Source organism: Corvus cornix, chromosome 5 (assembly GCF_000738735.6).
Source record: "Corvus cornix cornix isolate S_Up_H32 chromosome 5, ASM73873v5, whole genome shotgun sequence".
NCBI classification, from domain to species: Eukaryota; Metazoa; Chordata; class Aves; order Passeriformes; family Corvidae; genus Corvus; species Corvus cornix.
The window spans coordinates 9,921,170-9,991,860 of record NC_046335.1 but is presented as its reverse complement, the minus strand read 5'-3'; the positions used below and the strand labels follow the sequence as shown (position 1 = coordinate 9,991,860).

The 70,691-nt window shown below is 47.1% G+C and overlaps 2 protein-coding genes across 5 annotated transcripts in view; both read left to right on the top strand.

The window, feature by feature from the left end:
* EXOC3L4 (exocyst complex component 3 like 4) overlaps positions 1-21,565 on the top strand; it is a 22,063-nt gene extending 498 nt beyond the window's left edge. Inside the window, exons 1-12 of one of the 3 annotated variants that reach the window (XM_019281166.3) lie at positions 1-100; positions 1,634-2,024; positions 4,722-5,373; positions 7,959-8,076; positions 9,056-9,181; positions 10,428-10,495; positions 11,882-11,977; positions 13,956-14,070; positions 16,012-16,134; positions 16,405-16,557; positions 17,925-18,046; positions 20,200-21,565. The exon at positions 1-100 is cut by the window's left edge and continues 498 nt beyond it. In XM_019281166.3, the coding sequence (XP_019136711.2) occupies positions 1,691-2,024; positions 4,722-5,373; positions 7,959-8,076; positions 9,056-9,181; positions 10,428-10,495; positions 11,882-11,977; positions 13,956-14,070; positions 16,012-16,134; positions 16,405-16,557; positions 17,925-18,046; positions 20,200-20,362 (2,070 nt within the window). In that variant the 5' untranslated portion in view covers positions 1-100; positions 1,634-1,690 and the 3' untranslated portion in view covers positions 20,363-21,565. Of the gene's footprint in view, positions 101-1,633; positions 2,025-4,721; positions 5,374-7,958; positions 8,077-9,055; positions 9,182-10,427; positions 10,529-11,881; positions 11,978-13,955; positions 14,071-16,011; positions 16,135-16,404; positions 16,558-17,924; positions 18,047-20,199 lie in introns of all 3 variants that reach the window. The other 2 variants (XM_010395394.4, XM_019281201.3) reach the window with 2 other exon arrangements.
* Positions 21,566-35,912: 14,347 nt separating this feature from the next.
* Positions 35,913-53,729, top strand: LOC104686739 (tumor necrosis factor alpha-induced protein 2). 2 transcript variants are annotated; one of them, XM_039553090.1, is made up of 12 exons: positions 35,913-36,018; positions 41,735-42,086; positions 43,778-44,405; positions 45,682-45,796; positions 47,015-47,140; positions 47,870-47,970; positions 48,060-48,158; positions 48,347-48,470; positions 49,466-49,588; positions 50,482-50,637; positions 51,705-51,826; positions 52,244-53,729. In XM_039553090.1, exons 2-12 carry the CDS (start codon positions 41,747-41,749, stop codon positions 52,383-52,385), a joined length of 2,076 nt encoding a protein of 691 aa, XP_039409024.1. In that variant the 5' UTR covers positions 35,913-36,018; positions 41,735-41,746; the 3' UTR covers positions 52,386-53,729. The 2 variants fall into 2 exon arrangements, with proteins under 2 accessions (XP_039409024.1, XP_039409025.1); XM_039553091.1 differs by lacking the exon at positions 49,466-49,588.
* The last annotated feature ends 16,962 nt before the right edge of the window (positions 53,730-70,691 follow it).

Below are 70,691 nucleotides of genomic sequence, written 5' to 3'. Positions count from 1 at the left end.
CACTGGATTTCCTGCGGCACGGAGCTGCTCTCAGTTTCTGTGGATCACCCCTGTGCTGTCCCAGCTCGCTGCAGAGGGGATCACTTCGATCAGTACTGGGGTATGTATGCCTTTCCTTTCTCATGGGCTCACACCTTTTGTTCCTTCTTCCCTGGCTCTCTCCACCACACAGGTCACCCCTTCGACCACTGCTGCTGCTCTGCTCTGGCTGCAGAGCCCCATGAGCTCAGATCTCAGCCTGCTTCCACTGAAATCCCTGGGCAGTGGGGTGCCCTCCTCTGCCTTCCCCCTCTGTATGGGCTGTGATGGATGAGCTCCTGAGCAAGGCAGTGAGTGGTTAAATACTCCCTCCCGTGAGAGTGTGGGAGGCAGGGTCTGAGCCCCACTGTGCCAGCAGCTCAGCAAACCCATGGGAAGATGCCATCCCTGCACTTCATAGCCTGTGAAATAACCATGCACAAGGGAGCAAAACTCTGACTGAGGAAGGATGAGATCTATTTCCAGAGTCCCAACATGTCTATGGACTACAATAATTTTTCAGTCTCTGGCTTCTGTGAGCTGGACAGACCTGAGACAGGCAGTTGGTGTGTCACCTCAAGCAATAGCTGTTTCTAATAACTTGAACTGTACACTCAGCTGCCTTAAGCCTGCTCTGGAGAAATGTGGCATTTTCCATTCTCGGGGCTTTGCAATCTACAGTGGCTCCATGAACGGGCTGTATCAGCTGGTGATCTGATGGGAGCCCTTTGCAAGGGAGGGAAGGCAAAACCTCTCTCCTCCCTCTTCCCAAACACCTGGGCCAGCCCTCAGGGTGGGCAGAGGGGAGTTGGTCTGTCTGCAGCAGGGCAGGAGCTGAGCAAGTGCAGAGCCTGTGACTGCAGCCCAGCAGCACTGACAGGAGCACTTCTGCTGAAATCTGGAATCTCCTGCAGCATCCCTGCAGCTCATGCAGAGGTTTGTTTGACCTTGGAGATACCCATTCTTGGCATGTTGGGATGCAGTGCTCTGAGGCAGTATGAGTGATGTGAACCCTTCCTGCATTGTACTGCCTCCTGTGCTGTAACTGTGACGATTCGGAGTCCAGAGATAGCTGTGGCTTTGGTGGAAGGGGCTAGAGCAGAGTTCAGCCACCTACTGGGAACAACTCACCCCTGGGCCACCTCCAGCAGCAGCAGCTCAGGATTTGAGCAGGGCAGAAGTAGCAGCAAAACCCAAAGTTCCATATTCACATCAGAAAGTGGCAACACATCAGTGAGATTCAGGAAAATTATTATTCCTGCATGGATGGAAATCCACTTAGATGAATGGAAAATAAAACCATATCTGGTTACCCACTGAAATGGTATGTTTACACAGATTTCAACATCTCTGACATCTCATGATTCCTTGGTGCTGGAGAAACAGTCACCTCTTGCCTGGTTTATGCAGTTAAGTGAAGCTTTCCAGGATACCAGGTGCAGGCCAGCATCTGTTGTCTGTGGGCAGATTGTTACAGCAGCTACAACACCTTGCCCTGTCCTCGTATTTAGGCACAGGAAAGGAATGGGCCAGATTTTCAGCCCAGGACTGACTTTGGAGACACAGTAACATCCTGTTAAGGACATCTCTAATTCTGCTGTTTTATGCATTTCAGTGATTACCATCAACCTGTTCGGTAAACTTCCTGTTGAAAGACAAGATAAATAGAAATATGGAGTTAGACACAAGGAGTGTGACCTCAGAACCAGCCTCTCCAATGAACAGTCCAGGGGAGGAAAAAATGGAGGTTGCTTCTGAACAGAGCAGCTCAGATTTGCAGAGCAGGGACAGTGGGTTCTTTGAAAGAGGTATTAAGACCATGTTAAGCATCCGGAAGTCAAAGCGAAGTCCGAACAAAGAGAGAGGGAAGGAAGGTACCGGCACTTGGAATGCAAAAAGACTTCTGCGAACACTCAGGAGCTACGAGGAGAACAAACCCATGATCTGTAACGGTGTGGAGGAGATTGGTGAAATATGTGAGCCCGTTGAAGCAAAACCTCTTTCAGGTAAGACACCAAACCACCAGTGTCATTTTCTTGGCAGGATAAATGTAACAGTAATTTACAATGTGCAAGGCTTGGGCCCAACAGAGGTGCTAAAGAACCAGGCATCCCTTCACAAGGGAGAGGCAACTGCATCCCTTGCATGGACTTGTTGAGTGTTAGCTGGCCCAGCCTGGGCAGGCCTCTGTCACTTAACATGCTGCTCTGTAGCCACCTCTGCAGTAATTTAGCCATATCAGCAGCCTGCCTATCAACCTGTCAGTGTGATATTGCCCATCACACATATCAGTCACCAAGCTGCTGAGCACAGTTTGGGAACTGCTGGTCTGACAATACCTAGAAATGCAGTGTGCTATTGCCTGCATTGCCCTCCTCCCTCCTGGACAATTCCTGCTCTTCATCTCTCAGACTGATGGTTCTCAGATTGATGGTCCTCAGACTGATGCTCTGTAGGGTGCTGCAAGGCCTAGAACTGAAGAAAGATGGTTTGGCTGTGATCTGGTTTGGAAGCTCCACTTTGGTTCCTAATCTTAGAGGTTGCCTTGCATAGAGATTTCCACAGATACTTTGCTCTCTTGCATTGACTTTCTGCCTGTACTCCTCTCAACAGCAGTGCTGCAAGTATTTGTTCTTTGTCTTCCTCAGGCTGGTTACTCTCATGTGTTTTGTCAGCATTATATAGATAGGTCTCAGACAAATTATAACAACTCCCTTTAGCATAGCTGTTATCTTTCCCCAGGCGTGAGCAGACTGCAATGACTTTGATCACGGCTAGAGCACTGCTGTCCTCCCCCTTCTCAAGGCAGAGGTGCTACCATGAATTCACCTGGAGATAACTGAGGTGGAACAACATGACTTGGCCTTTCCTCAGTCTAAATTTCTAGAAAGAAATTCTTGATGTGCTGCATAGGGTGCCACAGGGATCAGATATGGGGGCTGACACTGCCTCTGCTGTAATGTGCTCTGCTGTGCTGCAAGGTGATTTACTGCTTTACGCTGATACGTTGTGAGGCTGGTAAGCTGGATCTGAGCCCAGCTCATAAACTTTGCTAGTCTGATCTCCAAGGGTCATAGATGAGGAGCAGCAGAAAATGTTATCACAAGCTTTCTGATCTCCTGCAATAAACGAGCTGAGAAATTGCATGAATAACACCCATTCTCTGCCCAATAGCTTGTGTTTGGCCTGGACTAGAGCAGCTCTGTCAGATACACATCCCATCCTGAGATAAGTATGGCAAGTGATGGAGACTCCACCACGTGCACCATTAGGCTGCATAATAGTTAATTGCCTTTCAATTGTCTTCCTTCAACCACCAGCTGGCTGATCTTGTATTGCTAAATTAAAGATCCATTTAGCACCCAACATCACCTCCCTGAATAATTATCTGAGATGGTGATTAAATGGTGTTTTCTCATTTTGATCAACAGAACAGAATGTATTCCTCTAGTCTCTCACTGCAAGCATTTGTGTAAACACAGGTTTTATATTAATTTATCTAGAAGAGACTAATTTAGTTGGTAGAATTTCCCTCCCTTCTGAGTGCAGAAGCAACTGTAGCACCATACAGGCACTCAAAGATCTATGTGTTCTGTGATGCATCAATAGTTGGGTTATTTGGCATATTTCTCTCTTCATACAGATACTCTTATGCTACAAAGATTACTTGGTACATATGGTATAAAACCTGTGTGCAGACAAGCCCAAGGGCAGAAATTACAGGCTATGAACCAGTCCTTCATATCTTTTTTGAGTGCTCTCCAGTTTTTCCAAATCATTTTGTATGTGTATGTCCCAGAAGCAGTGGCCAACACATGCCTAAATGATACCCTTTCCCTTCTCTCTAATGTTTTTCTCATGCCCAGTGTCAGAGTGGCACCTCCTGTTCAGAGCATCTGTTATGATGTTGGCAACGGCAAGAGTTTCCCAGGGTCCCCCAAAAGCTAACCGTGCGCGTGGATCTCCTCAACACATGGCAAATACTTGTTACCTTACTGGCAAATAGGCAGTGGTTCTTGCACAAGCAAGGCTTTGCAAAACAAATGGGAAACTCAGTAGACCTCAGCCACTTTGCAGGTACCAGTGTTTGGTGACTTCCCCCCAGCCTCAGCCAAAACCAGCCAGTTCTGGTAGTGGGCGCCAAAAGCAAAGGAGATGGGGAAAACCTACATGAGACCTGAGCACCAGGAGCACCACAAATCTACAGGTTTAGATGCCCCTCCAATGTACACACCTCCCCAAACCACTCAGGGACAGCAGTGCTCAGCACTTGGGAAAAAAACATCACTGGTGCAAGGCTGTGCTCGGCACCTGACTGTAGGCTTACATACAGGAGGCTCTCTCAGGGCCCTGGTATCTCTGAGGACATGCTTGTGGGTAGGCTGGGACAGACATAACCATCCAGTGAGATATCTGACCCAAGAGCTCAGGACACCCAAAGGGGTCTGTCCTGCTCTGCTCCCTCCCCCTGCCCCAGCCAGAACCCTGGGCACTCTCCCTGCCGTCTTGGGCAGCACACTGAAATGCCCTTTCAGCCAGAGGTGCCAGAGCTGGGCCACACCACTATGGCCAGCTCAGCAGCAGAGCAGTGCTACTCTCAACAGTCCCCTGCAAGTCTCCCTGTCAGGCATCTTGTCCTGTTACCGACCTGTCAATATCCTAATGCCTGCTTTGTCCCAACCCCTTCCCTCCTCTCTCTGCAGTAATGGAAATCAATGAACTTATTCAGAAAAGACAACTTTTGGAAGCATTTGCAAGTATCAGGTTAATGGAAGATGAGACTATCTCTGAATGGGATGCTGAGAAATACAATGATAACCCCCAGGAGTTTGTACGGAAATGCAAGGATGTGGATTTGCTTTATAATTCCATCACAAATGCAATCCAGTCCATAGTGGAGGGAACACTGGAGGATCCCACTTTAGAGCATACCCTGCTGACCTCCATGGTGACTTTAATTGCCCGTGAAGAAGCAGCTCATCCCAACACAGACAGTGCTGCTTGTCCTGGGTCAGACTTGCTCGGCAGGCCCAGAAAGTGGAGGGAGCAGTGGAGGGAAGCTATCAATGAGAGTGCAAGAAAAAGAGTCCTGAAGGCACCCATGGCATCAAGGGAAGAAGCAACTTCTTGGCTTGATCTCCACTTACATTTCCTCCAGGAACACCTGAGGGAAGATTTACTGAAAATCAAGTTATCAGTAAAAAAATGCTATCCAGAGGAGTACCTGGTGTGTGACACATATGTGGAAGCTTTTCACAATGCCATTGCCTCACATTTGCAAGAACTCTCCCAGGGACCACTGGACTTCCACGAGCTCTACACCTTGCTCGACTGGGTGGCCAACACCTACCACAGGTGAGCTTGCCACTGTTTCTCTGCCTCCTCTGGGGAGCCACGGGGCTGTGGGGTACTCCAACAGCACTGTACTCCAAAAGCACTGAGCCATTCTCAGTTTTCCAAGCAAGCAAGAGAGATGCAGTGACTACAGTGGAGCCAGATAGCAAATCTGTTAACAGGTGGGGACAGAGGTCTGTGGATAATGCACTTGCTGCTTTTTACAGATCTACATCACCCCATTTTCCTTTCCCTCTCCCACTTGCTGTTCCCACATTTCAGGAAGCTTCTCCTTGCATTTGACAAACCTAGTCCTTTCTGCAGATATTTGGTAAGATCCAACAGCTATTCAGTGACTTTTCCAGGCACAGGGAAGGGCCTGTCGGGGAGGTCTTCTTCCTGTTTAATTAAAACTGTGATGCATTTGGAAATGGGCCACATTAACCCTCATGCATGGGGTCAGAGTCCTCTTAAAGAGGAGTCAAGACATCATCGAGGGTAATTAGACACATGAAAACAAAGGCTCTGTCTCAGATGTGTCTGCTAGTTGAATGGGAGGGGTTTAAGATGTCTTACAGCTCCTTGCAGGTTCAGGGGTCTGGAAAATAATCATGTGGAAACAGTTACGTCAAAGCAAAATTGTGTCTGTCCCGGTAGCTGGTCCCCAGGTGTGGCCTGAACCAGATGTCCAAGGAAGGGACAAACACATACGCACCGGCAGCCCTCAAATAAAACAAAGAAGGAGTGAAGGCAGGAGTATCAGCCCTGAGCCAAATAGTGGGTCAAAATGGGCACTGACAGAGCAGGGCAAGCAGCAGCACACTGCGTCCCAAAACACCCCTAGCCTGGGGTAGCTTTTGGGTAAGAAACATTTGCACTGCAGGTGGTCTTTGTTTTGAACAGACCTCAACAGGTTTCTTCTGTGAACTTGACCAGTTGCTCTTAAAACCCCACCTACAGTGTGATGACCATAATGACGTGTGTAACCCCCTCAGCATCACAAATCCCTGCAGATCTCATCTGAAGGGAAACTCCTGCATGGCCCCACCCCAGCACTGCAGGACAGTGGGGAAAGAAATGAGCTTCAGCAGCCAGGTTCTATACCAAAGAAAAGTGCCCACACCATATTTCTCTAAATTGCTGTGAAAGCGTTTATTGAGAGTTTGCAGTTGTTTTGGGCACTGCTTGCAATCACCTGGCTGTTCTGGGCTGTTTCCATTTGATTTTCCCATTCAAAAAAACTTCATTGTCTCTTGGAATAAATAACCAAAAAGGAAGAGATTGACTGACCCGAAATAACTATTGATGTTACAATTCAAACAAATGAAAAAAAAAAGAAAAGAAAGAGGTGGTAATAAGCCACTCGAGTATACATTTGAGACTGTCCTTTCAGTTGTGGTGAGAGTCTGTATTTAAATCTGTGCTGTCCTTTCAGTTGTGGTGAGAGTCTGTATTTAAATCTGTGCTGTCCTTTAGAATGAGCAGCAGGCTCTGGCAGCAGCTGGGCTGTGCAATGCTCCACATGTGGAGATGTTCCTCTCTGGGAAATCTGAACCATGACCATGGAAGCATTGACTCCAGGACACTATCAGCAGGCTGGGCTTATTTTCTGCTGAGCAGTCACTCTGCAGCATTCTGACCTTGTACATCACAGTCCTCACTTGTATCTGAACCTGACTGTGGGTGCAGTGCTGGTGTGGCAATGGGAACCCTTTCTGGTGCCTGAGCAAATGTGCAGGCTGTGTGTAGGACATTGCAGCCCTGTTCCCTGATTAACAAGATGACAGCTCAAAACTTAGGCCCCACCTTCATCAAGTGCATGAGTATTTTCTTCTTTCTCTTTTCCACCTTCATTGCCCTGCAAGATGCGGTGCCTCCACAGTCCGTGGCAGGTTGCAGGAATAGCACATTCAATTGTACAGGCTAATAACATTTTAATTGCCCCAGAGAGAGGAACACAGGCTTCTGTACTAATCAGCTGGCCTGATTACATGTCAATCCAGAGGAAAGTGAGCGGCAAAGTCATGTGTGAGCTGAGCCCTCGGTGGAGTCAGACTCTGTAGCTGCACGTCCACCCACCACTTCCATCTGCAGGGGAGCGTGGCTCGTGTCCCAGGCATGGCAGTGCCTTCCAGGTCCTGCTCTGCCACCTCCCCTGGCTCGGGAGAATGCAGAGAGAAATCACAGGCTGACAGGAGCCGTGATATGACACTGCAGAGGAGGCAAGGAGACGGGCTAACTCCAAAGCAGCGCGCTACTACAGGAATTACCCTGAAAGGCATTTTGCGAGCTTGTAGTCGAATGAATCAGCTTCATGTTGTTTATTTTAAAAAGTAAATTCTCATAGCACTTTTCGTGTCCAAACAACTCAGAAGTCTCATGATTTCTGAAGTGGGCTGGAACCTTAGATCATTCTGGGTTTGAATAATTAGGATTTTGAACAGAAAGGAAAGATTTTCTTGTTAAACCTTGAAAACAAGCATCACAGTTTAAGCCTTAAGTATATTTCTCATGGCTTAATAATTATGTAGCTCATGCTGCATGAATATTCCATCAGTTTATTCACACTCTGAGGCATTATAATTTGTTCATTTGATTCTTTCCAGTGAACTCTTTCTGGGTCATCCTGATCTCAAACCAGAGGTTAAGACAGAAAACCTGTCCCTGCTGTTAACACCAGCTGATTGGGATAAACTGAACGATGACTACATTGCTTCTGCAAAGGTGAGAGTTTTGACCTAGTCCCCATGTGCTCCCAAGAGAAGGTACAGGAACCCCAGCCTCCCAGACAGAGGTCTTGGATGACTGCATTGTGGTTTCCAGCCCCGCCAGGTGCTGAGTCCTACTGGCCCCACACAGAGTGCTGTATTCTAAAGCAAAAAATTCCTGAATACCACCTTGGGGACCCAAGCAGAGCCAACAGGACTGCACCAGACCCACTCAGTATGGCAGACACTTACTGAAAGGTCATAGCTGGGCTTCACCAGATTGTACCCATTGTGAAGTTAGCAGTAAAGGCATTTTAGCTACTGCTGTCACTGTGTGGGATCTCCTCCAGTACATCTGAGGTTTGCCATTGGCAGACTTTGGGCATCCCCACCAGAGGACACACTCACGGTTTGTGCCCTCTCATGAAGCCACTTCCCAGCTGTCTTTCTGCAATCCTTGTCTGGCACCCTGTGTAAGGCTTTCCTGGCTCTTTGCTGGGCTCAGATGTTTTCTTGCAAATCATTTCTGAATCAGGGCACAGCTCAAGGTGAGCTCAAGTTACGCTGCTGAATGAAATCAGTATTGCTCCACTGTGCTGGTGTTTTACCAGCAACAAGACTGATTTATCAGCCAGAACTGAGCAGTGCTGCCACTTACCTGACTGGCTGTACTGCTGGAAAGGACTGGTTTGATCTTTAATCCTGACCTGGTGCATTCCATGTGCTGGAGGACTTTGCAATCAAACAAACAGCTGACCCACTGTTTCCCTGCCAGGAGAATGACTCTCCTTTGATGTGGGAGCACCTTGCTCACACATAGCACAGTTCTGATTTCTCCTGAGGTCTGGAGCAAGGCCTGTGACTCTGCTCACCTTTCCATGCCATGCATGTTGGCCACCCACACATGCTGATGGAGCAAAATGCAGCAAGGCGCTGTACTCGTGTTTACTTCATTATCCTGAGCTGCATGTTTCCTTCCTATGTTTAACATTTAGGGGAAAATCAAAAGTTATTTTGGAAACATCTTGAGACTAGAGGTCACGGAGAAGTGGGAGAAGGAAGTTCATTCAGAAGAGAACGAAAACCTCTACCACGCCTCACTCGCTTTTGATATTCAAACGGTATTTAATTAGCTGGGGGAAAGTGGGGGGGTCTCTGTGCCTCCAGGGAAACTGGATCGTTTCCTTCTGGGGTGGAGGTACCGCCTCCTGCGATAATTTATGTAAGTCATGCACTGGCAGAATACATTAGAGCAGAAAATGCCGTTTATTACAACTTTTAGCTCTCCCGCTTGCCTTCTAGCTGCAAATTAAACCTGCTGTCAATTGTGTCAGCAACATAATAGGCAACTGATTTTAAAGTCCCTAAACCTCTTTGATTAGGAAGAAGAAAGAGAATTGGAAAAAAGGTGGAAAGAAAAGGTTTCTTTGAAAAAACCTTTGGCTTAAAGAGCAACTTCTCCCAGGGCTGTGGAAGCCGGGGAAAGGCTGTAGGCAGTGACAGCCACTCCAATTTAAACAGTACAAAAAACAAAAGCCCCTACTAGCTTTAGGGACTACAGGGCAATAAATGCAGGAGGGGTTTGGATTAATTCTCATCACTCAATTGGGTGAGTCACTTCAATTAAATACTACTAACAAAAAAAGAGAGGGAGAGAGAAATAAGGAAAATCAAAGAGTTTTACCTGCTGACATGACTCTTTTTCCATAGAGGAATATTACACATTATGTGATCACAGGGAAGGCAGGTCTGAATTCATTTAGCAGATGGATAGGATACCTTGGGAAGTATCAGAGTGGGACTGCAACACACCTCAGTCCACAAGTGCAGCTGGGGTTGTGGGAATGGGAATGTGGGAGGAGTTCCAGTGCAAACAGGAGTTCAAGGTGATGCCTGGCCCTCCATGCTGCCCTGGTATCACTCCTGAGAAGGGGGCTTGTGTGGACCCTCAGGGATGGGGCTTATAGTCACCCTTATCATGGGGTCATACATGGGGACAGCTCAGCTCCCCTTGGGCTTTGGGTTGGGGACTGATCCCTCCAGCAATTCCCCCCAAAAGAGGAGGATGACACCAGGACACCTCAGGGCTCCAGACAGCATTGCCTCTAACTCACACTCAGACAGCAAAATGGCATGAGGCCATTAAGGGTGGATGATTACATCACAAATCACTTGGTGCTTCTTGGCCCATTCTGCATTATGATTTTTAAAAATGCTAGAGATTAATAAAAACCTCCTGGCAACAAGTTGGCTGTTTGCCCCTTTGCTAGGTGAGCCATTCTCACCGACCAAAGCTGCATGAAGCTGTGAAGGATGTTTCACCAGTGCTTGTCCCACTCACTGGAGTTTCTTCATTCCCTTTTCTAGATCATCGGGCAGCACATGAAGTTATCTGGAGCTATCAGCAGAGGCCTGGAAACAAAAATGCTTGAGTTGTGCGTGTCAGAGCTGCTCGAATTCATACCAAGGTCATCACTGCTCTGGGCAGCACTTTCTTTCTAAATGAGTCCCACACTGGTAAAAAAACAGGGAAAAGGTCCAGTCACTGGACCAGGCACTGGCACTGAGCCAATGAGCAAGCTGCAAAACAACTTGGAGGGAGTCATAAACTGATTTCAGATGGGACTCTGTGAGTCCAAAAATCTAATGTCAGTGCTCTGGCAAGTAGCTGCTATCTGGATAGGGATGGGACCACTGCAGACCCATCCACCCAGGACTTTAGTGACATTGGACACTGGTCACTTGCAGCTTCAGTCGTGAGCAAGCAGTGGTTATGGATCCTCAGACCCAAAGCCTGCTTGTCCAAAACATCATCTAGGTATCCTGGGATGAGTCCTGCTGAGTGGTTTTCTCTGGCATACCATGGCTGTGGGCATAAAAAAATGGCTAATGAGACCGTCTCTGCTACACCCTGGCAAAACACACTGCCCACACTGCTGGGCTGCCTCCTGAGTCCCTTAAAATTTACTCAGAGTCCAAAGGAGATTGCTAAAATAATGTTTTTTCTTTTTTCCTTTGTTCTTCTTTTCCCTTTCCTTTGTTCTCTTTTAAATTTTTTTTTTATTTCTTTTTTATTGTTTTTGGGTCTTTTTTTAATGTGTAAAATGCAAGCTGGAGCAGCCAGGGCTCTCAGATTGAGGCACCACTGAAACTTAAGCTTTTACTTAAACAAACCTGAGATGCAAGTGGCTGGGGCCAGCTCTAGCAGGTTCCTTTACCCTGACAAAGAATGGGACCATCAGGCAAAGTCTGCCTGAGCACACAGCCTCCTGTCTTCAGCGTGGACCTGGCTGTGAAACAGCTGTCAAACCCATGAAATTATTGCTACGCAAAAGAAAACTACGTAACAACCACGCTGAGGTTTTGGGGAGGGGGGGAAGGTAGGCGTGCTGCCCTATTCCTATATATCTTCTGTTGTAAAATCAGTCCTCACTAAATCCTTTCCCTGTGTGCTTAAAAGGCACATAATATATTGCCCCAACAACCAGAGAATGAAGGCTCAGACTTGTAAGCCTGCATACCACACCTGCAATTAAACCCTCAGCATGAGAAAAAGGCAGAGATTTGGCCTCCCAACATCCCTGGCATCTCTCCAAAAGTGCTGCGTACCTGCTCAGGCGAGTGCATCCTAAACTTGTAATTATCTGCCATCTATTCCCCTCCACTGCACACACATGTTATGACAGCTGGAAAAAACTTGTCTGCGTAGAGGGGACAGGTTGGGCCAGCCATGGGTGTCTCCTGACACCACCATGTACACAGACGATGAGGCATCCTCAGTGCCCCCACCGTTAGTGTTACCTGGCTGTATTTTCCTACAGGTTTGAGCAGGAGTTCACGGCGTGGAGCACTGCCCAGGACAGCCCCATCTTTGTGCCCTATCTCGTTGCCTACGTGAACAGCTTCCAGGACCTGGTGTAAGTCTGCTCCTCCCGAGCCGAGCTGCTGCGTTTCTGGGGTGTGGGAGGGTGGCAGGATCTGTAAAGGAAAGACCAAGCTCTCCTTGATGTACCCCATGGGTACTCAGCCTCCAGCCCTTCTAATCTCATGGGAGGATTTTCCCAAAGGGATGCAAATAAAAGCCACAACGGTGAAGAGACAGAAATATGGATGGATCCAGTGGTTGCATGAGCATTTAAAACTCATTTTCAGGGCATCTTTTCGAGCCTCAGGGGAGGGTTTTTTCCATTTTTTTTTGTTCTGGAGGTTAGCAGAATAATCAAGGCTGCCTTTGGCACTGGGCTGTAGGAAACTCTATGAAAGCACTCAACACAAAAATAAATGCCTGCCATTGCTGCTGACATCTGGAACTTCCAGGGCTTTGCATGAATTTGCATGAAGCCACGTGTTGGAAAGTACCTCTGAGGAACAGGTATCATCAGGCTGACTGTCAAAGATCTATCACTCACCCCATAAGTGGGATGGAGCCAGTGAGTGCATGTCCCACACACTGGTCCATCGGCCCCGTGCCCAAGGGTTCATCAACATCTGGGGTTGTCTCTGCCATGCAGATGTGATGCTCTGGTTTGCCAGCCCAGAAGAACAACACAGGACTAGTGCGTGGGCTCTGGCCACCGAAAAGCTTGGGTTGTGATCTCCAGCCCCTGCTGCTGCGCCGCTGCCTGGCACTGCCTCCGGCAGGGATGCGTATGCCAAGTATTATTCAGGGGATGGAGGGGATTTCGGGCTCGGTGTCTCAGGAGCCGACGGCTCCAGCCGCAGCGAGCACTACCGCCGGGAAGTCTCTAGATGGCACGGTCTCTCCAGCAATGCTCACCTCGGCGAGGAACTGGCTTTTCCTGCCTCCTGCTGCCCCTGCGGGACACTGCTGCCCCTTCCCTGCTGGACACTGCAGAGGGGGTGAAGGGAGACGCCAGCCCCAGGCAGGGAGCTGGCAGTGCTCGGGTGATAGGGTTATTCCTGAGTCAAGTTAAACATTCATCAGCCTGGGGTGATGAGCTGTGGGGCAGAGGCAGGAGTCCTAACAGCACAATTTTTTGGATGCTGGACCCAGACTTCAGGTGTTCAACCGGAGTTACAGTCCTGAGCTCCAGCCTGGGATGACAGGGATGGTGTTGGGTGCTTTATCGTTCTGCCAGGGCAGCCTCAGACATATAAATCTGAGCAGTGAAAGGAACCTCCTGCTCTCTGTGTTTACAGCAGTGGATGAAGCACATCCAGGGAAGCTCGGGCATCACTGGTGATGCCTTTTTTTGTGGTGGTGCTGCCTCAGTTCCTCCCCTCACCAACACTGAGCATGTTACAATGGGACAGGAATGGAAAGCGAAAAGAAAGCCAGAGGTTGCAATGCCCCTAAAGCACACACACAGAGAATTTCATAAACCTCTCAGAAGTTTTCTTTCTCATAGGGTGAAACATTGCAGAAGTATGCACTGTCCTTAGGAAATTCCACAGGTTTCCATCCCTGTAGTTACCATCCCAGATGCTGCTGACAGATATTGTGTGGAGTGAATCAGACAGGCTCTGGGGGACACAGGGTCAGCAGCTTTCCCCTCTCTGGCTTTATTATTTACTTTTCCCCCATAGCCCTCAGTTCTCTCCCAGGTACCTGGAAATCATTTAGCAGAGGTGTTGCTCGAGTGAAAAAGCAACTGGCCTATGCAACTGCTCCACATGGCTGCACTGTCCCACCTGATGAGGAAATCTGTGGGGTTTTTTAACCACAGTTACTCAGCTATGATTAATTTTCAGTGTACAGGATTGTGCAAAAAAGAGCCATTACTTTGACTCATTAAGTGTTTCCAAGAGGAAGTACTAGAAACACAAGTTTATTTAAAAATAATATCCAACCTGCCAATCCAGATAACATGCTTAGGGCTGTGTAATAGTTTACATTTTAACATTAACTCATTGGTGATCTCTGTCTCTCTGTAGGTCAGGGTTAGAAACAGCGTTTAAAGTCAATACTGAGGAACTGCAGAAGATTTTGGCAGCTCTGACAAGGAACTTCACAAATATTTTCTTAACCAAATTAAGAACAAAAGCACAGGTAAGAGGATCTTGGCTACATTATTTCCTCAATATAAGGGTTGTGTGCAGCAGCTGAGGGTCATTGCCCTCCCCTTGTCTCACCAACTAAACCTCATTTTGCAGCACATGACATTATGGTCCCTCCAAAATGCATTTAACACTTGTGGAAATCCCCTTTACAAAGCAACACTTCCAGAATCCTGGGAATTTTTTATGATGAGCAATAAGAATTTTTCAAGCTGTTAATAGCAATCAAAAGAAAAGGGTATTTAGCAGCTTCCAGTCTCTCAGGCAAAGCAGTGGGGGAAAACCTTGCCCCTAGAGAAGCACTGGAGAGGTCAGCTGAACACCACCAATGGGACACTTTTCCTTCTATTAAACAACTTGGATTTTTTCAGGACTTTGACTTACTGATTCACAGATCTACCACCACAGTCTATTAGAAACTTCTTCAGACAGGATAGAATTCATTCTGGTAGAAGTGGTTTTTCCAGGCTGTTCCCATGGTGACAAAAGACTGATTGTTCCAGAATGAGTATGCTAAAGGTCTGGTACCAATTGATAAAGCTGTGATAAAATTGGACTTATGTTAAGAGGCCCAAAAGGCAATGTGCTTCAATGCAGTTGTGCTTCTCAGGTGCTGTAGAAGGGCCTTTCTGCTTTCAGCCAGTTTGGGTCCACTAGCTCCAGCTGGCATAATACCAGAGATGGGGGAAATCAAGCCTTTGGTCCCATCCCTTTTCACTCATCCAAATTCACTTTCTAAATCCCCAAACATAACTTCCAGAGACCAGGACAGTCATGGTACTTCTCCAACTTAAGCCAAGCCCTCCTTGCCAAGGGGACTTTCCAGTGACTGCAGATCTTGTCTTGGAGCCTAAGCAGCAGGCAAGGAAAGGCCCCAAGCCAAGGCATTGAGCAAGAGAGCTGAAATGTCGTGAGAACTGAGAGAGGCCGAGTCAAAGCATTTCTAAACAGATCTCTAGCAGGCTGGGAGCACAGCAAGGGAGGAAATAATTGGGAAGGAAATTGCCAGGAGTCTAAAGATCCTGAGAGCTAGGAGGAGAAAAGGGGATATGCCAGAAGAAGGATATTTTGCATTTGGCCCTTAGGGAAGTCTCTTCCAGGTGCCAGAAGTCTTTAGCAGATACTGCTATTTTTATATGAAGGTACATTAGCTCTAGGGACCCAGCAAAGGAAAATAACCCATTGAGGACACTTGGTCAGAGTACCTTGTACCCAGGACAGATGGGAAACAGTGTCATCACTAACCATGAGGCTGGATAAAGCTGGAGATGCTCCCAGCTGCCATTCCCCCACCATCACATCAGAGTAAGAAGGAAAATCCCAGCAAGACTTCATGCAGGTCTGCAGGAGTACAGACAGCCTCCTGGGAGGGCTGTGAACACGAAGAGCTTCATTTCCTCATGGAGAAAGCTGAGAAAGCTGTAGAGGTGATGGATTACTGGGCTAATTTCCAAGAGATTCACTACCAAGTGACTTCTCATTTCCATAGCTGGTGCAAACCCGTGTAACACTGGCATACATGGTTGCCCACCACAGCCTGTTCTAGTCATGCCTGAGTCTCCTGTGATTAACATTCTAATCTCTTTCCTCCCCAATACATTAGAGAAACAAATTTATTTACCTAAAGAAATAGAGTTGGTGGATCAGAAGGTGGCACAGAGCAAGGAAACGAGATATCCCAAATAAGCCTTTAATGCCAAAACATCTCCTGCTCAGGGTGTGATGGTTCTCCCCTCTGCACTGGGGCACCTACCCAGTAAGGGGAGACATGGGTGTGAATTCCCTGGGGTGGAGAGAGAAACCCAGCCTGCACCTGGTGTTTCTTCATGCAGGGGGGGTGCTCTGTGCTTTCAGTTCAAGCCTGAGATCCTTCAGCTAGGGCATCAGGTAGTCTGAATATACCTGTGCCATCAGTGAGTTGGTCTTTTTTCAGCCACTCCTTAAGAAAATCCTGACCAAGAACTGGATTTTGGCGATGGAAGGGCCGGACTCGCTGACGTCGGCAGTCTCGCAGTTCTCCGAGCACCTGCAGCACATGAGGGAGCCCCTGGGGCAGGTAGGCAGCCGGTTCCACGCCTGGGCACAGGGATGCTGGGGGCTCACACGATCACTTTCAGGCTGTGGTAACACCTGCAGACTCCTCTGCAACAGTGGTTGCTCTTTATAACTGTGGGGGCTGCAGAGATGAGTGAGTGTGTGCTGATGGTGTGCTCCCTCCTCTATGCCCTCAGGTGCTGCCAGAGACCTGAGAGCTTTCCCTGCCCTCTCTCACTGCCTTGGCCTTGAATGGACAAAAAACCCCACAAGATTTGTTTTTTTTAACCAGGAGCTTCTACAGGAAGTTCATAAATACGTGGTGAAGGAATATATCACACAGGTCATCAAACCCAGATGGAAAATGAACAGGGAGACACGGCAGCAAGTGAGCAGGAAGATGAGCCTGGAAGCCGCAGTCATTCACGATACATTCATTGATCAGGTATGGGCGCTCTCTCCTGGTACCCCCTGGCTGCTGACTCTCAGAGGTGCAATATTCCCACTTGGCTTCCCACAGACCAGGCAGCAGGCTCTCCAGTACGCCAAGCCTCAAGAAATATAGAAGTGCTTAAAAGAGAGCAAGCGAGGTGGTTACTGCAGGTTCATGCTGTGGGTTTCCAGCCTGGCAGCCTCTCTGCATTGGCAGCTTGTGCATGTTCAGCCAGCAGCTCTCTGATGGCAGCACCTGGTGTTTTAGCACGTTCCCAGGGAGCTTTGCATAGGGTGGTTCATGTGCTGTAGGACGACACTCATCTGGTGGCAGCTTCGTCGTGGGCCTGTTCCCTCAGGCCACGGGATGCATTTTGTCACCAAAGGATCCCTGCCCTGGATAAAGCTCATGGAGTTGAGTCCCATGAGAAAGTCCATCTGGGTACACAGTCTGTGTACAGCAGGGCATGGGGAGAAAGTGGTGGCTGCCTGTGTGTTTTGTGACTAGACAACTGGTACAACCCACACCTGAAGGTGGGGTAACGAGGTTCCTGTTAATAAATCCTTTGGGCCAGATTAGAGTGGCACAAAACTAAGTGACCAGTGTGAGATATAGATATATCTATACATAGACATATATGTGTGAGTGTATAAATATAAATATAAATGTATGGCAGGTTTATTTTAAAACTATTCAATTACAATGGAAAGGTGGTATTTATTACAGGTGGTTATTACCTGTAGTAATATAACAATATAAAAGTATAAAAATATCACTTAAGAAAATATACAAGGAAAAGAAAGAAAGGGTAAGAGTAGATAGCAGAGAGAAAAGGTATTGCCACCCGTGTACCCAGTGACAGGACTTGATTGTTGCAATTTACGTGTCTGTTGGTCAAAACAATGGTTGCCATTGGTCAAGTCATTAACCTTTAACATTTCTGTCTCTCACAGCAACAATCAATCTGGGATTTTCAAGGAAGTCAAAGTTGAATTACTTGGATTTTGTGGAAAGTCAGGCATCCAGGGCACTAAATCCCCTCTCCGAGATGAGGCACATGAAACAGCAGGAGGTGAAGTCTCTGGCATCTGCTGCTATGCTGGAGCACAGCCACAATGCCCTGCTCATGGTCTGGCTTGCTTGGGTGCTCGTGAGCATCAGGAAGTGCAGGGCCAGGCCTAGGAGAGCTCCCAGGGGTACCTTGCCATTGCCACCCAGCACCCTGCTGCCTGCCCGAGGCAGCCTGTCCTGCCTGCACCAGTCCTGGCTCACACCAGTAAATACACCCCATGTACACAGGCCATGCTCTTGCCACAGGGAAAAAGGCATTTAGCAGGTGCTGCTGTCCCTGATGTCCCCATGTGACTCTTTGTCCGCAGGGCTCTGGTGCCAACTGGCTCTCCCCCGCCATAGACCACATTGCCAATATCATTGGAGAGAAGCAAAAAGACAAGATCAAGGCACATGTCAAGGAGCTGTGCCAGGACTATCCAGATATCAGGTACATGAACTGGCAGATGCCAGAACTGTTGGGCTCCATCCCAAACAGCACCAGCTCGCCCTGTGCCTGTGCCAAGCTCTTCAGCTTGTCTGTGTTGGTGGCCACACGTTAGAGATCAGGGTGCCAGCAACAATGGGAATCCCACCTTATTTTTTTCTGACTGCGTAATTTTTCTCTTTTCCCCTTGTGTGCTGTATCTTACAATGCACAAAAATTACCTTCAAAGCCTTTTCATTTTAGAATGGAATGGGATGGAATGGAATAGACTAGAATCGAACTATTTCAGTCTATTAGGAAGGGACTTCCAGTGATAATCCAGTCCAACTTCTCATCACTTCGAGCCTGACCAAAAGTTAATGTAAACTATTAAGGGCATTGTCCAAATGCCTCTTGAGCATTGACAGGCTTGGGTCATCAACCACCTCTCTAGGAAGCCTGCTCCAGTCTTAGACCACAGCTTCAGTTAAAAAACGCATCCGAATGTCAAGTCTAGAGCTCCCCTGACAGAGTTTTGAACCATTCCCATGCATCCTCTCCCTGAATTCCATTTTATTGCTCAAAATGAACCTTGTTTCACAGTAAAGCTCCAATTTGCTCTTCTGCACATCACCAGTATCAGTATCAAACAATCAGCCCTGTTTGCCAATTTGCAGGCTCCAGATTTGGAGTAAATAGTTTGTCTCCTGTTCCCAGGCTCAGACCTCAAAGTGTGGCAGCCATTGACGCAGTTCAGCTGCAGTTTCTGAAACGGCCTCAACACAACCATTAAATTTTGGAATAAATTACAAATTCTTTATTTTATACTTTCCATTTGCTGTTCCAAGGCTGCATCTGGAAAATTTAAAACTCCTGGAAAAGTAAAGAAAGTGACTAGCTCTGTGCATGGCTAAGCAGCTGCGAATCAGAAGTTACCTCCTCTTCTACAGTTCTTCTTTCAACCACTGAGAATGAATATCAGTGGTACAGATTGAAATAAATTCCATTTCATCAGGGTAATTTAAGAAAAAAAAAACCCCAAAGATTTCAGCACTGGATGACATTTATGCAATCAAAATAATACATAATACTTAAGTAATTGCTAGAATACTGAAGTAGACCCTCAAATATGAGGAAAAAAATCACATTAAATATGTTTTCCTCTCCCCAAAACTGGGGCTCAAAATTTTTCATAACCAGATTTAACGAGTGGGTCAGATATGCTTCAGACTTGTCTGTGTGGGGGAATTCAAGACATGGACATGTAAAGGAACAATTATTCCTAAGTAATTTTCTAGGTGAACATACCTACCTTACAAAAGAATGCCCACAAACAAAAAACAAACAAAATCAAATAAACAAATAAACCCCAATAAGGGTTTAATCCCAGTGGCCAGACTAAACTGAAAAAGAGGCAGTGCCTGTTCTGGGGAGGGTGCCTGTACTGGGAGGTAAATGATGGCTAGTCATCAATGATGGCTATTTGAAAACAATTTTCCAGTCAGAAAAGCCATTTACAAGGCTGTGATTTGTGGTACTTTTTCATCATTAGCCTCAGACCCAAGCCAGGTTTTAAGGCTTGTTCTCTTGGTTTATCTAATTCCTGACTTTCCATTATTGAGTAACATTATTTTTAACAATGAAGTTCGGAAAACGAGGCGGAATCTGCTGGACCTGCACTGCTTCCTGTTCAGGTCCCTGTTAATTTTTCCCCTGAGCTCTCAGAGATGTCTCTGAATTTGTATACACTGAGATTACTGGAACAGGGTATGTTTCCAAGTCAGCTTTCCAGCTCTAATCTCATTAGTGCCTATCAGCTTCCTAAATATTAGTACTTCCATTACTCATCTCAAAATAATCATTACACAAAAGGTCCGCAGCCTCTCTGGAAAACTTGCAAAAGGCATCATGGGCGTGGAGAGAGAGGAGGAAATTCCCTGAAGCACCAGCAGCAGGAGGCTGTCCCACCAGTGTGGTGTGGCAAGAGCTGCTGCTCACTGGTTTGGTACCTCCAGAGGCTGCAGACTCCCATCCTGGTGGCTCCTCCAGTGCAGTGAGGGGTCAGTCCCTGGCACTTTGCTATAGCCTTGCTCTGTCTCCAGCACAGCTGTTGGTTGCTCACCTCCAGGCTGGTTTTGCTGGCCAGGTCTGAGCAAGGTCTTGTTTGGTTTCTGCAGGAAGGAACACATCCTGGCCATCCTGGCACTCCGGGGGCTGGGGCGCGCCAGGAGAGCGGCGATTTTTCAGCAAGTCCACCATGCACGGGAGAGCTCCGACAGAGGGGAGGGCAGCACACTCTTCGCTGAAATTGATGTTCCAGTAATCATCAGCTGCTTCTAACGCAGGACCAAAACAGCAGGCAGCATCCTGCCTCCTCCTACACTGCCTCTACACATGATCCAAAATCTGCTAATCCATCTTGCTCCTCCGCAAACCCAAACTTTTGACTGCTGTGGAGAAAGGAATACTTTCCTGAACTTGCTACCCCAAGCTCAGAACCCCAAGGCAACAGATGCACCAAGACACTGACCTCCTGCAAGAGCTCCTGGGCAGCAGCTCCAGCCCAGGCATGGTGTCCACCTCATGTTCCATATGGATTCTATTGCTGAGAGGCTGCTCCACTGTTTGGTACAAGATTAAACGTATTTTCAGAGAACAGGAGAAAACCAAAAGCAGTTCACTCAGAGCTGTATTAAGGCCTCAGCGCTATATTAAGGCTTGGACTGTGCTCTGCATAATTATACAGCAGCAGAGCAAGAGAGCCTCCCTCATAATTAGTGCCCATGAGCAACCGAGGGGCAGAGCTTGGGCAGGGATGTGGTAGCACCCAAGTTTTATTTCCTGCCCCACAAACCAGCTGGCTGAGCTGGCATGACCCAAGGTCATGATGTTGTGACCTGAGGCCACAAACCACTACCTGCCTGGGGAGGAAAACACTGGGTAACCAAACCCCACAGCTGGGACACGCAGCACATGGAACACTCTGCCCTCCAGGGTGGCCCCCATGGCCCCTCTGGCATTTCAGCCGATTTTCCTCACACGAGGGCTGTCTTGAAAAACTCCTGTTGGACTGAAGATTTGTCCATGCCACCACATCTCTGTGTGTACAGATATGCCTGGATCGGATATGCCACGTGGAGGGAGGCTTCATGTTCTCCTTGACTTGGGGAAAGTGCCACCATGCCTCTAGTCCATTTTCTTGTGTGATTAAATGCATTTTAACAGATCTGTTACAATCTGACTGCAGTATGAAACCTAATGTGAGGTGGACAGACAGTGCTACAGATGAGATCCTCACCTGGTGTAAACCAGCATCATCCCATTGATGGGCATGGATTACCATAGGGTTAACTCCACGAAGGATCCAAAGCATTACATCCAGCATCTGCAGGGGAGACTGAAAGAGACATTCAGCAGTCTACAGCTGTATAAATCTGATTTTATTTAATTCAATTTATCCTTTAGGTTGCCCTCTGCAGGATTTAATCTAGGACTACAGAGATGTGTTTATGATCTATTAAAATGATAAATGTGGACATGGCATAGCCTTGAACATGATTTTTTCTTGCAGCAGAGCTTACAGCATCAGCTGTGAGCCTCTTTTGTTTCCTTTGCTTCAGGTTGCACCAGTGTAAGTTTCAGTCTGGGTGAGCAGCAGGTGCTGGTGACAGGCCAAGGGAAATTTTCTGATGGATAAGGTGCACAGAGTGCACCTTTAATTCACAATCATCATATGAAAGTTTTTCTAAGGTAGACTTGTTACCTCCGCTGTCAAGATAAGATGTTTTTCTAAAGATGGCTTTGAAATATCAGGTATAACTTGAGAGCTTGAAGCAGGAAATCCTGGGAGGAATTTTCTGCCCTGCATCATTCTTCAATACATCTCATGGCAATTCCGACAAACCCTCAGCTTAGTGACTCTCTGTATTTGCTATGGAGAAGGAGAAGTAAAATATCGTGTGGTTTTCCCATTAGGTGTGCAGAACACATGAACACTTCGGAGGTCCCCTCCCCTGTCCTGGGGACATGGTGCAAGCAGAGAGCCCTGTGATTACACCCCCCATGGGTTTGAGAGCTACATTTCCCCTCCCAGCAGCAGGGAAAGGCATCAGTGCTGAGATTTACATTTATTGTTAAAAGGAATGACTAAGCAGGAGAGATACAAAGAGGCTTTCGACTTTTCCAGGCTAGGTCTGAGACTTCTAAAACTGCACTCCTGGAGTGCAGGATTTGAGGCACTAAAGCCTCAGTGAGGGATTTTGTGCATCAGAAATTTCCCTCTACCGCATATGCATCTCTCATCCAAGCACCTCACGCAAGCCATCTGTAGCATTTTCCCAAGTGATTTATTTAAATGTATACTGGGGTTTTCAATCTCATTATTTTACTGGCAGACCCTCCACAAACCAACTGCCTTTCCTCAGGCTCCAGCTGCCTGTCCCTGGGATTAGATAAGGCACTCGGTTTCCATTTTCTAATAAAAGCAAGTTGCTCCCCTGAAGTCATGGAGGAAGGCTGGGCACAATGGTCTGCCTTTTGTCACAACCTCTCTTGGGACACTCAGATCCTGCAGCCTGGCATCCTGCGAGCCAGTGGCAGGCGCACAGCCAGCTTCCTCTGGGAGCTGCTGCTCTCTGGCTGCTTGCTCTTGAGCAAACCAGTTTAAGGTTAACTCCATTATGGCAAGGCCACGGTTCAGTCCTGCCCCAACAGCTGTACAAGCAGAGAGGGGGGTCGAGGATCGGTGAGGAATAGGGGTGCCCCTGGGCAGGGGGATGCTCGGTCTGGGCTGCAGAGCAGACCCTGGAGCCAGCTGAGCAAGCAAAAAGGAAGGGATGTGCTTTCCAAAATGAGCTGCTGCTGTCCAGCTGTCTTCTGTGGAAGACCCAGTGTTCATTACAGCCATATTTCACATTCCAAAAAAGAGAAAAAAGGCCTCCCAAGGCTTTAAAATGTGAAATATGCTGCTCTTGTAGGAAAGTGCCTGTTAATTTCTTCTGCTTGTTGTTTCTCTGTGAAGAAAAACACCATCATCCCTATTCCTCTCCCAGCAGAGAGTTACATTCCCTCCCAGACACACTTCTCACTTCTACCCCAGAGGGCCCAAGCTAGTACGTGCACATGCATCTCTGGTGAATAATGTTGTCTCAAAAGTGTCAATCTAAATGGAAAAGCCAAACTCTCTCCAGATTTAGCTTCTCAGGGGTGGATGTTGCATTTGGGGCGGGGGGGGGGGGTTTGGGGAGGCAGATCTGGCTCAGCTGACAGTGCTGAATGGGTGGTGAAAGATGTTTTTTTTGTTTCAGAGGTCTCTGATGTTTCACAATACTGTTTGTTTCTGGTTTGGGGAGAAAAGCAAAGGGTCATTGACAGCAGCCAGGGTGCATGAGCTGACATTTGCCCTCTGAGACCAGCCATCGAGTGCCACTATTTCAGCAATTTTGCTCTGTGAAGTTGTCTTTTCCTGGATTGAAGATATGGGAAACAGGCTTGCTTGAAGCAAGAAAGGAAGAGTACCAAGACAGTGCAGTGAATGACCAGGAGGCTGTTCCTCAGCAGGGGATGATAATCAATCAGTCAAAATATTCCTGAAAAAGCCTTTTAGTGCAGCACCACTACAGTGTTTAGCTCCCTGTCATGTGGTATCTTCAGAAATGAGTTCTCAATTGGTTTAAAATATTAAGGATGATCAGAAAGAGGAGGAATTATGTATTGCATCCACTTTACAGGCTGGGTGATGTCCCAGCACACACAGCTGGGATGACAAGAGGTGCCAGGGCATTATTATCTCAGGGATGGCTGAAAATTAAAGTTTTATTAATTTTAGGCTTAACTGCTTTAGTAGTTTATCACGCTTCTTCCAAGTACCAGTATTTAGCAAACATTTATCTTCTTCTTATATTCTTATTCTCTTCTATTTTGCATCTTTCTCCATGAAATCTTGTGTCTGGATTATTGCCCCAAAGCCAGTTATTTTGGTTCTTTGGTACTGGGCAGATACAGGAGTGCTCTGCTCAGGATCACCATGCACTTCCATCCCTTGAGGACAATTACATGTAATACTGCTAACGACACCATGACATTACTACTGGGATTGGCCTACCTCCCCATAAAACCTGAGCAAGACAGCAGTCAGGTTGCTGGAGCACTGATTTAAACTATTTGCTATCACTGTTACAGTAGAAAGAGAGTATTGGGAAAAGGTAAAGGCTGATGTACATCAATGGGTAGCAAAAGTGCATTAACTTTTAAAGAACTACATGAACTTTCTCTAGTCCCAGCTTGAGGACACTGAGCACGTGAACTTTGCCTCCCTGCCTTCATCTCTGTCACACAGAGCACTGCAAATAGCCTCTAATACTCTTCCAATGTAGTACTCAAACAATTTGTGTTTGTAAATTCATACCATGCCATTAGAATGCATTTTCCCAGAAAAGAATACGTAAGGCAAAGAAAACTCTGGAAAAAGGCTGTTGTTGCCATCTTCATACTACCTGAAAGTCCTGAAATGCCTGTGTAAGGCTTTCCTCCAAGCTGCACAGAGATTGTAGCTTTTGCTAAATGAGGCAGAAAGAGTGAATGGCAGATTAAAGGTGTGCACCTAAGTCCCAAGACGTCTGACCAGGCATAGTTTATGCTTGGCCAGGCATGAAATTGTGCCTGGCAGCACAAGTAGGCCCGTAGCCTGAGCTCCATAATGAGTGTGGGACTGGGAACATGCCATGGCTTCATTAGGGGGTGCAGGATTATGCTTTGGTTCCCAGGACTGTGGGGAGACTGGCATCAGGCGAGACAGAACTGTTTTTGTGTGAACAGCATTACACAAGCGCAGAAAAAGCAAACCGAGCCAGAAAGCAGAAAGGGGGCTGCACTCAGCCCCTGGGAAGGGGATGGCAACCTGCAGCTGGGAAAGAGAGGCTCAGAATCAGAAGAAAGCCCAGAAAACAGGAATGATTTAATGAACTGCATCTACAGAGAAAGAGAGCTTTGCTTAATATTGGTCAGTGCAGAGCAGTGGCCTTCAATTTTTTTCTGTCTATGGACTAAGGAAGTACTTCCAGGGGAGGCATAGAGCACAGATGTGATAATTGTCTTTCAGTTGGTTAAAAAATGCCTGCAAAAGGGAAGGAATGTGCTCCTCTCCATTTTCTGTGGGGGTCAGGCATAGAGAAGCTTCTACTGCTGTAAGTAGATCCAAGTTAGCAGCAAAACCACCACTACTGCTGACAGGGCTGAACTGCTGAGGACAGCGTCTCATCCCGAACATCAGGGGCTTTTACAGAAACACAGAATGGTTAGGATTGGAAGGGATGCCAAAGATCAATTCGCTCCAACCCACCTGCCATGAATGGGGACACTTTTCACTAGACCAGGTGGATCACTTCCAACAGCACTTCCTGGCAAAGCACATCATGGGAATCCCAGAACTGAAATGAAGGGAAAAATCAAACTCATCACAGAAGCCCAGCACCCTGAGCAAGGCACAGACTTCTGGGGATCATTTCCTGAGTGAGAGAGCTCACAACTTTTCAATACTTCTGTCCAAAACTTGGGGAAAAAATATTTCCTGAAAGAACTGTGCTATGAATAGAAGGTCATTGAGTGGATAAGAGGCAATCATGGAATTAATCATCAGGGATTCATGAAGAGGCACAAAGCCAAAAGTCTGGTGGCTTTTGTCTCCAAAAGCACGTCATGCGCTCATGGACCGTCATCTTCCCCTCATAGCCCCAGCTACAGTGCAGGAATGAATTGGTCATGCTTTCATCTTGAGAGCTCTTTAAACAAGCAGGCCTTGAGCCTCCAAAGCACCATCAAAAGCCCACGGTGCCTCTTTCCCTCACTGGTCTCAAGGCTGAATCCACCCTGTGCCTTGCTAAGCAGCTGTTAGTCACCCTCTGAAACAAAGAGCACTCCCCTGGATGACGGGAACGCTGTCTGCGAGTGGACACGGACAGAAACAACAGCCCAAAGGCCAGGGTGGATTTGCCTGTGGTAAGATGTCCTCCCAGCAAGCTCAGCATGGAGCTGTTATTTGGAAGAACCAAATGGAATTCCACATGTGACATTTCAGCACTGCCTGCAGGGAGGAGGCTGAACGTGAACATACCATTTCCTCTGCTTTTGGCCTGACCCTTGCGTCTGGGATTTCTCATTTCCCCCAAAATGCCTTTTGCAAGTGATTAAATACTGAGACAGCTCAAGGTTGTGTATCCTAAGTGAATTAATTTTTTAAAAAAAGAAGATTTCTTTGCCTTGCAACAGGGCAGGAATACTTGAATGGATGTCTAAATTTGTTCTATTAAACATTCAAAGCAGGAAAAAATCGTGAGTTAAAAAAACTGCCTGCAGACAGGCATGACAACTCACAGCAATATTATTCTGTTTCCCGAAGTTATTCACAATCCACTGCAAACAAGAACTGCTGTGTCTCCACAATCAGTTGACCTTCAGCCTTGGTGTATGGATTTAGATGCCATTGTTTTAGTCACAGCAAGAAAAATGAATTGCATTGTTGCTGTTCCAGCTGTGTTTCTGGGAAAATGCTTGCATGGGGTGTACCAAACAGACCCCTCAAAGGAATATTATTTTCCTCAGTTAAATATATATATATATAAAAATATAACTGCCCTTTCAACCTCTTATGAGTGAAGCAGCTTTTTCCTGATGCAGGTGGAGAGAAGCCCAAAGGAGTTTAAAACACATGCACGGGGCTTATCTTTACATACTGCATCCGAATTATTGACTTTACGTAGACATCGCAGCACTGGATTTCATATCCAGCACTCATATTTACTTACTGTAGGTATTTTCCTCTTTTCTCTGAAGGTGATGTTCAAAATAATTATGACAACCCCATTCATTTAGCAAGTGGTTTAGGAAGGATCCATGTCTGGCCACTGTGTTATTGGGAAAAATCCCAGGAGAACAAATATGTACAAAGCACCTTACCCAGCCCTATGGTGCAGGCTGTGCCAAGACAAGGGAGGCAAAAGATGGAGTTATTGTCCTGAAGATCTGACAAGATTCCTCAGATATTTTTTGAGAAAAGGACAATTTCATTGCAAGAGCAGTGGGAATTTCAGTCCTCGGGAGGACTGTAAATCTCATTCAGAAATATGCCCCTTTTTACAAAGAAATGAAGGGCTGTATTCTACCACCAATAAATTTGGCAGCAACAACTCTGTTGATTTCAACAGTGAAAGATAAACAATGAGCTCCTTACTGAGTCAGAGGGCTGTCCTCATGGCTGCTTGGACTTCCCCTGGAAACTTCCCTCTCTGCCACTCATCAAGCCAAGTTTCCTTGGGCACATGAACAGAATGCCACAGGAGAGAGGCCAGGAAAAGGAAGGGGCAAACCTTGAGGACCCACAAGGAAGTTCAAAACAGAAGTACTTCTTCTGTTCACTTTCAAGACCTCAAAGAGAAGTACTGCTTTTGCAGTTTCCCAGGTGCTTTCCCCCAGTACTTTCCACCACCCTGTGATGGGAAGTTTATGGGAGGCCTTTCCTGCTGGGCAAAAAGAGATGCCCCAAGAGAGAGAGCCTGGGGGCAGGGAAGGTGCCTGGACTGGGGTAAAACAACTGCAGTGAAAAGAGATCATGATTAGTTCCAAGTCTAAACACGATGCTGCTGCCATCATGAGGGCCAGTTGGAATTTGGTCCCATCCAGTGACCTTTCCAGTGTTTCATTCTCTGATCTAAAATTAGGCCTCTCATCCCTTGCACACAAGCCCTGTGCCAGCCCAGGCACAGCCATGGGTGACCAGAGAGGATCCACCAGCTGAGCACCGGTGAGGACAGGCATGGCCCAGTCCCAGCTCTTAAATACGGATGGACACATTCCTCCCACACCACGGGAGCTGCTGACACAACTGCCACCAGGTGGTTTTGGCAGTTCCAGGGCTCAGCTGACAGAGCAGGTCTGTCAGGACACCCAGCCCTGCGCTGCGCAGCACAGCTGTGTGCTATCACATCTGGAGCACTCAGCCACTTGCAGAGAGCACAGGTGTCTGATGCTGCTTGGGATGTGGCTTCTTGCACCATTTTTTGTAGCTTAACTGCTGAGGCAGTTCCCATTTGCCTTCCCTCAGCCCCTGGCTGTGCCAGCCTCTGAGGGCATACAAGTAAAAAGCATCCCCAACTTAGAAACCCATATTTAATGCAGGAGCACTGTAAGAAAAGCAACCTGCATCTTGGAAGCACACACACACATTTTTCTGGCTTCACAGAGAGCTGGCCCTTGTGTCTTTATGCTGAACCTCAAAGGCATTAGGAAGTTGTAAACAGAGAAGCAGTGTTACAGAAAGAAACAAGAGTAAGCTGGTATAAAGAAAGGACTATGGGATGCTGGAGTACCTTAAAAATGGGGTGCTAAAAGTAAAGGTGCTTTTCTGTCAGAGGATCCCTGAACTGTCTCTGAAGCAGCTGTGTTTTTCAGAACATCTGTGCTACAGGCAGCTGGGAATCCCCCACAATGGCCCCAGCCAAGAGCTCTTCCAGATCTGCTCTGAACCCCAAGCCCGGTGCTGTGACCCTACAAAAGGCCGTCCATTTCACAACAGGAGTGGGATAGCAGGAAGTGTGAGTTCCCACTCATCTGGGGTGAGTTGTGGTGAGATGACTGGACTTCCACACAGGAAAAACACTTCTGGTTTCCTTCAGGTGGAAAGGAAAAGCTACACCCTTCCCCCAGCACCTGTTGTTCCTCCCTAAGTCATCATATGCCAGATGTGGCGATTGCCCATCAGACTGCAAGTAGCATCAAACACAGGGACAATATCACTCCCTCCAATCCGTGGGGGAGGGTGACTTTTCCCAGGCTATGAAGATGCCTGGCTGAAGGTGCAGGGATAGCAAACTGGGAACAGCTGGCTGCCAGGGCTGTCGGGTCAAGAGGACTTTCCTTCCAGCACGTGAGGCCTCCTGCCCACCGTGAGCATGTCGGACAGCTGCCCCCAGCCAGAAACCTCTGACATGAATCCCTCCTCCCTCTCCATGTCAGAGCAACCACAGAAATGCACACCTCCCTTGCTCCAATGCCAGGGGAGGGTGCCAGGACAGCCTCAGGGACAGATGCCTCCTCTACCAGAATATCACAGCAAAGGTGTCATCAGCCTCAGCCACAACCACTCCTCAAGCAGAAATACCAGGATGGGGATGCAGACCATGCTTGAATACAAGCTCTTCCTTTGATGAAAATTTAGGACATTCCTGTCAGGTTTGAACTACTGGCTCATTACTCAGACATGTAGTATCTCTAATGCCAGAAAAAACCAAAATCAGGAAAGCTCTCTTTGATTAGCTTCATCCAGATATGACCAGAGAGGATAAAACTATCATCATGTGAGGCTGGTACCATTGGTAGCAAAGTTCCCAAGAAGGGTTCACACTATTGAAACTACCAAATCACAGCTTTGCTGCAGATCAGACCTCCAACATCGACCTCCTTCAAACCAACCTAGGAAAAAATGTGTTTTCACCACTTGGAGAGGAAGACAACAGAGGCAGGACAATGACAAGAAGATGAGGATAAACTGCTGCCATGGATGTTTCTGCTTGGCTTTCACAGCTGGATTCAAAAAATCATGAGCAGATCAATCTTCTCAGCACAAGGGCAGGCTTCTACCTGTGGCACCAGGGTCCATGTTGGAAAGGACAAAGTATTTTACAGGAGAAAGGAAACTTTTTGGATTTGAGAACACTAGGTTAGGTAAGTGCTTTAGTATTTTAAAAAATATTCCATATTGTTTGGCTTTAAGATCTTGGGTTTACATGTTGCTTTCAAGGAGTAAGACAATACTAGAATTGGCCAACTTGGTTGTTCCCTTTAACCCTAGGCTGACCTTCCACAGATACAAGTGAAAAGTTATCACAAAACATAACCTGCACATGGAATTCTTTGGAGAAGGCCACAAGCAGGCTTCAAAGACAGCAGGTATCTGTCCCTTGGTGTGCTTCTGTGATAATTTTGAATGCCAATCAATGTTGTACTTAAAATGATATAACTTAACACATGCATAGTCATCAAGGGTTGTGAAGCACAAATGAAAACAAAGTTGAGGCAGGGAAATAGTTCATGAAATAACAAGAAAAATGAGAGGTTATATCCTGTAGTCTAACGGGTGTCTCAGACTGGCTAAAAACAACAGTCCCCTCAGACAGACAGGTTTCAGACTTGTATCCCAGAGGTACTCTCCATTCACTTGTGGGCCCTAGGGCATCAAGAAGAACTCCAGTTAGCTGCAGTCTAGGAGGTTCTCTTGACACATACAGAAACTGGAAGAGAAAGCAAAACTTCATCCTAGTGATTTCCGCTATTGTCTGGGAGGAGAAGTCCTGGGTATCCAGTCTTTGCCCACCACTACTTGGTTATGTCTCTTACACAGGGCATGGCCTGCCACAGGAACTTTTCCCTCAGTAGTAAGCACTGTGTGACACAATCTGCTGGTGAATTCAGAGCCCCATTGCCCAAGCCCTGCTCCTGTCCCTCACCACTACCCTGCTTCTATGCTGGAAGGCCAATACTTGGATGTATACACATAGCTCTTCTGAGCCTAGTTGCTGATGGAGGAAAAGAAATCCTGCTTTTATTATTTGTAGTCATCATGAATACGGGAGAGGAAGACACCTCAATCAGTTGGAAGTAATATTGTTACAAGCTGACCCAAGTAATCAGAGTTAAAATGCACAATAGTCTTGAGAGTTGGATCCACCTCCTCTAGACCTCCAACCACTTACTGGCTGCTCTGCACCAGCTGCTGAGCAGTGACAGCGCCTTTGGAGCCAGCAAGTTCCTCCACAGCTTACTGACCTGTCACACCCCTGCACTCAGGGAGGGGAACTGGGCCCCCTCGTGACCGAGCTGACATTGCTCTGGCCTGCAGAGCTGAGCCAGCCTTCAGAACCCAAACTTTCATTCCTTTTGCTGACCTCAAACTTTATAGGAAAGAGACAGACAAATGTGGTAGGTGTGATCTCTTGGTCTTTTACCTCATATTTTAATGAGAGGCCCAAATCCTCTTCTGCGACCCCTTTTTGCACATGCCCCCACTTCTATAAAATTATCCCACAGTGAACAGAAATAAAAGAGTTATTTCCCAGTACAGGAGGATGAAACGCAATCAGCTACAAGCACATGCAATCAGGTCACAGCACATGCTACTTCACATGCCTCCCCAAGCACTGCAGGGAGGTCAGCCACCCTAGAGACATCCTTCCCTATTCCCCTCCCCAGGCTGCTGCACACCCCATCCCACATGGAAAAGCTGCTGGGTATTACCTGACCTGATTTTGCAGTCTAACTTCACCCTGAGAGTACTTTCTGACTCTCTCAAGCAACAATTCAGGCACCTCTACTTGGGCCTGTGTTCCTCACCAGCTCCAGGAGATAGCCCCATATTCCCAGCAGAAGGTGGCAAGGAATGCCTGCTTACCCAGAAAGCTGCTGCCAGCCACCTGCACCAGACCTGCTGCTTTTCTACTCTGAAACATGCACAGCTGGAATTGCTTAGTACAAATGAGCTCAGCTCATAGAAAATCCCACATGAAAATTACTATCTTCCCTGTCTGGTAATAAAGGTAAAGAAAACAAGTTTAAACAAAAATCTCAAATACCATTCAATGAATAAGCATATCAAATTAATGGACTCCAGGAAGAACATCTTTACTCTCCTGACAATCTGCTTCTTGACACACCTTTAGCTGGCAATGAGGATAACAGCTTTTCAGCGTCTTGAAAGAGGGAATTAAAACCACGCTTCAAAAATAATCTCCTTATAAATGCTTCTTGTTGTTAGTATCTTCATTTTTACAGGTAAACCTTTCATTGTGTAATGCAAAGAATTTACAACTTTTTCTAGTAGAGACACATCCCATTTGCAGGCTCCTGCTCAGCTAAATCTGGATATTAGGACTGGCAAAGAGATTGACTTTGATGCTCAATAGAGAAGGGGGAAACAATCCCATGCAAGTCACTGTTCAAATTTAAGGAAGCAGCTGCAAAACAGTTACAAATCTCTGAAGTACGTCTGGCTTTTAAGTTTCAGGTGAGAAATATATCCTGTGTATTAGAGAAGTCAGGCATAAATCCCTGGATTCCAGGGATTGCAAACTTCAGTTAACTTCTTAGGTAGCATAAACTATAAACACAGAGTATCAGTGTAGCTCTATGCAGTGCACTGAGTTGTTACAGAGCACAGAAAAATTCCTGTGCAGCACTGGAAGATGGACAGCCTGGTTTAACGGGGTTACGTCCTATCCAATATTATTTAAGGAAGTACAAGATACCTGTCTCCGGAATCAGGCTACATAGACAAGCAGTGTCAGGCTGGTGTATCAGGAGGAGGTCAAAGTGCTCTGACACATTTGGTTTGGGTAAACAAGGGCACCCAGAGGATGACACCTAAGCTCTAGGTTTTTAAGACCAAATTACACGATGCTTCTTGTTCTCTCTGCTGACAGAAATGCCCTGACCCCACTGAAGTTAACTTAAAACAGATAAAGATGAGGCCCAGCAACAGATCCCACTACATGAATCCAATTTGGATCCCACGTAAATCATTCTGTACAAACATTTATGCAAGAAAACAACCCAGGACACCCACAGATCTGCAGCTACATTTGCTAACACCAGCTGAGCATCCGACTCCCTTGGACTTTCCCCCATCCCTAGCTGCAAGACTCTCCTACAGTCAGGGCCCCCAGTGCTAAGCTGGGGATAAGACATTTGTCTGAGCCAAGTGCAGACTCCCTGAATATTTAAAGAGAGGTTTCAGTGGGTCTGAGATGTGTCACTGAGCCACTTCCCAATGCAGATTCCCAACACATCTGTGACAGACACCCCTGCACCCTTCAGGGATCACATAACTGAGGATGCGAAGAACCAGCCCCAGGTTCCCCCTTGCATCCATGACATCATCCTCTGCCCTCAGACAATCACAAACACTGCCTTGCCAGCCATGCCCTGACCTGTGTGTGCGTGCATGTGTGTGTGTGTAACCCTTGGACCACACCAGCCACCCTGGTTCCTCCCAGGAGCCATATCCCTTCACCTCCTGCATGAAAAGGTCATTGGATACAGCATCAGGATCACTTCCAGCTGCACTGCACTGTCCCCAAACCAGCTCTAACTGCTGATTTCAAACCTTGCCTCCCCTCCCTTTCACATTGGCATTGGAGGAGGTGATGAAATACAGAAAAAGTTTCTGCACTCCAGGGCCAAATCTTGCACTGTTTCTGATGATTTTCAGACTCATGTGACGCAGAATTTCCATCCCATGAACAAGGTTGTTTTTGGTCGTTGGTTGTCACGCAGCAAGGGGACCCAACCCTGGGGCAATCCCAGAGAGGAACCCTCCGCCCAGCACAGCCAAAGGCTGGCTCGACATGAATCAATGTTTTCAAGAGACCGGAGATCATGGGTTTGCCCATCAGGGTGGCCCCTCCACTTCTGCTTCCTGTTTTGGCAGACATTGCTGGGGATGAGGTTTTTCCCTACTACCATGGACTTCTTGGGAAAAGAGTTCCAAGAGAGGAAAGTGTGAGTGCCAGCAGATAGGACGCCTGCCAAAAAGCACAGACCAGGAGAAGCATCTGTTCTCCAGCATTGTGCCAGCTCACCTGGGCACCTCCTTCCAGTACAAACCATGGCCCCAGACCATGTCTGCTGCTGGGGGATGTCCCCACACTGGACCTCCATAGATGCATAGCCCCTCCAAAAGTTGTGCGGCCACACAGGTGCTGAGTGTGGGCATCAGCAGCACCAGCAAAGCCCACAGTTCACACTCAGCTTTACATCTCTGGACCATTTTTTTTACATTTTGCATTAGACCAAAGCTATCAGATGTAAAACAGAAATTGTCCCGAGCACAGTAACCAGGCACTTGGACTTTCTACCTGCCCCACTCCCCACCCCACATCAGCTTCCCAAGAAAGAGGGAAGAGGTAGGCTCTTCAAGACCACAATATTTTGATTTTCCGCCTGCAGGGCAACTGCTTTAACCCAAATCTCATCCAGATGTGTGCAGAAGATGCTTCCCATTGAGGCTATCTAAGCAAGGGATGGCACAGCCCTCACAGACCCTCTGCAAAGGCCCCCCACAGCCACTGCTGTCACCCAGGCATCCCCTGGCTGCCCTCCAGCCAGCCCCTGCTGTGGCAGCACACATACTTCCCCAGGTAACAGGCTCGCCACATCGCACTTCATGGCCAGGGATGCTGGTGCCTAGATATTAGGAACAGAAATCAGGGAAACAAATCATAGAATAGTTTGGGTTGGAAGATATCTTTAAAGGTCATCTAGTCCAACCCCCCTGCAATGAGCAGAGACATCTTCAACTACATCAGGTTGCTCAGAGTCCTGTCCAACTTGACCTTGAATGTATCCAGGGAGGGAGCAACTCTCACCTCTCTGGGCAACCTGTTCCAGTGTTTTACCCCCCTCATCATAAAATGTTTTCCTTATCTAGAATTAAATCGACCCTTCTTCAGTTCCAAACCATTACCCCTTGTCCTATTGCAACAGGCCCTGCTAAAACCTTTGTCCCCATCTTTCTTACAGGCCCCCTTCAACTACTGAAAGGCTCAAGAAGGTCTCCCACCCACAAGTGGAACAAAGAGTTTCAGAGGCTTTGGGGCAAGGAAGGAAGCCTGTCTCTCCCAGTCCCTAGGCAGGGAGTTGACCCCTGCTCTGAAGATACTGGATGGTATTGATGTCTCCTGGGAGTGCTGTGAACCCTGCTCTGGGGAAGGCACAATGCAGGACCCAGATACAGCCAGCTGTGCTTTCAGGCATGCACCTCACCCCCAACAGCCTGCTGGGGGCAATGCCCGGCTCAGAAAGCAACACTTAAAAGAATCATGGAATATCCTGAGTTGGAAGGGATCTATAGGGATCATGAAGTTCCAACACCTGTTTCTGCACTGGACAACCTCAAAAGTCACACCACATGTCTGAGAGCATTGTCCAAATGCTTCTTGAACTCTGGCAGGCTTGATGCCATGACTACTTCCCTGGGGAGCCTGTTCTATTGCCCAACCACTCCTTGGGTGAAGAACCTTTTCCTAATATCCAACCTAACCTCCCCTGACACAGCTTCAGGCCAGTCCCTCGGGTCCTGTCACTGGTGAGAAGCGAGATCAATGCCTGCCTCATCTCTTCCCTTTGTGAGGAGGCTGTAGGCTGTGATGAGGTCTCCCTAAGTCTCCTCTTCTCCAGGTTGAACAAGTCAAGTGACCTCAATTGCTCCTTGTATGGCTTCCCCTCCCAACCCTTCACTATCTTCTTTGTGCTCCTTTGGAAGCTCTGTAATAGCTTTATGTCTTTTTTATATTGTGGCACCCAAAACTGCCCCCAGCACTTGAGGTGAGGCTGCCCCAGAGCAGAGCAGAGCAGAGCAGGACAATCCCCTCCCTTGCCTGGCTGGTGATGCTGTGCCTGATGCCCCCCAGGACAGGGTCAACCCTCCTGGCTGCCAGGGCACTGCTGACTCATGTTCAACTTGCCATCGACCAGGACCCCCAGGTCCCTTTCCTCATTCCCCAGGCTGTTTGCAGATCCAGAGATGACCACTCCAGGAGCAGAACATGGCATTTTTGGAGGCACCTGATCTATCCCTGACGGTGCGTTTCCAAGCCTTGCAGTGGGACATTTCCCACAGCCAAGGCCTCGGGCAGTGAGCCCAGGGTGCCGCATTCACCGGTCTGTCGGGACAGGGCGCCGGGGCTCCGCTCCTGTGCAGGGACCGACCCTCGGGGCAGGCACCCCGCGGCCAGCCACTTTCTCCGCCGGAGGGGATTTCTCGGTTCCCTTCGCTCGAGGGGAGGTGCAACCGGAGCTTCCCAGCAGCCGGGTCCCGCCCCCGCCCTCCTCCCCTTATAGCCGGGCTGCCCCCGCCGCGGCCCCAGAGCCTGTGACAGTGCGAGTGCTGGTGCCAGTGCCGCTGTCCCGCATCCAGCCCCGCATCCAGCCCCGCCGCCCGGAGCCGCCGCAGAGTAAGTCCGTCAGTGCTCCGTGCCGCCTGCCCGGAGCTCGGGTCTTTCCCCTTCCCCGGCGGGCCGGCGCCTGTCCCGCTTCTCCCGAGCCGCTGTCCCGCTCCCGGCTCGCTTGCCGTGAGCTCGGGGGCTCTCTGCTGGGTCCGAGAGTGGGGAATGAGTGGTAGATGCTGAAGGGTGGGTTGCCGGATACGGGGGGCAGGTTTCAGCCCCACCTTGTAATTATCAGAATGGGGAATAAATCGGACTGCTGGCAGAAGGACAGCAGCTCCAGGCATTCCCCAGGGCCGGGCACAGCCAGGATATGTGCCTGGCAATTCCATTGTGACAGCTGGGTCTGATTTCTTCTGCTTTTCCCCAGAATTTCAGGGCACAGGCTCAAGCAGTGATTACGGTAAACCGTTCCCGCCTTCCTTCCCCTCTGCCTTCCAACATCTTTCCCAAAATCCAGATGTAGGTCTTGGGCACCAAAGCATCCTGAACCCAGATCTGGCACTGGGTTCCAGATCCAGCGTGGCACTTCTGCCCTCTCCTCTTTGTCTCTATTCAAAGGAAGTGGTTTTCTCCCAAACTACAGGAAAGTAATTGGATTATGATTCAGTCAGCTTGGCTGTGCTTAAAAAACACCATTTCAGAGCCTGGACCCTGGATGGCCCCAGGCAGCCTCTATGACTTGCACCTTGTCAGGGTCACTGTGCCAAGCTGGCACATTTCTGCATTGCCATGGTCACCCTTTTGTGACTGATTTTTCCTAGTCAGAGAAGTCCCATAGCCCCTAGGACTTGCTTTTTTCCCAGAGCACTGAAAAACCTGTAGAAATTCCCTTACATCCTTGTGCAGCAGCCCCATATCCACTGCATCAGCTCCTCAGCACAAATTGAAAACTTCAGCCCAAGGTTAGGATCCTTGGTGTGTTTAAAGTAGGATATCTTTTTGAGGCTGCTGCAAAGGAAGAGACTTTCTGTGACTAAAGCATATGGCTGATCTAGAAGCCATGGTCCCTTGCCATCACACCCAAGTTCAGAGCAGAAAACCTGAAGAAAAACTCGTTCTCCAAAGCACCAGGGGACTTTGAGGCTTTCCAGTTCTGATAGAGCAAATCACAAGGGAGCAGAGAGCTCAGGTTTGGGTTTGCTTCATTCAGCCTCTCTATGAAAAGATGCCTGGAAAGCCAAAGAATTTGAAAGTGCCAAGAGAAGCTCCCAGGGAATTTGTTTATCTACTCAGTCGCTGTTAGCTCTAGCAGTGAACTTTGCAAACTCCAGGCCTTAAAGGAGGATTTGGCTTTGGAACTGTGTTATGAAAACAAAATTCTAGACAGCAGCAGCTGGTTTTTCTTTCAGCAGCAACAGTTCAGAATTATGCTGCTCAGATTTGAAGCAAGAAGAAAAAAAGGAGGGTATTTCAGTGCATTCTGTCTGCCTTTTCCCAATAACAGTGTATATCTATAATTTTCTCTTTCACTATTTGAAAAATTCTCACTAACAACAGGAGATGCTGTTTTACAGGATGGTTTTCAGGTGTGTGTCAGTAACTTAGGGAAATCCAATTCTCATTTGGCAATGACTGATGCACTGCACAGCTCTATCTGCACGTGGTTTAATGCTGGTTTAAAGTATCCGTCTCATGCCAGGTGAGATGCCCTGGAGTCCTCTCCCTGCTCTGCCACTGCCATTCCCCTGAGTCCCTTGGGTTCCCCATCACCCCCAGCCCTGTAGGGGTGCCTGGTGATGCTGAGGCACATTGATTGAGTCCTCTGGGGAGGTTCTGCTCCTGCCTTGGCTTCTTTACTGGAGACAAGTTCTGTTTTCCCTCAGCTCCCCATTAGGAGCAGAGCTTGGCCACCATCAGGATGCTGCTGGACCACATTGGGTGGTGGGTGTCTCGCAGGGGTCTGCAGACAGGACTATGGATGCGAGCAGCGCAGTAAAGGGTCAAGGTGGGGCTCTGGGTGGCCCAGCTCTTCTATGGACTGTGATTTCCCAGGTGGAGCCAAGTGGGAGTCCCCAGCTTCATGGTGTCTCCATTCAGTACTTAACCCAGGTAACAAAAACTGTAGGGGGAAAAACCCCCACCTCATAGGAGGGCTCCCAACTCGCAAAGATTGGGTCTGGCATCTCTGTGGACTCTTTGCTTTGATGAATTAGCAGTTTATTTAGGTGTCACCACATGGTCTGAGGTACACTGAATTCAGACTGTCTGCATTGCTCTACTGCTTCAGAGATGGCTTGGCCCAGTGCAATTTTCTTGTGTGGGCAGAGATAAACGCTTTTCCACAGGGTAGGGATGGGGAGAGACATGGCGGATGCAGATACAGAGAATGAACTTTGCTAGATAACTCTGGATTTGTGAGAGGCTGTGGGAGAGTGGGAGATATCCACTAAAACAAGATATAAATCCTCATGACCTAGGATGTCAGCAGGCTGCAGAGGACCAAAAATCCAAACAAATGCTTGTTAATTCTGGCAGCAGCTCAGGAAAAAGAAGTCAAGAAAAAGTTCAGCAAAAACATTCAGAATAGGGGTAGTTAATAAATCTCTTCCCCTGAGTTCTCTCTGGCACGCCATGAGCTGCCCCTCACCAATGAGCTCATTCTGCCTGAAAGCTGTTTCCTTTGAGGAAGCAAAGGGGAAAATGGGAAGCCACTGTGCCCAGAGTCTGAGCTGGGTCCTTCTGTGTCTTGACTCTGCTCCAAGTGTTTCCCTTGCCCTTGCTGCCCCCCCCAGAAAAGCTCCAGCTTGGAGGCAGGTGCTGTGATCAGCAGAGCACTCACTGTATCCCACTGCAGCTACGCCAGAAGTCACAGCACCACGGTCCCAGTGCTGTAGAGCCTCTGGACAGGATGGCAGACAATGCTCTGTGGGCTGTGCTGCTCTTCTGGTTGGAAACCAGAAGCTGAATATACTGTGTCAAAAATAATTGGAGCTAAAGACTCCCCTGGCACAAACCACATTGCCACATAACAATAATGAGGATGACGATGGTAACAGTAAATTAGTAATAATACTGAGTTGGGAACAATGTCAACTCTTGACCTCAAATCATTACATTTCCCAAGACTTGAATTGGAGTTCTGTGCCTGGGAAATGCTTTAGCATTTCTCCTGCTAAAAAAATTAGAAGCCTGCTGGAGTTTTAGCAAGCTTTGATTTGTTAGAAGAGCACAGGCATACAGGAGCAGCCTGTGGCCTTCCAAGTCAGAGCCAAGCTCCTGGCATGTCCTGTCTGCTGCATTGGGCAGGAACACATGCTGATGGAGGCAGGAGGTGCAGTACCACCTCCTTTTAGCTGAGTGTTTCTTGCAGAAAGTTTCGTCATTCTTTTCTATAAGAAAGTTTCTTAAAGGCATTTCTTACAGTAAGAGCTTGGCTATCTAACAATAAAGAGAAGAGATGGATGGGGAGTGTTTGGTACCCCTTGACATTAAGACTGGGGCTACGTTTCAAGGCAGAAGTGGGAGCTGGGGTTTAGTGGTATTTCCTGCTGCAGATACACAGGCCAACCATCAGTGGCACATGATAATCACTGGGCAGGAGTTCAAGCTGGCCAAATGTGAGAGCCTGGCAGCTATTGCATTGACAGCCTTAACTAGGTGCTTGAGGCTGGCTCTTTTTGAGTACTACCAGGAAAAAGTTCTGACAGACGTTAAAAACAGCTTTTAACCAGCTTAATCATTCCCTTATGTGTATGGGTAGTGTCACTTTGATGCTTTTCAAAGATGCATTGCATTCATCTTGGCATTGAAGAAGAACCAAAGCTGTTTGAAGACCACCTTTGTGATCATCATTCATCAAAATGAAAGACCTTATGCTTTTGGAAAGGGAGAGGTACTTTGTTTGGTTAGAAAACAAACGAGCCAAAAAAAGCCTAATAAATGCTTTGTTTGAAATAATAGGAGAGAGAGAAAGGACTCAGCTGAGTCTGAGTCTGTGCTTGAACAAACAGGAAGGAAGGGATTTGGCAGAATTAATGTAAACAGAGTGTTGTATTGTTAAATGCAGGTTAGGAAAAGAGCCCTACAAAAATTAAGAAAGTCGATAGGACTTACAGGGCATGCCCGTTACCATGATTTTGGTTGGTTGCTTGGTTGGTTGGTTGTTTTGTGGTTGTTTTTTTGCATTGATTTTTTTTTTTTTTTTGTAGTGGAAATGTAACAAAAAGGAGCTCTTTTCCACTGCTTTCAGGATTCTAGTGGGGCATCCTCACTAGGGTAGCTGGAGTGAACTACAGGGGGTTTCCTTCCCCCTCCCCTCCTCAGTACATGTGCTGGGGACAAACATAGGTGCACAGATTCAGGCACGGCACAGCTGTTGGCTAACCTGGGATTAGCTCAGTTGGTTCAAGTATGGTGCTAACAATGCCTTGGTTGTGGGTTCAGTCCCTGTATGGGCCATTCACTTCAGAGCTGGAGCTGGTGATCCTTGTGGGTCCTTTCCAGCTCAGACTATTCTGTAACTCCTGTAAGCTGAGCTCTGGTGCTCAGGCCCCCTTTGCTTGCTCATGCAAGCAGAACTCCTTCCCAAATGAGTTTTCATCTTTGTTGTGTTTAAAAAGTAGTAGCATTACTAATCCTGAACATGGCCTGGCATCCAAAGCAGGAAGAAGGAAAGCTCTCAGCAAAGCCAGGCTCTCACTGCTCTCTGTACCACTCAGCTGCTACCACTACCTTGATGCTTCAAAGCTCTCCAAGCTGCCAGGAGCCAGCAGGAGGAAACACAATTAAAATGGAAAGCCACAATCTTCCAATCAGTGTGCCCAGAAATAAGTATCACGTTTTGTATCATCATGACACACATCAACAGTGTAAACTTCACAAGGATATTTGGAGACCACCACATTGTGGCCTTATAACTGAAGCCAAATTCTTCCTTTATCTAAAGTCTAATTTTTCTGCCATTACTCAGATCAAGTGAACTAAAACTTGACTGAGAGATCTTCCTACAGATGTGCTTTGGTATCCTAGAAAGTCACTCTAAATAAAGCGTTATTAAAATAGGGATTGGAAACTATAAGTCACTTTATTTATTTGCAATAATTGCATAATTATAATCATTATACAAATGGTTATAGTTATGCAAATAAATATTTAGCAATATATTGAATTATAGAGGAACGTAATTTTAAATATGAATTCTGAAAAGAAGTTGTAACAGTAACAAATTTCTTTTGTTCATTATTTGTAGTGTAGGAGTGTTGGTGGTAAAGCAGGACTCTGGCAGGATCATGTCTGTTTAAACAAGGCTAAACTACCCTGATCCTTGTGCCTTGTTCCCACTTACCCTGAGCACAGATCAGAAAAAAAAGGCCCTGAGGAAGGTGGGAATTGATCCCAATGCCATATAAGAGTATGAGAGTTTTGTGGTTGCTTTGAATAGGCACAAGACACTTGTCCCACCCACATCATTCATGTGCACCATCCATGCTCATGTCCATAGTCACACAGCATCCCATGGGAGAGCCTGACAAGCTCAAGGGCTCAAATCAGGACATCTGAATTTAAAATGGCTCTGGTTTTGTCTAAGTTAGACAGAGAGCTGCTTCCATTCTCTCCATTACCTGGGATGGTGTTGCTCAGGAGCTCTCCTGAGCTGTGCTCACACCAGACCCGTAGCATTCTCCATGTTGCCCACACATATACCTCACCACACTTTCTCCATGGTATTGTCCTTCCTAACTGTTATAATCTGATCCTTTTTTTTTTTTTATGAAATTTACAGGCTAGAAGGAAAATGCTGAAAATGTTACCTTTTCTCCAAAGTGGTCCTTTTGGAATACGCAGTGGATCAGAGGGCTGCATTGATGCAAAAAGACCATTTGAAAACACTTCAGCATCAGTAGCTGAGCAAGTCCCTGCCTGTCCTGAACCTTCTGCAGATGAGATCTGGTCCAGGGACCAGGAAAAGATGAATGAAAGACCAGAGGCAGCCTGCAGAGCTTCACGTGCCTCTTCCATCACGAGCAATGAGAGTTTCATCTCTGCTGGGGACGTCCCTGAGAAGGGGAACAAAGGAATAAAGGGAATGCTTAAAAGTGCATTCAAAAAAGTTAAAAAGACCAAGCCACCCAGTGGTAAGTGCTCCTCCATCCTCCTTGCACCATTTCCATGGGCCGCAGTTACCTCTAGAGGAGCTGTATGAGGTGGAGAATTGTCCCCTAAAGAAACAAAGGTACAGATAGATTGAAGTGGCTTTTCCAAGAAGCCTGGGGGAAATTGGGCTGAGGGAGACATGACCTCAAATCCTAGTCCTTTGGTACCAAGGGCACAGTCCTTGAGGTACTGTCAGTTTGCAGGTTTTCTGTCCAAAACAAAACTTATTTCTACCTCTCATGGGGGCACAGAGAACTGTGGGTGGGTGAGAAACCAAGGTTTCTCTCAGCTCTCTTCCTCCATCTCCTCCTACAAAGTCTCATTGTTTCAGTACAAATTATTTCAATTCCAGACAAGCCCTTACCTGTCTAATTGGCATCTTTTTCTCCATGTGTCAAATGTTTTCCGTAACTGGTGGTTTACCTTCTTGGCCTTGAATTTGCTGCTAAAAACAGGCCTTTTGTACTTTTGTTCTTACCACTGCATTGCCCCATCCCCAATGTTTTTTGGGTTTTTTTAAGCAGCCAGATATTTTAAAGCAACCAGAATTGCAGAAAATATTCCAGATGAGATGCCACCAATGTGTGGTACAATATATTCCCATTTTCCTACCTCAGCTGGATATTCCTTGCTGAGTGCATCCTGGGGTCATAACTGATATGTTCACCATCACCTCCCAGTAAGGATTTACTTATTCTCCAGGCGTCTCTCTTCCTCCCCCATCTCAAGCTGATTCACATCCAGCTTGAAGCAGAAATTCCTATTCGTTGCTAAGTAACTTTTGTTCTATTGAATTTGTATCTCGTGTTTTGTGCCATTAAATTTCAGCCCATTTACTATTCAAGTTGTGCCATTGTTCCTGTAAAATACACCAAGCCCTCCATTTTGATAATGTCTCTGAATTTGTGCAATCAGCAGATGCCAATAGGGCACTCCCAGCTTTTGTGCCACAATCTCTAAGGACATATGAGACTGTAAAGTAAGATGAGTTTCATGAATAATGTAAGCTTTCTCCACCCCAGCTCCTCCATGCAAACATTACACACCTAACAAATCTTATTTCGGGATATAACTTCTCCATTTTAACTAATAATTTCCCATGTTGCACTGGCTCATGTAACTGGCTGTAAGAACCAGAACTATCAGATAAGGTAGTTCAGTTGTATTTATCTTGCCTGCTAAATGTGTCCTCCCAAACAATTTCACAGGTCAGGTTGTGCCAAATCTATTTCTGGAAAATCCATGTGGTATTTCCTTTAGCACATCTTATTTAGTTACATTTTTCCATCTACATTATTTCTAAAGCCATGCTTCTGGCTTGAGATCATATTAATGGGAAGGGGTATGAGCAATAACTAACTAACTAGTTATCTCCACAAGGCTAAGTTTTGGAAAAAATTATAGGTGGCTCATGAATTTTGGAAAAAAATATAACTGTCCATATGCAACACACTGGTGATGAGTGTTCAAATTTTCATTGCCCCAGTTAAAGGCAAGCTAGAAATAATCTGATCTTTAAATAAACAGATTTTCTGAATGGTGAAGGAGCCCAAGAGCTAGCCTTTTGGAAATATAAGCACTTCTAAAAAATATTCCAGAGCCATCATTTTGCATAAAACAGAAATCTAGATCTTCATTCTTGGTTAAAGAAAGGCTGTTCTTTTTTCACCAGTCAAACAAGTCATGGATCTCCTTGGAGAGCAAAAGCTTTGTGATGCCATTCAACATCTGATTGTCCTGGAGAAGAGCCTGTCTAGCAAAAGTGAGGAGGACCTGAACACCAGCCAGAAAGACATCGAGTCTGTCTATGAAGTTCTGAAGCACAAAGTCTTCAGCATTCTGAAAGATTCTGTGCTGCTTGCGAGAACAAACCCGGACCTGCTGCAGCAGGCAGTGGAGGCTCTGAAAGAGCAGGAGAAGGAAGATCAGAATTACATGTCAGAGAATCCACCTGACCAAAATATGCAATTTAGACCTAGAAAATGGAAGGAGCTTTGGATGGCCGCAGTAAAGGAGTCAGTAGAGGCTCGAATGAAAGACACAAGCCATACTCTTAGAACTGAGAACCTCTCTGCAGTTGGCCAGAACCTCCTGCACATGGGAAAGACAATGAAAGAAGATTTGACAGTGGTTGCCAAGTCTATTAAACAGCTTTATCCTCCTGAGTTTAATGTGTTCAGCATATATGCAGAACTCTACCACAATTATTTTGCCTCCCAGGCAAAGAAAAATGCTGAGTCTCATCTGGAAGACAAGGATATTTACCTTCTTCTCTCATGGGTGCACAACTTTTATCCAAAGTAAGTGAGGCTTTTATACATGTTTACCTCTGGCAATCAACACAGGCTCATTGGCTGCAAACCCAGGCATTTGCTTGATTTATGGATTGGTATTGCTGTGATGCAGTCCAGCACCTGGCTAAGTTCTGGTGTTACTGATGATGTTCTGATTTACACTCCTGGCTGGGACAGCCAGAAGGGACACACTCAAGGCTGCTTGTCTGTAAATAAAGGGCTGTTCCCACCATTCTGTCTTCTGGGCAACAGACACACAGATGTTTAGGGCTTCATTTGTGGGGTAAAGTGGTCAGGTTCATTGCCTTAATATCTATTCCAGTTGCAGACCTGGGCTCACTCTTGGAAAATTTGGAAATTTCAGCCCTTTGTACCAGAGGGTAGACAATAAATAGGACAACCTGAGATGCAATTATCCTGGGCATGGAGGATGTTGCTTAGGTGCTACCCACAGTCTATGTTTTCCTCACCTTTAGGAGAGCCAGGGGTGTGCCCCTGGGAGAGGACACCATCAGCCAAGGGTCCCCCCAAACCCTGTATGTTATAGAACTGAAAATATTGCTTGTTTTGGCTGAAAGTACTGGGTGGATAATTGAGGGGTCTCACTTCTTAGGTGGAAACCAGTAAAGACACCAGCAATGTCTTTTCTATTCTGTTCTATTTCTATTCAACTTTCACCTCTACTTTTTCCTTATCGTGTTTCACTGATGAGTATAATGATTCAGTGTTGATCCCGGAAGTTTTCCACAGCCCATGTTATGCTGTAGGTCAGGATATTCAGGCCTGAACCAGCCTGTGTTTGGAAATCAGCAGTTGTGAGGAGCAGGGCTCAGCCTGGCATTGGGGACAGTGTTGGCCAGGACAACAGCTGCCTTGAGAGTGTTTCCAGAGGCCATGTCCGGGTGTCTGCTGAGGGACCAGCTCCCAGCCATCAAACACCAGCTTTTCATCTGCTCACCTCTCTATATTGATAGAGAGAGGTCATGTCCAGGTGGTAGACCCTCCTGCTTGCCTCAGGTCTCCCATCCCCACCAGAGCACAGTGGCTGGTACTCAGGAGTTTGACAGACCATGACTCAATTCCCAGGGTTGCTTGTGGTCCCACCCTCACAAGTGGCACATACTCATTCGGCTTCTCCAAGTCCTGCCTGGACTAAGGACAGTGTACATTTCCATCTGTTTTTTCACTGATATCCTCAAAAAGTGTTAGTGATTTGCATCAACAGCTGTCTTGAATTACACTGCCCTTGGAAAATACAATTGTTTGGCTTTTCTCATTCCAGAGAAATGAGAAAAGATCATGCTTTAGCCATGGAGTTGGATAAAGTTAAGCTTGGAAGCCTTTTGCCATCAAGTCTGAGCAAAGAGCTTGAAAAGAAATACCTTGACAGTGAAGAGGTAAGAAAGGTTCAGTCACTCCTCTTCTTCCCTTCGGTGCTCCCACATGACTTCTCAGAGAAGCTGTGACTTGTCCTGCACACACACTTCACCAGTGAGCCACACACCCTACACACCCTTCCAGGGAGAAGCAAAAGCTTTTGTTTGTTTTTGGGGAACAGGTCACCTTTCTGCTAGATGGGACTTGCAGAGCAAACTTCTGCTTTGCCCTGAGAGCCATGAGAAAATAACTGCTCTGTTCTTGTAAACCGTGTGGTAGGAGCGGGGGAAAACCCAACAACAGATCTTTACGGGAAACTTTCCAGTTGTCTGATAAATCTCCAGAGGGATTTATGGTCCCTCTCACAGGAATCTCTTGGATCTTGGATTACTCTTGGTCTCTGCAGAGGTGCCAGACCTTGGGTGAGCCTAAAGCATGGAGATTTGGTCTTGAAAAATCTGTTTCTTTGATGGAGAATCGCCTGGTCTGCAGAAAATAAAAGTTGCTCTGGTTTTTGTATTGCTCTTCCCTTAATGGAAACAAGCAATTTTTACAGTACTCCCATAGCGTAGTGCTTTTGGCATTTGGGGCTGGAATTCCCAGAAAATGAGAAGATAAGTTCCAAGTATAGATGTAGTCTGTGATGGTTTGCATATGGGAGAGGTGGTGTGAGGTCTGCAAAGCACATGAATGGGGCTCTGGGGGATCAGCAATACATGCCAGCCACTGCACAGACCATTTCCAAAGCCTCACTGTAGCACAGAGGGGTCGGAGCAGAGAAAACCTCAGAGCTTTTTGTTTCCCAAATGCTTGTGTGGCGTCAGAAGTGCTCATGAAAAAGCATTGCAAAACCAGGTAGCTCTGAGTGTGACACACATGCAGTGTGTGGTGGGGAGAATTTGGACTCTGGCACATTTAGCTGCTGCAACCTTCCTACTCATTGCTGCCTTCCCTGCCCTCCTGATCCCCCTGATGTGGTGGTGTGATGGGATCTTCATTCCCACCTTGAAATACTCAACTCACTATTGCATAGGTGGATATCGTGAGGGGGTTGTCCTTGTTGTTGTGAAGTTGTGGGTCAAGAATCTCCTCACAAGGAGCCTTTATTTCCCAGCCAGGACTGAGGAAAAAGTCTGCTGAGCCAGACAAAAGGGGAAGGGGGGCAAATAAAACCTGCATAAGGCAGGAGCTGTTGCATCCATGTTGTGCTAAATGCTGTTGCTCTTCCATCCCTAAAGGTTACTGTCAAAACTTCGCTGAGCAGATGTTTAGATAAAGAAATCCAAAGATGGAAAGAAGACAAAGAACCAGAGAAGCTAAATGGGCATTTTCAGAGTGAGCTACTGGGAATACTTGTTATCCAGGTAATACAGAGCTATGTTAAAAATAAACAGTTGCATCCTTTACCTACTTAGGATTTGAGACCAAGAGTGGTCAATGCAGAAGAGAAAAAGGCTGAGTCACTTGTGTAGAGTGGTAGCAGAGGTGGGTGGTACAGGGAGGCCCAAAACCATGGTCTGTCTTGGGCCTGCTGTACCATGTGATGGAGGCAAACCTCTATAAGCAAAGTGAGAAAGAAAACTGCCTTCATTCTCCCTGTGCAGTCTCTTCTGCATCCCCAGCAGCAGAGAGACAGGAGACAGACTCATTTGATTGAGAAATGGGGAGTCTGTTTCTTCTTCCCAGGGCAGAGCTGCCCCTTTCCACATTTAGCTCTCTCCCTCCTCTGGCTGCAGAGGATTAGTGGAGTTTATTTTTAAAAAATAAACCTCTCATATGTTGAGGTTGTTGTGATTAGATTGTTTATTTAAATGCAATCTAATGACATTCCAAAAAAAAGAAAAAAGGAAAAAAGAGACAAAACCAAGTGTCAAATTGCCTACTTTCTCAGCTGTTTTCTAGATTTTCTTCATGCTTCTTTTGAACCTACCAAATAAGTAGAGGTGCTCTGTATGGTTCCTGGCTCAGTTGCAGGGGGAGATGTGGGAGAGCTGAGTGCAGTTACCTCAGTAAAGGATCTGCAGCCTCGTCACCCAGTGAACCTGACCCTTTTGGAGCAGGTGACATTTAAAATTTTCTCGCTTGTTTGTTAGAGTATCTACAGTGGCCAGAAGCGAGCTGAGGACATCAGCAAAGCCATGGGTGAGGAGCTGTCCCGTCGGCTGCTGAAGGAGCTGCCAGCCTTCCTGAGGAGGTGAGGTGGTGAGGGGCTGTGGGCAGCGGGGTTGGCACAGCGCCTGGACAACCACTCACCCACCTCTCCTCTTCCTGTCTCCCCTCCAGCTACAGGGATGCCTTTGAAGACTTCAAGGAGAAAAGCAAGAAGCACACATACTACAAGCCTATACTGATTGCAAATATTAACAACTGCTGGAATTTTAGGTAAGGGTCCAAAAGAAAAGGTTTTGTTCCTTTCTCTGGAGGCAAGGTATAATAGTGTAATAGAGGGGAGGTGCTCCAGAATGAGCAGAGGTAGGTCCATCTGCCTGCAAAAGGGTTGGAGACCTCTAGATTTCTCTCTCTCTCCTCTGAGGATAGACTATTCTGACCTGGCTGATTTTTCCTTGCAGAGAATACACAGAGAAATACATGGCAGAAAAGGATGACAGTAAAGCCGATATCCTCAGCACTCTCACTGATATTGAAAACAGTGGCTTTGATGTGCTGCTTCAACAGCTCTTTGCCCAGCTGAAGGTACCATATCTGTGCCCCACACCCTCCTGCCCCATGGTTCAGCTGATGACAGGGCAGGGCATGTTGCCTGCAGTGCTATCTACTGCTCTGATTCAAATCAGCCAAGTTCAGAAGGGGCCAGGTCACAGGATCGGTCCTAACCCACACTGCTGCCAGAAAACTCCCACTAAGCTCTCCTTGAGCAGTTCCTCAAGCCTGCAGGCAAAATGGGTGCAGTGACATAGGCATGAGTCTGCAGGTGAACATAAAACCTGCTGATGGCATCTGATACAATGGCTGCAGCAGGGAGAGTTTCAACCTGCAGCTGTTTACTCTCCACACTGTAGGAAGCCATCACTAATGGCATAAACTGCAATTACGCAGCTTTTGGCTTCGTAAAGGTGACCTGAAGGGCATTTTTGCACTTTTGGCTTACTTTTTTTTTTTTGGGTTGTTTGGTTTTTTTTTTTTTTTTTTTTTGGTTTGGGTTTTTTTTTTGTTTATATATATAACACAGTCTTTTTAAATTAAGCAATTTTGGTGGAGGAGAAGGAAGCGTAGGAGTCAGGAATGTTCAGCTACAATCTCTCCTGCTTTCTCTGTTGAGCTTTTTGGAAGGCATGAGAGAACAGGGGTGGGATTTTTTTTCATTTTCATATTTATTTACTGTGGCTGAGAAAAATTATGATTGAAAACATCTTATAATGACTCATTTTTTTCCCCTGATGGTTCCATAATTCTCTAATCAGACAAGACAGTGAGGAAAGAAAAACGCAGAAATAATAAAAACATCTCAAATTTGAACCTTTCAAGTCCTTGGTCTTCTCCACCGTGAGGAACCATGAAGGGGACACAGCCCCTTGTTCCCCTGTCCGTGTAAGGCATCACCACACATCCCTGCACAGTACTACATGCCATGCTCTCACTACATAGGATACTCTACATGTAGAAATGACAAATATACATGTGCATAGAATTTGTTTGAAGTAGCTTAGCAGATTTTCCCTTTTTTTCAGCCAATGTACAAGAAGTTTACAGAGAATAAGTGGGACTCCAGCAATGAAATTATGAATGAGATCATTAAAACCACCAGCAAACATATTTCAGACTTCCAGACCTTAAAGGACCCATTTTACCATGTAAGTCCGAGAGAAATATTGGAGGGATTCTGAGATGCTGAGGCTGCATTTTCAGCTCTGATCCTCGATGGCTTGAGTTGCTTTGACCTCTGTTGAGCTGGTGAGCTGGCCCAGCATCAGGAAGCCTCTCAGACAGGGTTTCCATCAGCATGCAGTTTACCCAGATTAGGCACATAAATCTCACCCTTCTCTGACAGAAGCAGACTCCTGCAGCTCTGCTGCACTGTTTGCAGAGCAAACCACCCCTGATGTAGAGAAAGTGCTTTAGAGTCCACCCAACACATGGCTTTATTTACAGATTTGGTTTAGCAATCTTGAAACACAGACACAGTTGCACAGTTCAGTCTCATTGCTCCTTTGATTGCCCTAGGGACTGGAGGAGGTGGATGCAACTGGAATAAATCCCAGAGAACTGAGCCAGAACCATGTCTTCACTGGTGCTGGAGTATATATGAAATATCATAAAACAGTATTTGATTTCCTGCCTTTGTCTTTTTAGTAGCTGAGACAGATGATGATGTTTTGTGTGTTAGAGAGAAGAACAGGAAGGGCAGCATGAATTCCTGTTTCTCTGGAATACTGTTACTCCTCTAACACATGAAAATCTTTTCTGCGCTTTAAACTCTTCCCAGAAGGAAACAACATTTGGAAATTCCCATACTTATTAGAGCACAAAGGAATTCTCAGCATCCAGGATGTGGAGTAACCAGTCTTGGGAAGCTGGCAACCAGGGCTGTTCTGCTGTGTAATCAGCAGCAGGCATTGGTGGGGCATGTCTCACAGCACCCAGGATGGTTTTTTCCTCCATCTGCACACATGGTTTGTTGTGTCCCCAAGCAAAAGAGAGATGGATGATGATTCCCTCCTCTCCTCCCTCCTCTCCTTCCCAACAGGCTATTGTTGAGAAGATCCACGCCCGTTTGGTTAAAGAGTACATCGTGAGGCTGCTGAAGAGGAAGGTCAGCCTGAAAACTCCAGCACAGCAGCAAACTCTGGCCCAACACATCTCCAAGAATGCTGCTGACTTAGAAGCCTTCTGCACCAGTAATGTACGTGAGTGCTTGCCGCGAACATGTCAGCACAGGGCACAGACACACTGAAAAACAGGAAGATAATTCTGGGAACTCTTGTTAACCTTTTCAACTCAGCTTAATTTCCTGGAAGGCAGGACCTTAGGCAGAAAGAGGTCTCTAAGTGCCTGTAGGCAGAAAGGCTCTCCTGTCAGCAACCTGCCCCTCCCTGCTTGAAGACACATGATTTCATCCTCCTTTGTCCCACAGGCAGTTTCCTTTTGAAGGTTTATATTAATAGGGTCAGAAGACTTAGATAGCCTTTTCCAGTTTCAGTTCAGGTTCCATGAAGTCTGGGTTTCCTCTCACCCTTGATTTCCCTCACACTGCAGCTTTTAGGTCAGCCAGGTGCTAAAGCAGGCAGTGTGGGGTCTGTGGTATGCAAGGAATTCCTCCATGAGAGCCACAGCTGGACCACCCCTCTCTGTCCTTTGAGATCATCTCCCTCCTCCCATGCCTCTAATTTTGCCTGCAAAAAAAGCTAACAGCTAAGCCAAAACCTGTCCTCCACCACCCCATGCACGTTTGACTGGAGCAGGAACAAGCCTGAGTTTCACACAGTGTGGGTGGGAGGTCAGGCAGCTGCACCTTGGGAATTCCAATGGCAAGGAAAAAGTTCCAGCTGAGGCTTCTACCCGATTCTGGCAATACCTGGAGATGCTAAAGGCAGGGCTGTGTTTGGAGCTGGAGCAGAGCAGCACATGGCAGTGATTTACCTGGTCCATCAGACCTTGTACACACACCAGGCAGTACAGAAACCCAAGGAAAGGGAAATGAGCAGAGAGAATCTGCTGAGGTGGATGTGGAAGTCTCAGTCTTATGGCAAACTGTACACCATTTGTGTAAAAGGATTAAAAACCATCAAAAAGCTAATCCAATTTTTCCAAGGCTGCCTCAGGCAGAAACGTCACTGAAAACAATGAGGCACCTAAAATCACTGCTGTGTCCTTTCCCGTCTCCAGGAAACAGTCTCAGGAGCCAGCTCCTGGGGTGGGGGGAGGTTTGCACCCCCATGATGTCCTGCTAACCACTTTCTCTTTTCACAGGGCTCTCAAGCTACTTGGCTGAATTCAGCACTCCCTAAACTGGCTGAAATAATCCGACTTCAGGATTTAGGTGCTATTAAAATTGAAGTTGCAACACTCGCCACTTCATACCCAGATATCCGGTAAGAGATGCTGAAACAGATTTGCTAATGCTCATATGAAATTTTAATTGAGCCAGGAATCAGTCAAATATGAATGTAGGCGAGGTCCATATAGCCTGAGTCTATAAACCTGGGTGGGGTCTGCCTGCCAGGCTGTGACAATCCCAGTGCTATCAGAAAGCCAAGGAGATATGAATAAAAGCTTATTGATGCATTCCAAATTCTGGCCTGATTTTCTCCTTTACCTTGGAGATTCCCTTCCCTACCCCAAACATCCCAGGGCAGTGCAGGGTCTTGTGGAGGACTGCCAGATGCTGAGCTGGCACCCACAGGGGACGTCAGCGCACGCCATAGGGAGGGGGCCACATCCTGGTGCATTGACCTTGGCACATGGAGGTGTGTGGGAGGAAATAACATCTGCCCGTTTCTCTTCCTCAGTAAAAGGCACCTGGAAGCCTTCCTGCACATCAAAGCCAATTTGTCACGCAGTGAACTCAAAAGCATCCTGGGCTACTTGGCAGACAGCACAGCATCCACACAGCCCAGGGCCCCGCTCTTCTCCAACATAAACGTGTCCTAGACCAAGGCATCCCTTGGCACCACCCTGTGCTGGACTGTAGGGTGAGCTGGAGATGGAGACCATCCCCTGGAGCGATGCACGGCACACACTGCCACCTTTTCATATGGAAAGTGCTTTGTCCCAGTCTGGTGCTCAGCATCTCCATGGGAATCATTGTCCTCTCTGTGGGGCTGGGCACAGGGTGCACCCATGGGAGCTGCAGTGCCCTCAAGGACCAGGGCTGCTCCTCACACCGGTCATGGATTCCCCCCAAGGTCTCCTTGGTGCCACCATGTTCTCTGCCTGGACACTGCCTTGGTGCTCTGAGCTCCACCTACCTCTCAGGGTGCCTCAAAGACCACATCTGCCAGCCCAGACCAAGCAGGTACCACCTGTGTAGCTTTTTGTCTTCTAAGGAAATAAAGGGAAACAAAAACTGAAACCAAAATTCAGAGATGTTGGAAAAGTCCCATGTGAGCATGGTTGTGATCTGCCTGCCTTTCTCGGAGCTGGGCAGGGCAGCTGTGTTAGGCTGGTGGGAGGAGGCACAAGGTTTGTGGTGAGGAGAAGCTGCAGCTCAGCTGTGGTGGGCCTCCTGCCAGCCCCCTTGGAGCAGCTGCAGGCTCTGACCCAGAGCAGAGGGGCTGCCCAGGGCCTTGGGGTTTCTGATGGAGAACTGGCCCTGGAGAGCGTGTGCTTCCTTCACCTCTGTGAGGTGGGAGCACCTGGGCCCTGGCAGCCAGCCCCTCTGCAGTGACCCCATCCCGTGCATCTGCACAGAGGGACCCCTGCTACCAGAGGCTGAGAGCGAGCTATCTATTGCAATGTGTTGTGTGGGCTAAGCCAGCATCTAGTAAAGCACTTTGGATATTACTGAAGCCCTCCTTTTCAAGGAGAGGACTTTTACAGACCCCATTAACAACACAGGCTTTGAATGGGGTGTGAATCTGGTCTCCAATGTCATCAGTATGTACTGAGCACCCTGTATGTGTCACTGTTCTCTTGCTCGCTCTTTCCCCTCTTGCTGTGAGGTAGATACTATGTGAAAACACAAATGGGTCTCTTGTGAAACTGTGTTTTGTTTCTTACAGCCCAGTTTTTTTGGGAACTTAATCACTTACCAAAACAGCCCTGTGTATATTTGGAGACCTTTCCCTTCTGTTTTCCTCTATTTCAACTTTGGTATCAGTCTGTGGAAAGTCAGTCCGGAAGGAAGACACCTGATGACTGTGCAAACTACATAATGTATTTATATGTATATGCAGTATACCACCGGTGTATTTTTGCATCCAGTTTTATTTTTTCTCAGTTAGAGATACTAATTTGCAATGTTTATAATAAACAGTGTTCAAATATGCTAGAAAAGTGACTCATTTATTCCATCTCTGGCTGTTGTTTACTGTGTTGCCACATCTGTGTCCTCCTTCAAAGGGCCAATCCTTCCACTTCTCCCAGCCTGCTTTGGTGAATATCACCCACTGGTTCCAAGGCTGGACTACAGACAGGCTGGAAAAGCATTGCTGCTGCCCTGTAAGACATTCACTGAGCACAGTGGGCTGCTCACTAGCAGTGGCCAGTGGCACACACTCACAGGAGTCCTCTGCCAGCAAGTCCTGTGGCAAAATTGTGCCCTGAGTGAAAAACAGTGCTTCTGTTTTAGTCTGCTGCCTGGCCACAGGCAGTACAAATCACCCTCTCCTTCCTTAAGCACACTCACACAAAACTCATATAGACACATGGGTTAAAAAATTATTATTTGAACACTTGTCTCAGCTACAGTTTAAAGGCAAATGCCAAAATGAATTCTGACTGTGCTGAGCACTCACGGCAACTGTCACCTATTGGGTAACATTTTCTTTCCCAATTAGTGAAAGGTCATTTTATTGCTATAAAAATATGTATTTTGATTTAGAGATCTGTTAAAGGCTGACAGAAATGCATCATACAAGTGATTGTGATGATCTTTTAAAAATAAAAAAAAAAAGATTCCAGCTACGCAAGTGCCCAAAGGAAAACAGGGTATCTATTTATATATCATAATTAGCATGGGTAGGGGAAAATGGTTTTCATACACATTTCATAAGCCATATGGAAGTGCATTGTGCAATTCTCTTCATCCTGCTATAAAACCCCAGCTTTCATCTCTAATGAGCCCAGGAAGCTAATTTATTTATCTTCCTGTATGATTTGACATTTACAATGGCATTTATTTATAGGTGGCATATTACACATAGCCAGGTAGTTTCAGGAGGTTGCACAAATGTCTTCTGATAACAGTGTTAGTTCAATATGATAAATAGAACCTCTAAAAACTAAGTAAATAAAATTTTCTGAGGTCAGTGTGGCTCGATTTTCTTTATCACGCAATCTCTGCTGATGCTGATGCCTGCCCCTCCTTGGAGGCAGAGCAGATAGCCAAGATTAAAAAAATAAGATCAATTTTAAAGAACAGTTAAGAAAGCTGGTTCCTGGGCACAGCTGCTGTGGCATTACCAGCTCTGCCTGTTTGCTGTCATCAGTGTCTCCAGCACATCCACCCACAACAGCCACCACACTGGGCAGAGGCTGAGCTCAGACATACACTCACACACACTCCTGGCTCCCTACCCATCCGTCCCACCTGGCACTTCCATCACTTGACAGATGACTTGCAATTTGCAGTGCAAAAGACACAAGGACACAAACCACAGCATAGCAGGGGTGGTCTGAGGCATTATTCCCTCCTCTGCTCCTGCAGGAGCCACCTGTGCTGTGCCAAGTCCCCAGGGACACCTGGGGAACCTCTGCCCTTGCTGCAGGGGAAACCAAAATCTCCAGAGAGCTAGCAGACTCTCCCCAGGTGTGAGTATGATGGAAAAAAAGCAGGAATGTTTTGTTGTAGCCTGCTGAGAAATTTTGGGATCTGCTGACCTGGAAATGAAGGGCTAAGAAGAGAATGCCTGCAATTCGTTCTCTTTGAGCCTAGATCCTCTCTCTAACATCCTCTGAGAAATGACAGCACTGGATTAAAGGCCACAGGACTTGCTGATGTGCTGATTTTAAGAAGGAGATGCACTAGAGCAAAGTGGTTTGGTAGGTGGGCTTTTCCAGGTGGAAGTCCTGGCTTCAGTGGTGTGCCTGGGTAACACAGTTCCTCACCTACTAGTTGCTGTAAAGCAGAAAATGTACATACAATTACATCTTCACCAAGGATGTGGCAACAATTTGCCAACATCCATTTTCAATTCTTGTATTTAGCTTAGCTAATATGAACTTTATTAGAAGAAAACCTGGAAACCCCAATCCAATGGGAAGAGACCTGAAGCCTGGCAATGCATCCCACCCCTGCAGTGAGTGGGATGGCAGAGCCTCCTTCCCAACAGGAATTAGGGCACTCAGGCTGCAGGTCCTGCATCTCCCAGGATGGTTTCACTTGCTGCCCCATCACCTGTCTCCACTTTGTGCAGCTTGGGTCAAAAGCCAGTACTGGGCACCAAATGGGCAGGAGCCAGCATCACTGAGCATCAGGAAGGAAGGATATTTTGGGAACGGGCTAGCGGTAAGTGAGCTTGAGTGTGACACTAGCAAAATCATGCTTTCCTCTGCTGTAGATTGAAAGCCATGAGAATAATTGCTGCTTTCCTGCATGACTTAAAAGAGGATGTGGCCACACCACTACACTGATATCCTTGAAACACAAAACAGCTTTACTGTAGCCACAATAATAGAGATGGCAGCTAATGTCAGGGGATTTCAAGAATTACTCATCAGGAACTCATGCAGGAACTATGGATTCCCACCCTAGCAAAGAAGCAAATCCACGCTGATGGGAAGAGAGGTGAATCCCACTTCCTAGGGGGAAACCAGAGGAAATGCAATGGAGCAGACATACACATCAGGAGCATGTTACAGAGGAAAAGTGAACTGTGTCTTTTAAAGCAATATGAAGTCTTTAAGGTTACTGTGAAGTGAATGTTCGCACCTGCTGGACGTCATTTCTCCTTGCTACTAGGGGCTTTCTCCTCTGGAAATCAGGTTTTTTAAAAACCCTTTTGAACTGACCAGCTTGGAACCTTCCCTACAGAGACGTTTTTCATCTCTTCTCTGAGTCTTTTCCTCAGGTATTCAGTTCCTTCTTTCACCTCTCCACAACTCTCCTGATGTCTCCCAGCATTACCCACTGAGGCCCTGGGACCACATTCTCCCAATTCTCTCAACCTTCCAGCAGACACACCAGGTCACATTATGTACCAGCGCCCAGAAAAACCATCATTTGAGGTTGAGGAGTTCACTACTATTTATCCAAACAGTTTTTATCCAAACAGGACAGAGCACTTGAGCTGCAATGACTCTCATAATGGACTAATGAAAGAGGAAAACTTGTTATTTAGCAGAAAAGCTGAGCTCTCAAAAGTACTCCTTTCAAAAGGGACGAGGTTATAATAAGCCCTTAGGTAGAACAATATTGGTCCTGGAGTCTTCAAGAGATTTTGAGCCCTATCCCAAAGGCTTGAGGCCAACCCCCAAGTCCCACTGGCAAGAGCAGTGTAGCTGAGAGCTCAACCAAGTGCACAGTTTAGAGACAATAGCAGGATAATTTAACAGTGCAATGTCCTAGTTAACAGAGGGCTCTTTCTGCTCTTTGGTTTCATTGCAACCCCCTTTAATCTACACCAAGGCTGTAAGAAGTGGTGAAAACCCTCTGAGCTGTGGGACAGGACTGCCATCTTCATGCTCCTGCACAGCAGACCCCTTGACTCGGGCAAGGTCCCAACCCCACCTTCACTCATTGTGACACAGTCCCTTCACAATCTGCACAGAGCTATACAGAACCAAAAATCTTGGTTGAAGCTACCTCCTCCCCCTGTTCAACATGTGGGGAGTGACAGAGGTATTTCCAATACCCCAAGAGAGGCATTCAGCCCTGCAGGATCCTGGCAGCCACCTGCTTGTGACAAGCTTATGCAGACTCTCCTGGACCACACCAGCTTTGAGGCAAGTGGGTGTGAAGGGAATGTCACCTGCAGGAGTCACACAGCATTCAGGGGTGTCATTGCCGTCCCGCCTGGGCACAGGTGGTTTGCAGAAAGGAGCTCTGAGCAGCATTGTGTCCCTCCTCTAGGATGCAAAAAGACCCCTAAGATTTACTGAAAAAGAATTACTGAAAAAGGGGAGGAAACTCTTGCACATGCCAGGTGAGCTAGACCTGCTCATGAACAAGCCTTGGCAGCTTGTGAAGATATCACAGGTCAGACCAAGGAGCTGACAAAGAACGCCAGCATGAGTAGTAATCCAGATAACCTTTGCTGTATGTCAGTAAGGGAAACTTAGGAGGCTGCAGAAGCAGAGACTGAGGTGGGAGAGCAACCTTCAAGTATCTGCCATGCCTCTGGCCATGTTCAAAAATCTTCTGTAGGTCTTTGTTTAACTGTCCAGCTCAGCATCCCATTCAGATCCATTAAAAATATCACCAAGACTAAAGTATTACTGTGGAATGCATGAACTGCCCAAGCTCCCATTTCTGTTTGATTTGATTTCTCTATGAAACCTCTCTTAAAGAGCTCAAATTGCATTTACTTGGGGAGGATTTTGTCAGATCAGCACGTACAGCATGAAATCAATAGCAGCTTTTGAAGAAAGACCAGATTCATGCATTGTCCAGAACAACCTCTTCAGCCAGCTTTCCTTGGGTGGAAACCACATTTAAGAAAAGGACAAGTTCTACCTTCCTTCCACCTACCTCAAAACCCTCCCCTCAATGTTCCCTGTGGACAACAGGCAAAACCCCATCTCCCCATGTAATATTATCTCTGTATAAAAACCTATTTCTGTACAAAATAACACTGCATCTATCCAGATATGATGTTATTCTTTCCAGTGTAATATTCTAATATCTCTTATGAACAACTCTATACTGCAAGCTTCAGCTTATTGTTCAAAATTATACTAACTGCCTATTTTCATACATGTAAATATAACTTAACTTGGAAAGCAAATTCCTGTTTTCAGTAGTACATGAGCAGTGCTTCCATGTTAACGTGCAAATTATCATGAAGAGAATCAACACACAGCAGATTTCTGCAAACTGTTTACCTCTCTAAATACAGAAATACCCTCTATAGGGGTGCTTTCCAGGCAGAAATGGAGGCAATACAATCTATAGGTTTTTGAGAGCAGATAACTGGAGTTGTGATGAATACACAGATCATTTCTTAGTCAAAGGCTCACGTATCACACATGCACACAGTGCCCCCACACAGATGCTACTACCATAACAACTGTTTTTCTTACAGACACTGTATGCAGCCTTTTGCCCAGTTTCAGCCCTTCAAAGAACAGTTTTCTGGAAATTCAACGCCTTTCCTCCACAGAAAGTGGGCAAATTCGGGTATTTTGTTTGGCAAATCAAACCGTGAAGTCTGGGACTCAAGAACTGGTTGTGCTGATGTGTGAAATCCCCCTTCTCTTCCCATGCTCTGCCACAGTGTGGGCTTAGATGAGTCCCAGCATGGGTTTTGGTCATATTCCTTCTGCTGACTTTCTCTGCAAGGAAAACATCAGAAAATTCAGGCCATGAAAGCTCACAGTGTTGTAGGAGCTTTAACATATTATGACAGAAATACAAACAACATGCAGAGGACTTCTCTGTCCTGTCCAGGTCCGTGAGCCATCAAGAACCTCAGCATTCCTGTTGTGCAGCTCCCACCTAATGTAAAAAAATAATTCAATAATCAGAAAACACGCTATCATCTTACAATCTCTACTATGTCTTCTTCCAGTACTCAGGACTGTCAAATGGGAAGTCCTGAAATTCTGAATTCTCTGCATTCTGAAGCTTTTGCTGTACAAATATATGCCAGGTACGCCCAAAAGGACAAGGTGGATGTCAGTCACTCAGAGGGTAATGTGTCTGCTCTCTTGAGCCAGTGATGAGCTATGTGGTTTGTTTCTTAGGTGTTTCACCTGTGTGTCATCGGGGCAGCCTGTGAGCTCTGGTGCAAGAGGTGTTCTTCTTTAGGACAGGCTGAGAAGTCACCAGGGCCAGGGGCAATGTCACCCCTCCTGGCAGCAGCAGAGCTGTTTGTCAGACAGCTGCTGAAGGAGGGAAATCCCTGCCTACACACATAAGATGGGAAACAACCAGCACTGCAATCAAGTGGTTCTCCATCTCCTTGATAAGGAGGGAACAGGAGGAGTTCCCAGGAGAGAGGTGATACATGTCTGGACATCCTGGGATGATGGCAGAGGAGGATGGCTGTGCTGTGGAAGAGAAGGGTGACATAGCACCAGGAAGGGAACCCAGAGCTGTCCTCTGAGCAAAGCTCTTTAAATACTGCCTCTGCCAGAGGATCCTCATGGGCACAAACCACTGTCTTGGGGTGACTTTATGATGTGTATCCCATATTGCTGCCCTATGCCCAGAAACAAATTCTTGTGCCTTTCTATGCCTTTAAACTGAGCCTGAGAGGGGGGAGGAAAAACTGAGCAAAACTTTTTCAAAGCAGTTTGCAGCTTGTTCAAGGTCACACAGAGATAGAGACTTTTTTTTTCAGCTGCGGCAGGAGAGCAGGAAGGAAGGGAAGCACCCGGCTTGCTTTTCTTTCCAGTCAGCTTTTGGCAATTTTTTTCCTCAGCTCCTTTTTCTCTGGAGAGTTGAATTTTTGTTTGCCTGGGACTTCGTTTTTTTCCTTTTCTCTCTGCTGGACTGTTTCAACATCAGAACACATTGGGGGGACTTTCTACCAAGGCCTCGGCCCTGGAGGTGGGCCCACCACCCCGTCCCAGCTCCAAGGAGGGAGAGAGAGATCTACGGAAGGACTCTGAATTTTCCCAGGTTTCTCTCAGCAGAGCAGGAGGTTTTATCATTTAGCATTATTATCCTTTTCCTGTATGTTTGTTAAATAAATAGTTTTTATCTCTTTCACTTTCCTTTGAGGAAAATTTATTTTTTCCTGAACCTGGTGGGGGAGGGGTGGTTGTAGCCTGCCTTCTCTCAGAGGATATATTTCTAGGTTTGGCCAAACTAGAACACCACAGCACAGGAGCAGGAAGAGGTAAGAAGCCCCTCTGGTGGAGCATTCGTGCAGGTGGTGACACTGGCATGCCTTTTGTGCCTTCATTTGCATCTCTCATGAGTACAAGCCATGGGGTTCTCAAGTGCAAGAACAGATTATGAACACCTGGCTGTGCTTGTGCTCTTACTTTCACCTGGATTGGGCAACTGCATCATGAGGTGACTGGGTAGCAATGGGCTATCCCAAACAGACCATGGCATTCCATCTCCAAAGATAAAACAAAACCACATTCAGGGGATGGAGCACTGTAACACACTGGCCCACCTTCCTCAGATACTCCTAGCCAAGGGCATGACACATGAGGTCAGCAAAGGCATCTCCTGGGGGCCTGGGGTGGGTCTCCAGTACACAGCACAAGCTGGGGGCAAGTGTCTGGGCACAGGCAGAGCCACAGCAGGGACAGCAGAACTGTGAGGGAAAGCCAGGGAGACACAGTCTTCAAGGTCAGACGATGACCAGCCTAGGATATATGGCTCTATATTTGGCAGTGATGCAATCAGCTGGAAGCATACACTCATTTTCCCTTGAACCGTAGGCAGGGCAACGGCTGCCAGATTTAACATGAGCACCGTCAGTGACAGATGATATGTTGTCAATGTTCAGACCATCTGACTCTCCTGTGTTTCTGTGTATTCCACAGTTCTTTAATGCATTTTCGTTTCTCTTGGAAAAACACAGGGGGAGAGTGGGTTATTTCCTTCCCCCTATATAATACCAAGCATGGCAAGAAATGGTGTGGTGTATCCACAAACTGAGGCAGAGGCTTCCTTTTCCAGAAAGGATTTCTTCGTCAACCTGCAAAGCTTTGGTGCTGTCAGCTGCAGCTGTGCTGCACACAGAAGCCAGTCTGAGGCCAGAATTCTATCGAGGATGAAGATTCAGGTAACAGTGTCTGACAAGCCAAAGCTGAGCTACATAGCAGGAGAACATGGAGAAAGGGGTGCCCTACCCTGCCCTCCACTGCCCCTCTGCTGCAGGAACCACAGCCCTGCAGACACACCTTCACCAGTCTGTAAGTGATCAGTTCCACAAACAGCATCTTGTCCTAAACTCAACCCTGCCTTCAGTCACAGCATCCAGAAAACAGATGCCCCTTCTTGAGCTGCTTGGCCAGAGCTCTTTCGTATCCCTGATTTTAGCTGCCATCTACCCAGATCAAAGCATTTCCTTTAAGACAGAGGCGTGTGTTTCTCAGCATATGACTGCTCTCCCATCTGTCCTTAATGCAGTCAAATTAAAATAATGCCACTAATGAAGGTCATCAAGCATCACTTATCACCTCTTATAGCCAAACCAAACTGTCTAAATGCTGCACATTATGAAGATCAGTTGAGGGGGGAGCAAGAAGGAGACGGCCACAGAACAAGAGAGTGTTCACATGCAGTGCACAATGCCGGGACAGAAATGTCCCTGACTTACACCAAACCAGAAATATGCAGAATTGTGTCTGCTGGGGTCCCAAGGCATCACTCCCAGTGGGCATTGATCCTGCTGGCACAGGATCAGCTGATGGACTGGAGATCATGGGGATCAGCAGCCTCCATCCCCACAGGGTCCTGATGGATGTTTCTACCTTGCTTACCTCTGCAACCACCCACCTAAGTCATGAGGGAAAGGAAATGGAGGAATGAACTGTGTTGGTGCAGCGTGGAGAGTTGGCCATGGGGAGCTTGGAGAGTGTCCTGTTGAGGTCTGGGACCTACTGCAAGAAGAAGTGAGCACCAAGCTTCCTCTTGAAGCCAGTGTCAGGGATACACAATGCTTGTCTCAGAGGGGACCTGGTAGCTCTGGAAAGCAGAGTGAACTTTCTCATTTATCACATGGAGGAAACAGGTAATCCATCAGTAGTGTGAACTTTTGAAATCCCTAATGTGGCTGCTCAGCTGTGAAGAGGAGGAAACCTGTGCAGCCAGAGTCCAGGTAGCAATTGCACATTTGGTTAAAAACTTCTCCCAAGAAATACCTAGAGAGATGATGATGAACAAACAGAGCACAGAGGTGCATAGGGAGCCCATGGCAGCTGAACATCCCTCAGACCAGCAGCTGCACAATTGCTGTCCTCAGCCTCCTTGGTATCGTGCGCATTGTGTTTACTCTGCAGAGAACCAAGACAGATGGCAATTTCATCAGCCCAGGAATGCACATGCCCTCTCAGCCCTTAGTCTCATGTTTCCTCTGCTCTTTCACTTTCCTTTCCTGTCCAACTTGCTCTCTAGCCTGTATCTCTGTGGGGAAGAGGACATCTCTGGGGGGAAGAGGCCATTTGGGTCCCCAGCCAAGCCATGTTTCCAAGCACAAGCAGAGCTGTCCAGTGTCTCCGGCAGAGCAGTACACACATATATCATTGTGCCCCGGTCCAGCTGACATCACAATGTGTGTGCAATAGGTCAGCCCACATCAAGACAAAAATAAGGACCTAAGCATTATTTTTATTGGCCTTCCTCCACACAGTTGAATTGTGTTTGCTTCACTTCGTGTTTATTTGCTTTAACTTAACCCTCATTACAGGAAAGCATTGGCAAGAGAACTTTGAGCAATCTCAAGTCTCCTTAACAATGGCTGGGAGAAATCAGATGTGAACAGCCTGTGTCTGTTTTAGACTGCAGTCTAAAACCTGCAAGTTGGCTCAATATGATACAATCCATATTTCTATACTTATACTTGGTTTTAGCTTCACAAGTGATTTTGAGTCATTCTTTTCTGCATAGATTTAAGCACATAGATAATCTGGACAGGACTGGCTTTACAAATCTTTGCTATAAGGTGCTGCCTGCTTTGTATCTCCAGTGCAAAGCACTTGCCTGGTACCACTGAAACATGCTTCAGCTGACAATGTAAATGGAATCAAGCCAAGCTAAAAGATTCTTCAAGAAGTGGACTACACTTTTTTTCAGACCACATGCACAGCAATAGCGCTGCAGAATCCCACAGTGTTCCCACCAACTCAAACCCCACTGCTGTTTCAGTGGGAGAAGAGGTTCTTGCCCTTGTCCCTCCATGGAACAACCATCTATTTAGATGGTCCCTTGTGCCCAGGATCAAAGCTCAGTGACAACTTTATTCCCTCTGTGCACTGGGAAAAAGGGCTGATCTGCATTTTACAGACCACGAGATGAAACACAGATGTGCCTGGCCCTGGGACTCATGTTGTGGTCTCGCAGCTGGTTTTTGAGCCCGGGCCCAAAGGTACCTGGGCACTCTTTGGCCACCAGACCAGCTTACATTTTCAATCAGGCTAAGGCAATGAGTTTGGCAGTGGAGAAAACTAGCCCACCGCCCTCCCTCCTGATATCTACTGTGCAATACTTGGGGCATTGTGGTGCAAAAGGCGCCAGCAAGGAGATGCAAGATGTGACTTGGAAAGTCCCAGTAGTGCATGCTGCTGGGGCCTGGACAGAGATGACAGAGAGCATCCCTGTGGGACTTCTGGGTCTTGCATTCCTTCCCTGACCACCATGAATGGCTGGGTTTTGTTTTCTTTTTTTAACTGTTGCAAAACTGATGTGGCAAGGACATGAGGAATGGACAGCTCATGAACTGTGCAAATTAGTCTAATCACACTTCATGGGTGGTTTCAGTTGTACTGGACCATAGCCATTCTCATCAGGACTCCCATCAGACGATGCTGTTACCATATGTTGCCACCATTCTTGTTTATCTCCTCTCCTCCAGCACCTTTATCATCATCCATGCTGGAATCTGTGTGAAAAAGGAAAAGTCAACCTGGAAGAGCTATTCCTGCTCCAGCATGATGAAACACACCTCACCACCCTTGCAGTAGGACCAACAGATAATATTTTCCTGCTGCTCTTGCTGCCCCACACCCCTCTGCTGCCTACCTGGTGCCAGTCTTCACCCTTAAAAACAGTCATATCCAGGGAATAACAGAAATGATGGACACAGGAATCAGAGAAGATGTAAAGATCCTGCAATATCTTGGTGCAGCAAGACCACAGCTCTGCCACAGCAGGTCACTTCTCCTGTATGTTCCCTGTGTCACTAGTTGCTCAGTGGATAACTCCCATTTTTCTCTTTGTTGCATGGTCCAGTTTCACTTCTTTATCTGAAAGTTTCCAACCTCAAACAAAGTCAGTGAATTCTTACCACAGGATTTTACATCAAATTTTCCATTGTCCCTGATCATGTCTGTTCATGTTGAGCTGGGATGGCTGCGGTACTCCCTGGGCTGCCAGACACATACTGAACCTGCATCTCAATCAACCCAGGTTAATTGGTCAGAAAACACCAGGCAGCTATTTATGCTGGGAAAAGACCAGGATGTGGAAGGACATTAGGTCTTGAAACACTGTCTTTTCCCACAGAAGGATAGCTCCAGGAAGTTAATGCTTTGAGGCAGAATTTTCTTCCCGGAGCTCCTTGGTGTATTCCAGAAAGGGGTTGGTCTTGCTGAAGGATGAGTGTCACAGCCCTAGAGGTTTTATTTCATTTGTAAATCAGCTTTTGCAGACTGGAACAAGCAAGTTTTTAACTACCCTACAGAAAGCAGGGACATAGAGAGGTTATTGTGTCCTTGGCCAAGGAGAGCAACCCAGCCAAACCAGGCTGGAGGGAATAACCCAAATTCCACCCCATGCCCCAGGGCAGCTGCCCACTTCCACACTGTCTCAGGGTCTCAAGACCTGCCTAAAGAAACTCTACAGCTTTGGAACAATTTTGTTTCTGGGGGCTCCTGGAAATCTGGCAATTTATATCACTTTCCTGTATTCAAAGTTGTCTGTATCTTGCTCTGGAACCCATGGGCTTTGCACTGCTGTAAGCCAACAGCAGAGGCCAGCTCCACATGGGACACGCCATGTGAGGGTGACTGTCACATGAACAGCATCCCTAAACACATGCACTCCCTCCCACTCACAAATGGGTCATTTCCCCACCACAAAAAAAATTACTGTTTTTACCATTAAGTAACCCCAGAAAATCATCTGTTTACCTCAGCTATCATCTGTGTGTCCTTTCCACAGACACCATTACTCTCTGTCACAATGATCCTGTCACATATTGACTTTCCACTTTGAAAAAAGACATCTACAAGATCTAAAGCTGAGGACCCTCTCTGTACTCACAGTTTTAGCTTCAAAGCATGTCTGCTTGAAACTGAGTGAACAACTTCCAGGATGATCAGAAGCAAGGAGGAATGCCATTGTTATGGGTGCTGTGGATTGTCCCCATAGGATGTCTTCCAGACCACATCTGGGACACCCCTGGTGTAAGGCAGCAGCCTCACCAGCAAGTCCCCATCTGCCTCTCTACGATTCTTGTGAAACAAAATTCAAAGTGCTGGTGACAACACAGAGGAAACCATCTGCCCTGGGATGCAAAACTCAAATGTAGTGTGTGGAAGGAGAAAGGGTAGGTCTGTGATATGCTTGGACAGACAGGTGGAAAGCCTTAGGAAACCTGGCAGATCTGTCTCCTTTTGCAGCAGATTCAAGTGCAAAGGGCATAAAACTGTTGGGTGAGCCTTGGAGGAGCACAAAGCATCAGTAACCCCATTGCAGTGTGGCCCAATGCCCAGGAAGTGTCCTTCACTGGAGCAGGGACCAGCAAGCTCCCTCCAGATCAGGATCTGCAGGGCAGCAGGCACAGACCTTGCAGCAAAGGCAGCCCTTGGATGTCTTCAAATAACCTGGAGGATACCCACCAAGTGTGGGCCCCTGTGTCAGGCGTCACCAGCACCTGGCCAGCACCCCTCTGGCCTGTCTCATGGTGATTCACCAGGGAAGAACCAGCCCAGCCTGGCACCTCACCAACCCACAGGGGTTCAGGGATGGGGAGCAAGGGAGCACAGGGGAGAGGCTGTAGCCGAATGAGGTTTCCAAAAGGCACTTGGAAAGCTCTCGCCATAGGCTTGGAGAGAAACTGGGGAGCAACAGGTGAGTGAGAGGTTCTCACAAGGACAAGTAACAGCAAAGATGGGAAATAAGGTGAAATTTTCATACTGGAGGGCTGTTCTTCTATGTAGGGTTGTGCTGGGATCTCTGCAGAAACCTGGGCTAGGTGGACAGGCAGGTGACAGCTGTTGCAGATGACACCAAATGGCTCATGGCAGTAAAGGTGACCTTACGATGCTTAGCAAACAGGTGTTCAAGTGGCGGAGGAGATTATGCAAAGGGAAGCAAATTCTCGTTTTACATACAAAACAGGGGAGCCAAATGAGACCCTGGGCAGATAGCACTGTGGAAATGTTACCTATGAAAGGAAGAGAGAAGAAGCTTCAAATTCAATGTGAGGAGTTACTAAGAGAGGGGGGGGAAGTGAACAAATCAGGAGCAGGAAATCATGTCAAACAAAAACTCATGGCAGCCCCAGCTCAAGAACTGGTCCAGTTTGGATCCCTCCACCTTAAAGAGGTGCTAGCAGAGGAGAAGGTCCAGAGCAGAGACATGGCAGAGCTTCTGGATGAGCAGGACAGGACTATTCAGGCTGGAAATGGGCCAGCTGAGGATGGGAGTCTGCAGAATAGTGGAAGACTAAATAGGGTGGAAAGAGGAAAACTGTCTCTTCCCACACAAGTGGTATCAGATGAAGGCAGTAGGTACATAACCCAAAACCAGAAAACTGAAGCTTTTTTTGCACAAGGTGTAATTAGGCTGCAGCAGATCCTGCTGCAGGATGCTGTGGTTACTAAAAGCTCAGCTGAAAGCAGGAAACAGTCCTGGAGAAGGGGCAGGAAGAACAAAACAGCATTGAGGGCTCTCAAACACAGACACTGCTCTGGCTCAAGAAATGTGTAAGCTGAAAAGTGTTGGGGTATGGGAGAATACAAGGGGGTGGTTCATGCCTCTCCCACCACTCCAGCTATCCCTGGGCATCTATTCTTGACACTGGCATGTAGAGGATGCTGGGATGGAGAGATGTTTGGCTTGAGCCATGCTGCCATCCTGCACCCGCTCCCAGATGCCCCAGATGTTTGAGGTTTGTGCATTGGGTCATTTGGCTCCATACTACCCAAAAATTGTGTTTATTTTAATAATTTTGGTGTAGTGCCCAGAGGTTCAAGAGAAGCAGTGAGTGACACTGTGAAAGGTCACCCTCAGACACTGCCAAACCTCATTTTCAATTCCAAAGGCAGTGTAAGTCAGATTGGTAAATCAGTGTTCTCATATTTCTTCACAAAAATCATCTTCTCTTCTCTTTCTTCTTGTCACCAGTAGAAAAACAAACCAAAGATGATGCTATGTAAAATACAGAAGATGTCTTTACAAGAGACCATTTATAAATTCCATAAATTGCATTTATTAATTCCAGTCAACTTTACCTCATAAAAAACTCCCAAATCTTTTTACTCTGGACTTAAAGGGAGCCTGGAGCTCTGCCTCATGTCCTCGCGTGCAGCTGGGACATGTGTTTATGCTTCAGTCATGTCAACAAGAACAAACATTCCAAGCAAGCACCACTTCTTGGTTCAATTACTTGAGAAAGCAGGGCCTTGTGGGAAATTCCAACCTTGCCACAGCCTCTTGGGAGGCCTTGCTTCCCAGGAAGCAATACAAAAATGTAGGTCCTTGATGGCAACATGCTTCAGACTGGGAAGGATCATCCAGTGACACAGGGAAATTCCTGTCCTTCTATTCTGCTCTTATCTGGTCCCTGGTAGGGACTTTGTCTGTCCCACATAGTGTGGGGTGAAGAAGAAGACTCCTGCCTTTGAGGAGATGCAAACCCCTATAGTCTATTATGTTTCCCCTCTCTTTGTTTGTCCTTTCTCGTAGTACAATAGGTCAGTGTTGTAAAATTACAGATGTGTCCTTCACCAGCCCTCTGGTCCATCTACCTCCCTTGTTGCATCAAACTTGCCAAAGCCCACAGAGCTCTCACTTCCTGTTTATTTTCAGGCAGGTGAGAAGACATGCTCCATTATACATAAGCACTCACACAAGCTGTAAGTCAGTTTGGCCTGGCCACAGGGCTCAGAGCTGGAAGTGGGCTCTGGAGGCTCCACTCCACCTTCCACTCAAAGCAGGACCATTGCCAATACTAGCTCAGGTCATCCTATGGTTTTGCCTAGAGAAGTCTTGAACAACCTTCAAGTGGCAAGTCTGCCACCTCTCTGGGCTGAATCATCCCCTAGGGAAGAAGTTTTCCCTTGATGTTGAACCTGAACTTTCCAAACTACAACCTGTGCCCATTTTCCCTTGGTGTGTTACCTGCTGACACTGAGAAAATTTTGACTCTGTCCCCATTGTAACCACCCTTCATGTGAGTTGATGTTAAATTATCCTTTGTCTTCCTTTTTGCCAGGTTATGCAAGTCCAGCTTGTTCATGGTCTAGACCCATCCGCTGAACCCTCTGCTGACCACACATCCATTACTGGGACATGTCTCTCCTGCACGCAGGCATGGAGTAGAGACTTCAGTGGAGATCCTTCTGGCCAACAACAAAACTTTCGTTTCCAAAACTAGTGGCTGTTAGAGGACAGGTTGCTACCCTTGTGTCCAAGCCCCCTGACATCAGCTCTAAGCACAGCCCGGGGGTGATGCTGGAGGTGTCAGCTCAGGCTGGGGAACAGCCTTTGCTCTTGGTATCGAACTCTCAGCACCGCAGTGGCACAGCAGTGCTGCCCTGCCTGTGCTGGCAGGGCCTGGCAGTCCCAGGAGAACCTGGCCAGCACAGGAATTGTCTCCAGCCCCCACTTATGGCCGGGAGAAAGGCACCCATCTGCATCCTATCTGAGGTGAAAGGCGAATTTCATCAGTGCTGAAACCAAAGGAGCCCAGCATTGTGCAAAACATTGGAGGCTAACATAAACATCTCTGTTTTTATGAAAATGGAAATCAGATGGCACCTAAATGAACCCAGAGTGCTGTTCCTCCAGTGCAGTGTTCTGTCATTTGTCCACAAATGGAAGAACTGGGATCTTAGTAATTTGGATTTTCCAGCCAAATTACTCAGGACACGCTCTGCCTTTGTTGGTAGCTACAGCCTTGCTTTGACACAGTGCTTAAAGCATGCTGAAATATGAGCTTGTGTCATGTCTGGCAGCCTGGACAGTTTCAAAATCCTTGGAGGGACATGTGATTTACCAGAATCACTTCTTTTCCTGCATCCTTACAGCCCTTAAATAAAGCCCCAGCATTCTGCTGGTATAGGAAAGGGACAGCCCTAAACACACACCTTAACCCGGGGGGTTTGGCAGCTCAGACTCTGCTGAAGACCAGGACACAAATGAGCCAGACACCAGCCCAGGTTTGCCTGCAGGGCCTTGCAGTGAGACAGGACAGACAAACCCCCTGCACCTTCCCACAGCTGGGACACGCCTGACAAAACACGACAGGACATGCAGCAGCAGCACTGCAGCTTTAGAATGGAAACTAAGGCACAGCACTGATGTGTGATAGTTATGCCCAGGGCCGTGTGCCTTAGCGTCCCCAGGGATCCTGCAGACTTTTCAGCCTGAAGCTCAGCTGCAGAAGTGGTTAATCTGGAGTTCACCCACTCAGGGTAGCTCCCATTTCCAAAAGAGCCCTGTGCTGAGCAGACGCTGTCAGCATTGGAGGCACCCATGGGGGTGCGGCATGGCTGCCCTCAGCCTCTGGGCTATCCCCCTCCTCAGACCTCTAATATCCCCCAGTCTGCTGTTTTGGAGAGACCACACTTTCCTTCCAGGATCCCCTGCTCTGCTGCTGTCTCCCCGACTCCTTCCAGAGAAGCTCAATTTAGCTGTACCTGGGGGCTGCCAGCTTCAACTCTAAGGATGCCCCTTGTGAGCCTGAGCCTCCACTGATGCCCTGGGAAGTGCTCCTCACCCCTGCATTGAGTACACAGGGTTCAGTACTGCTTTTCTGATCCCCCTCTTCATGGGTGGGAGAAAGGATCCAGCTCTGGGCAGAGGAAAACAGGACCAGGCATGGGAGGACCAGAGTAATGTCAATTCTCAGGATGGAAGGAACTGGAAAAATGAAGTAAGTGAGAGCAGGTAACAGACACAGATAAAACAGGAGAGACCCTGGGGCAGGTTGGTCTAAGAGGAAAGAGGAATTTAGAGGAGCAAGAAGCTCCTCAGGACATAATATTAAAGGCATGAAGAAACCTCCCAATCCAGTAGGAGGATGTGCAGCATGTTGGGAATTCAGCTGAATCATAAATTCCTTAATCCCTTGAAGTTCAAGAAGGAATTATGTAAAGAAAACAAGCTGTTCAAATTCCAGATGAACGTAAAACTGTGGCACAGGCATCTGGGGAGCAACTGGAAAGCTGAAGCACAGATGCCAGTACCGAGAGTTGAGAAACACCACAGGAATACAATTTTAAGTG

Coding starts and splice junctions, on each gene's coding strand:
- LOC104686739 (XM_039553090.1), top strand. CDS start 41,747: ATGCTGAAAATGTTACCTTTTCTCCAAAGTGGTCCTTTTGGAATACGC. Junction 45,797..47,014: donor AATACCTTGACAGTGAAGAG/GTAAGAAAGGTT, acceptor CCATCCCTAAAG/GTTACTGTCAAAACTTCGCT. Junction 48,159..48,346: donor AACAACTGCTGGAATTTTAG/GTAAGGGTCCAA, acceptor TTTTCCTTGCAG/AGAATACACAGAGAAATACA.